Source organism: Populus trichocarpa, chromosome 7 (assembly GCF_000002775.5).
Source record: "Populus trichocarpa isolate Nisqually-1 chromosome 7, P.trichocarpa_v4.1, whole genome shotgun sequence".
NCBI lineage: Eukaryota > Viridiplantae > Streptophyta > Magnoliopsida > Malpighiales > Salicaceae > Populus > Populus trichocarpa.
In genome coordinates, this window is record NC_037291.2 from 5,130,863 (window position 1) to 5,194,225 (window position 63,363).

The window sequence follows — 63,363 nt, forward strand, 5'->3', positions numbered from 1 at the left end:
TTTTGTTATTTATAAAAGAAAACTAAAGTTTTTTTTTGTTCTACCAAGTCGGTAGTGCACCTGTTAGGTTGGTTGGGTCATACTAGGTCAATTCCTACTTGATTAACTTTGAAACTCGGCTCGGTCAAGAGGCCGGTTTGATAAGTCACCATGTTGACCTTGTAGGCTGAGCTATGTTTAATAACATTGTCGATGAGTAAACGACAATGTCTTGAAAAACCGAATCAATCCAAACTTCATCATCTTGATATTTTAAAAATGAAAATAATGACATCTTTATTTGCTTTTAGTCAAATTGAGTTTTGAGTGGCTCAAAAACCCCCACACAATTTAGGTCACATTATGTCAACTCCCCGCTGGCAATGCATGGACGATGTATTATTCTTATATTTATGTCAAAATTATTGGAATATTAATTTTTATTTAAATTTTGATTTTATGATTATGTTAAGATGTTTGAAAAACAAATATTCTAGCAAAAACTTGTAAAAAAATTTAAGTGTGTTAATAAGATAAATGAGTTTTATTAGACAAATACCTTTATTATCCTTATTTCAAATCATCCAATTTTTTTTGGATGTTTGTTCTAATTGCTTTTTATTTTTTATTAAATAAATGATATAAAAGAAATAAATTTTTTAGACATAACAAATATTAATAAGAAAAATGAGGACTTATTCCAGCAAGTTATTTTGTTTCAATGAAATTTAGATTATTAATCTTCTTTTACACACACTTGTTGTATAAATAAATAAAATTTGATGACTCGTAAAATAAAATTATATTTTTTAATTTACATCTATCTTTTATATTTATTGATACAAATAAATCTCAGTTAAATTTGATCAAATTAGAATTTTTCTTGCTGTTAAAGACTACATTGACAACATCCACGTATTAATCATAAAACCAAAATCCTAAAACTGCAATTGTCTATAGCATAAAGAAGTTGGCTCGCATACTTCCTAAACTAAATTCAAATTTTGGTCATTCAAGTGGAGATTTTCTTAGCCTTTCTTGAATCTATAACACGGAACGCAATGCATTCATATTTTGTTTTTACCAAAATAATAATCTTTCAAATAGTTCTATAATAAAGGGTGCAAAGTTCATAGATCCAAAGAAAAGAGGAAAAAAAACCAGTTGAACTCCTTGTTGAAGTTTAGGCGAATAATAAAACACAACATGCTTTTGATAATTGGCCAACCCAGTACACGGTATTGCCACACCTCTGGGCACTACCATATTTGGCATAATAATTTCTGACTTCTGGTAGAATAGATTTAACCCTGGCAACGTGATAGGCAACAGTATTCTCCGGTCACTCTAAAGGGCTGTTTGAGATTGTGTTAACGATTGCGGTTTAAAATGCTTTTTGTTTAGAAATGCATCAAAATAATATGTTTTTATTTTTTAAAAATCATTTTGAAATCAGCACATCAAAACGATATGAAAACATAAAAAAAATTTGAAATTTAAGGGAACTCGGTTTCAATCGCGTTCTCAGATGGACTTTAAATAAAAACATGACACTAGTGGTTTTACATAGAGTAAAATACCACAAAGATTTACTAGAGCCAAGAGAGCAAATTGAACACAAAGCATTGATCATAAGTAAATCTAAAAGGAGTGAGAAAAACACCGGTTCATAGTGTTTTTCATATTTTCTCCCTCTCAAAACCACTCAATTAAATAGCTTTAGGGGTATTTTTGTTATTTTATAGGGGTTCATTTGTCATTATTATATTTATGGAGCATAAGTCAGTCTTTTTGCGTATGTTATGCACAGTAAAATGATTTCATTATCTTTAAAATCAAAATTTTTAAAGCTAGTGTCAAGAAGCATTTTTGTCTTTTCAATTTCATTTACATAGTAAAATATCTAAATTATCATTAAAGTCAAGTCTTATTCAATAATGGCCAGAGATGTTTTGGTGTTTTTATAATGATTGTTTTGTAATATCAAGTTGGAGGGCCTTTGTTCAAATTTCAATTTTTAATGCACAATAAAATTACTTAACTACTATCGAGATAAAAAAAAATTAAAGCTTCCTTGCAAAGGCTTTTCATCTTTTAATCTTGGTATTTTTTTTTTAATTCCCAGGTGGGTTAGGGGGGACTTTAATCTTTTAGTAAATATAAAATATTAATAAAAAAAGTTATTAGTGTGTGCATGGCACGTGCTAGCGAGTGGACGCCGCTCGCGCCATTCAGGTAGGGCATGCGGCAACGTCCAACGCTTAAATACCGCCTTCAAATATGGCGTTAGAAGCACACCGATGTCCTCTACACTATGGACTTTTTTCATCTCCTCTCTCTTTTCTCTCTCTTCTCCTTGTCAAAGTTTGAGTGTGTCTCATCATTTTTTTTATATCCAATTTAGTACTTATTCTTTTGATTACTATATGTTTTGTTTTTTATATATATATCTTATTTTGATTGATTTTTTTCTTCAATTTCATCCCTATGATTTAGTTTAATTTGATTTTCGTGTCAATTTTCTTTCCTTAAACATTTGATTTTTTTAATTGTTCTTTGTTTTTTTTTTGTTTTCTTAACGTGGGGTTATCTTAATTCCAGATTGACTTGAGTTTTTTCTTTATTGCTTTATTTCTTTATTTTTTTTGGTTTCATTGCTAAGCATTTTGTTCATTGAGAATTTTACTTCATTGTTTTTTGGGTTTGCCTTCTATACAATCAATCTTAGCCTTATGACCACGTCACAGGTTTCAAATGTTAGCATGAGTTGACTATGATTTTTTTTTTGTCCTTTTTTAAAATTAATTTTTTTTTTAATTTCATCATTCAACATATATATTTTTTGAAAATTGATCTTTGTGCTTTTTTCTCTCTCTCTCTCTTTCCTCTATATTGATCCATCATAATCTTATGCCCATGTTCGCGGAGTTAAAGGGTTAACCTAGATGGAGCCATATCTTTTTTTTTTTCATTGTTTTTTTAATTATTTTATTTTTATTTTTGCCATTCAATATTGGATTGTTTGTTAGTTGAGACTCATAGTTTTATTCCATTTTCTTTCGTTGATGACTTTTTTTTACCTTTTATTGGCACATATAATCATTTGATTGAACAAAACAATTATCATAAGAAACAAAGTTACAAGACACAATAGAGTGTATTGGCCATGTTACAAGATCAAATATCTTAATCTTAGTTATCTCTTAATAAAATATCTATTTATTTAATTAGAAGCTTGTATAAACATTTCGGTTTGTGATTGAGAATTTTTTTTATCCAAAAACACGTTGGAAAAGCCTGTATATAATATTTTTTTATCAAAACAATTATTTGGCCCGTGGTGAAGCGGGGGTCATATAGCTAGTAAAACACTAAAAGAGCTAGTTATTTTGATGTTGATTTCAATGTACACACACAATTGTACTGTGGATTCACACAATGCATTTTTTTTTCTAGTCATGTGTTTTTTTTTTAATTTCATCATTATATATTGATTTTATTCAAGATTTACCTTGATATATTATTTTGATATCTTGGTGTGGGGTTCTTGTAGAGTTAAAGAAGTAACCCGTTATTAGGTTGGCCCTCAATTTTGTGGAAAAAATGTTTGATTTTTTTGTTTTCAAATGATTGAAACTAAAAAGACTATGGTCGAAGATTATGAAAAAAAAAAGATGCATCCTTTTAAAATAATTTTAAAAGAGAAGAAATTATTAGGTATCTCGAAACACATATATACAGTAGAAACAATAATTTTAAAATTTATTTTGGAAGTCCAAAGGATCTTATTTAACAATCTAGAATTGGTTAGAGTTTGAACAAAGATTATATGAAGACAATTCTTTTTATTTTTATTTTTGAGGTTTGATAAACTCTTTAAGAGAGTGTTTGTATTTGAGGTAGTGTATGTGTTTTCTCTAATCGCAATGTCTCAAGTGTTTGGTTACGGGTGTCAAAAGTGTTAAAATGATGGGCCCCGCCATTTGCCTGAGGTTGGACCTCGGTTATGGAAAAGCTATTTTTTCCTACTTGTTGCATGTTGGACCACAAGTTCATTTTCTAGATCTGCTAAAAACATTCAAAAATTACCTTTGCATCTTCTTCTCTTTCCTCTTATTCATTTCGCATTCATTTCACCCTATATGCAACAATTCTAAGCAGGACAATCACCATTACTACTACACAACCCGCAAGAATGACCATTGTAACGTCTCTTTCTTCTCATTTATTTGTCATTGATTTGTCCATAACTACAGAAAAAGAAGAACAAGAACAACCCCCATTACTACAACTAACAACCCCAAAATAGAAATCCAAATCTATTTGGTTGGTGGACATTAAATCTTGCTTCATTTAGACACCAAGGCTATAATTTCCAACTTGTTAGTTTGATTAATTGATAAGTCCGCTCGTATAGTTTCTGTTAAGTTATTTTTTATTCCTTGCTTGCAAACCTAGATTTGTTTATTCATTTTTATAAATTATTGGTTTTTTGCCCTTGTCTGAAATTATTGCTTATTATTTTCAAATCTCTATCTTATGCATGTATATAGCTTGAGTTATTGATATTTTGACAAATGGGATGTTAAAACTAATTGAGGCCGAAGGAATAGTAGTTATTGCACTGTCAACGAATAATAGATTTCATGCCACCAAAAACCATGTCTTGTAGTCTTTTTGCTGGTGAATGGTAACAAATAAATAAAAGTAGATTAAACAAATAATTTGCTCCACTAATTATAAAATCCCCTGATAATTGATGAAACATAACTAAATACAATTAGTATGGATGATACTTAATATGTAGGATTTTGAGACTTCAGATTATTAGGATAACTTGAAATTTATATTACTTTAAAATGACATTCTATTTTATAATGGTGGACTTTATTGTACACTCCCATAAATGACAGTTTACTCATCTCTATTCTAGGTTTTTGAGAAGGAAACACTTTCTAGGTTTGAGTTGTCTATGTGTAGTTTTAGATATTGTTGATAATCAGTGCCCTTTCATACAATTTATATAGGATACAATACAATTGCCCACATTGTTTGTTGTTTCCCCTATGAAGAAATACTAGAGCAATCATACCATACTTATTTGACAAATGTAATTGCCTATTATTTTTGTAATGTAATACACCAGCTTCAACTGCAACATCTCAGAGAAAATAATAAATTGTTGTCTCATAGACCTTTTACTTTTAGTTTCTTATTTCATTCTTTGTCAGCATTCAAACTTTTATTTATATAGTTAATTGTTTCTTTCATTTTTATTGCATGTCAACCATTAAGCAATGGATGGGTTTGACACACATAATAAAGCTTATTGGACCAAGACAATGTTTCACATGTTTTGTGACATTTGCATTAAAGCTATTGAGGCATGAGACCAAACACCCATTTCCATAAAGCTGATTGGAAATTTGCCATACAGTCATTCAAAGAGCAAACAGGTCTTTCATTAACAAAAGCACGACTTAAAAACAAATGGGATGAGATTAAAAAGAACTAGAGGGTATGGAAAAAATTAATATCTAAAATTGTAGTTGGTTGGAGTACTAAACTTGGGACCATCTTTGCAACTGATGAATGGTGGAAATAAAAAATTCAGGTTAGTTGTCATTATCGATAGCTTCGCAAAATTATTTGTCTTGTTGCATTATTTATTAATTTGTTAGCATTGTTAACTACATCCAACTTTCATTACATAAGAAATGAGAGGAGCAAAAGAAGTTTAGGCGTATCAGCATAGAGCCCTCATTATATGCCAAGTACGACATCATGTTTAGTAACATAATGGCCACAGGACAATATGCTTAGACTCCCTCACAAGGACTGTTATCATATAAAGATAATGGAGCTACTGGAATGAGAAATACAACCAATGATGAAACTAATATAGAAGAAGGAAGTGGTGACTCTGAAGATGATAAAATACCTAATTTTGTACATGATGTTAGTAATATAGTTGGTGGAAGCAATGTCGTGAATAATAGCAGCAACCATAGTAGTGTAAAGAGAAAGAGAAAGGGTGCACAACATACTACACCTCAATGTCGAAAAAAGAAAAGGGGAACTGGAATAGGAGCACAATTATTCACACGTCTGGATCAACTTGTTAAATGTGTCTTCATGACCAGAGAGAGCACATCAACTTCTATAGATAAATAATGATGTAGCATTGAAAAGGTAATGAAAGAATTGTATTATATAGATAGAGTTAACTTTGGTAGTGCATTGCATGCCTTTGCCATTGCATTCTTTTGTATGAGTAGCAAAAGGAAAATATGGGTTGCAATGGGTTCTATTGATAGAAAAATATTGTGGTTGAAAATAATGTTTGACCAACGAAGAAAACCATAGATGAACAAGGTTAGGTGTTAACTTATTAACATATGCATGTCATTTGATTTATGTTTAATACTATAATCCAGCAATATTTTCACTTGTCTGAACTCTTTTCCATTGTCTTTTTCAGACTTCTTATACTGCAATTATTGTTGGAAATATATGAAGTTGTGTATGTATTTCTGTTACCAAGTAGTTGAATCACCATTACTATATATGTTTTCACCTTATGTATCACTGAATATTGTTGGGTTGGAATTTCAGTTGGCAATGGACTTTAAATGTTTAGTTACTTGATTGAAAATGTTAGGTTTCATACATGGAAACTGAAATTTCAGTTAGTATTACACTTTGAATGTTTGGATACTTAACTTTGAATGTTAGGTTTAGGATATTTAAATCAAAATTTTCAGTTGGTGTTTCACTTTGAATGTTTGGTTACTTGATTTTGAATGTTGGGTTTCATACATAGAAATTGAAATTTCAAATGGCAATAGACTTTGAATGTTAGTTGTCATTGATTTTGAATGTTAGGTTTTAGATATAAAGAGCAAAATTCCATATGGGTTAGCACTTTGAATGTTTGGTACATTCTTATTATTGTTATATAAATAGCAATATGGAGTATGTTTAGCTTATCACTTTCATATTGTATCCTTATAAAGAATAAACCGAAAGTTAGTTGTGAAAAACAAGTGTGTTGGTTTTTCATTGCTTTTATTTATAACAAGTAAGTTTCTTTTAATTTCATATAAACCAGATGTTTTATGAAAGAGAGTGCTTGTATTTTCTATTTATGTGTCTATCTGCTACTTTAAATTGGAGATTTATGCTATTTTAGTTGAGTTTGACAAATTTGGATTAGGATTCAAGTAGGCCTAGACAGATGAATGTAGCATATTAATTTCAATATGATGAACTTTATTCTAAACAAAATGTATTCTTAGCTTCATATGTTGTGAAAATGTAATGCTTCCATTAAGTACTTATTCCCCCATATGTGATGGTTTGGCTGTTATATATTCATTGATTCGATTAACTATTAGTGAGTCTAAACTACCTAAACATCTTTTCATTTTCATAACTGTGAGCACAATGTTTTCTATTTGTAAGGAACAAGTTAATAACAAATTTGAGAGTCTGAACTTTCATCAAACTTAACTTGTCAAGTTAATACAAGTTTGTTAAACCAAATTTCACATTAGTAAATGAAAGTTGATTGAATTTGACTAGCGTTAAGATAATATAAATGCACGTTTCAAACAACATCAATTTATGTAACAATTACTTTGAATTTATATTCCCATTAAACATAATAAATTATATGTCATAATAGATATGGATTCACAATGGTTTGAAGCGCTTTTCAAAGGGGATTATGATAATGTAATGAATAACGTAGCCGATTATGTTAATTATAGTCATTCTGCTGGTATCGATGGAGATTACAGTGATAATCACAACTTCGATAACGACGACGATGATTCAGACGATGAAGGTGAGTTATTTTGGAAAAGGGAGTTTGATCGTCATAAATTGGTTCTATCCACGGCTGATGACCTCTCATTGTATTATAATGCTTATATATATAAGGAACCCTGTATGTATTCTTACAACACTGGAATGCGATAGTTGAATAAAATATTACTTGGACGTTGGACACGATGTGTAAACATGTTTAAGATGGATACGATGACATTTCAAAGTCTTTGCTTTGAGCTTGAAAACCTATATGAGTTAAAAGCATCCAGAAGAATGTGTGTTTTTGAAAAAGTTGTAATGTTTCTTTATATAAGCATTGGGTGCTTCCAATAGAGAAGTTTAGGAGAGATTTCAACATTCATGAGAAACTATTATCAGGTATTTTACTGAAGTTTTTAAATCAGTTTGTTTGCTCACTATATATTTAAAAAAACCTGAAGATCCTGAGTTTGTAAACACACCGCGTGAAATTGTGAATAATCCAAGGTGTATGCCTCATTTCAAGGTAATGATATCATTCATATTTATTGATGATGCTTTGAATTAAATAATTTTTTTTTAAAAAAAAATTAACCATCTAACATTGATGTTTATTGTTGGTTTCTGTAGGAGTTATCGATGGTACACATGTGCGTGCGTGTGTTTCTTTAGAAAACCAAATTCCATTTATTGGTAGAAAAGGTGTGCTGACCCAAAATGTTATGGTTGCATGTAGCTTTGACATGTAATTCATATTTGTTTGGGCGGGTTAGGAAGGTAGTACGCACAATACATGAATTTTTCTCGAGGCAATTGACAATTCACATATAAAATTCCCTAAAGCACCAGAAGGTAGTAACATGTGTGTGCGTGTATGTGTGTTAATTTTCTTTTTGTAAATTTCATTTCTATCTCATTATATGTTTTTACAAGAAAATACTACTTGGTTGATTCTGGATATCCTAATGAATATGGATTTTTAGGTCCATATAGAGGTCAAAGATATCATTTGCAAGAATTTTGCAAGCAAGGACAACCACAAACTCGTGAAGAAATTTTCAACCGTGTTCACTCTTCATTACGTTGTGTGATAGAACATACATTTTGAGTTTGGAAAAAAAGACGGTGAATCTTACAGAATATGTCATTGTTTAATTACAATGCACAAGTTCAAATTGTTGTCGCATCTATGACAATTCATAATTACATTAAAAGAACTTCACTGCAAGATGTGGCATTTATGGAGTTTGATCGTTATCCCGATTTTGTTCCTGAGGATTTTTTAACTAATGTGGCTCCATATTCACACATAAAAAAAAAAGCTACAAGCCTTCGTGTATGGATTACGTACGTGATGAGATTGCAGCAAGTTTAATGACATAATAAAACTATTGTTCTAATATGTTTAGGTCTCTTTACAATATTTTATTAATTGTGAAATTAATTTTTATGTAATTGAAAATTAAGATTATGAATCATGTCCTTTTAGGTAATTATATTACCAATATCAAATTGAACCATGATTTTTAACCAAACACTTTTGACATTCTTTTTCATGAACATGAAGTTGAACCACTCTAGAAACCAAACATATATTTCAACCACACCAACCACAACAAAAAGTGATGGCAATTGTTTTGGCCCGATTTTGTGTTTTCGGTTTTGTCTTAGTTTTCTTTGGTTCTTTTGGGTTGTGGAAAGGTGATGACAATTGTTTGATTGAATTTAGCACAATATATATATATATATATATATATATATATATATATATATATATATATATATATATATGTTGAATATAGGAATTAGACAATGAGATTATGGCAATGTTAAATGTATGAATTAGATAACAAGATTTATTATTATATAAGTAGAAATTGATGTATTGAAGATGATAAACATATTAATTAATGGTACATTCTCTGGATTCAAGAGAAATACTAGGAGTGACATCTTCTGCAGTGGAAGGAGCATGCTCAGCTGGAGGTACAGGTAGGTGCTTATGCACCTTCTTTTTTATTTAATTTTATTCTGAAATTTCATCATATTTTATATTTTTTATTGAGACCAAATCATGTATGGTAAATGAAGTGGAATAAAGGAAACAAAATGAAATGAGGTAGAAATAATAAAGGTTGTGTTAGGAAATTGGTTATGTGAAGGAAATCAAGGATTATGTTGCCACCATTGCTGAATGGTAGCTAATGATTTATTGCTCCCATCGTTAAATGGAAGCCACTTATATTGTTTCCATCATTGAATGGAAGCCACTGTGATGTTGCTACCATTGCTGAACAATAACCAATAATTTGTAGCTTTTATCATTGAATGGAAGCCATAATTTGTTTCCATTATTGAATGGAAACCACTGTTATGTTGCTACTATTTTGAATGATAGCCAATGATTTGTTACTTTCATCATTGAATGGAAGTCACTGTTTGTTATTTTTATCGTTGAATGGAAACCACTATTATGTTGCTACCTATAATGAATGGTAGCCAATGATTTGTTGCTTCCATTAGTGGATGGAGGCTACTGTTTGTTGTTTCCATTGTTGAATAGAAACCACTGTTATGTTGCTACCAATAATGAACAACAACCAGTGATTTGTTGCTTTCATTGTTGGATGGAAGCCACTATTTGTTTTTTCCTTTGTTGAATAGAAACCCCTGTTATGTTGCTTTCATTGTGGAATAAAAGTCAATGTTTGTAGCTTCTATCATTGATGGAAATTTGCATGAATGAGTAATGATGAATATGGAATTTAAAGTTGGAAAATAGTATGGGAATTGTTAATTATAGAAACCTTGAACAATTGTAATATAAAAATTAATGGTATTTTAAGTCGTTCGAAATGTTGAATTTATAAATTATACTATTAAATTATTTATTCATTATGTATATCTATGTAGTACCATCATACACAACAAGGTAAGGGTGATATAGCCATTAGGATTAGACTTTTATATTAAGTATAATGTCATACTTTTATGCTTTTTATGTATAATTAATGGGATCTTTTACCTTTTCTGTAATTAATCTTTTGTAAACTTATGGATGTTAGCATTTTACATCAAATGAACTTACTATACGTCTTATAACTTTCTTTTTGCACTTATTATATGTATTTATTTCTTCTTTTTTTTTTACTTCTTGTCTTACAACTTTGAAGAAATACTTCTGATTCATAATGTGTGTATATACATTGGGAAATTGAATTTGTGTGATAATGTTGAGGAATATTGATATTGATGTGGGATAAAGTCTAGGATGGTTGGACTAATGTTATGGGGGAGTCGGTTGGGTTATGTATGAAGTAGTAGATAACTTGGTATGGTCCAAATAGAGAAGAAACCCTGCCGAAATTTCAGTAGAATAAATAACATGAAAAAAAATTTAACCCTAATTTCATTATATATGTATCATATATATGGGTAAAATTGCATTGAAAGTTGGGATGTTATATTTTGATATAAGAGCTTTTGGTTATGATTTAAGGGGATTATTGTAAGAAAGAATGCATTTATATGACTAAGAACTGAATTACATGTTAAAATGGTACATACCCGCCGATTGACGAGGATTACCCCATCTCTTATACAAAGTCAGGATAACTCTGCAAATAGAGGGAGAGATTAGAAGGATGATCTTTTAGGAGATATTATATCGCATTCACCTAAAAATAGTCTCAGCCTACTTAGAGGGGTCCCTTTATATGTAAAGGTGTTTCCTTATTAGTTGCAGTAGAGATGTCAGAACTAGAGGTATTATATAAGCCAAAATAGTTTAGTGGACTTCCTTTCATAGCACCCCCAGGAGCACCTTCCATATTGGTCCTATTTACTTGCAATAGATAGTCAAAGTTATTGTATCTGAGATGTCAGGGACTATTAGTGCAGCTAGTAAAGAGGGTATTCATACCATAGTCCATTGGGTTAAGTGTATGAGATATATTGAATGTGTACCTTTTATAAAAGATAAGGATGCATATGTTTTAGGATAATGGATTTATAAGGTAAAAGAGTCACTTATATAGATTCCAGTGTCTGAGGAGATTAGGATATATTATGTGGCAAAGTTACTCTTAGAAGGTGCCCAAACTTGGTGGGTTATTATTATAACTCGAAAGGCAAGGGAGGAGCTGGGTTGGGTTGATTTCTGGAAGGATAATGTAAAAGAATTCACTAAGTTATTAGGGCAATCATAGCGAGCTTGGAAACTAGCAAAAGAAGAATTGGAGACAATTAATATCAGTAGAGGGAAAAATGAAAGAGAATTAAAAATAAAGACTCTAATCACTACTAATGAAAGGGAAAACTAGATCTCTTTACTACGCGAGTATGTCAATGTGTTTGCTCTTACATAGATATGCCTAATTTAGATACTAACATAAGGTACATTAAATGAAGAAAGTATACATGTGAAGCAGAAACTACGAAGAACTCGTTCGAATATGATGTTTAAGGTGAAAGATGAGATAGAAAAGCAATGAGATGCTGATTTTTTGGAGGTGGTTAGGTACCCCTACTAGGTATCTAATATTGTGGTGGTTCATAAGAAAGGCAGAAAAATAAGGGTATGTGTAGACTATAGGGATTTAAATAAAACAAATATGAAAGATGACTTCCCTTTGCCATACATCGATGTCCTAGTCAACAATGCAACATGAAGCTCAACGTACTCCTTCATGGATGATTTCTTTGGGTACAACTAGATTAAAATGGCAAATAAAGATTAAAAAAAAACAACTTTCGTTACTCTGTGTGGAACCTTTTGCTACAAGATAATGCCATTTGGACTAAAAAACATTGTGGCCACTTATCAAAAGGAAATGGTAGCTCTGTTTGAAAACGTGATGCATAAAGCAATTAAGGTGTATGTGGATGACATGATTGCTAAATCTAAAGAGGGAGAAGACCATTATTAGAATCTAAGAAAGCTGTTTGGAAGGTTGAGAAAGTATCATTTGAGGTTGAACACCATAGAATGCTCATTCAAGGTAAAATCTAGAAAGCTGTTAGGATTTGTGCTAAGTAGCCAAGGTATTAAAGTCAACCTTAATAAAGTAAAAGCAATTCTGGCCATGTCGCTGCCTAAGATAATAATAAAAAAGTGAGAGAGTTTTTAGGTCGTTTGAATTACATTGCTTGGTTTATATCTCAAATGGCAACAACTTGTGAGCTAATCTTTTGACTCTTTTGAGAGAAAAATCTTAGGGTATGGAACACAGAATGCCAAGAAACTTTCGATAAAATCAAGTAGTATTTAAAAAATCCCTTTTTGTTGGTGCCTCTCATTCTTAGTAGACCATTGATTCTATATCTAACAACAACCAAATAGCAATGTGATTGATATGTACTCGGGCAACTTGATGAGTCTGAAAGAAATGAGAGAGATTTATTATTTGAGTAAAAAGTTCACAGATTATGAGTCCAAATACACAATGGTAGAGAAGTTTTGTAGTGCACTTGTATGGGTTACAAAATGACTTCAACAGTACATGTTGTAACATGACTGATTTCAAAACTGGATCCTCTTTAGATATATCTTTGAAAAGCTTTATTTATCAAGCAAAATAGCAAGATGATAAGTGTTGTTAGCTGAGTATTACATAATGTATATGATAATAAAAGTTGTGAAAGGAAGTGTTATCGCTGATCATTTTACATACAGAGCAATTGAAGATTATGAGCGTTTGAATTTTGATTTTCCAGATGAAAGTGTGCTAGTAGTAGAAAAATAAGAACTAGACTAGTAGAAAATGTATTTTGATGGAGCAATAAATATACATGGCAATGGGGCAGGAGCAATGATAATTTCCCCTAACAAAAAGCAATACCCTATTTCGATCAAGCTGCACTTTAAATTCACAAATAATACGGCTGAGTATGAAACTTGCATCCTTGGATTAGAAACTGCATTGGAGTTGAAGATAAAGAAACTTGATGTCTATGGAGACTCAATGTTGATAATCCACCAAGTGATTGAAGAATGACAGACAAAAGATAAGAAGTCGAGGCCATATCAAGAATATATGTCTAAATGGAAAAACAAATTTAAAGAGATAAAATTCACTACATGAGAAGAAATAAAAAAACTAATTTGCTGATGCTCTAGCCACTTTAACTTTCATGGACAAAATCGATTTTGAGAACAGAGTGCAACCCATAAGTATTAAAGTCAGGGATTCTCTGGCCCATTACTGCTCAGTCGAAAGAGAAATGGATGGGAATCTGTGGTATTATGATATCGAATAGTTTATCCAACACCGGAAGTATCCCCTCGGGGCATCCAATATAGATATGAAAACCCTGTGTTGCGATGTCGCGGTCGCACAAATTAATTACCCTAGCTTAAAACACATAAGATAGTATAGAGCAAGCAAGGGGTCGATCCCACGAGGAAGGTTTAGTTCAGATTTTTATGTTATACGTTATGTAATTGGGGGGGTTTGATTTGCAATGATCTAAACTATGGTAGAAATTAAACTAACAAACAAAATCAATTGAAACTGAAATATATCAAGAAAACAAACCTTGGTTGCAAGCATACATCCACCTACAGAAATCAGAACCGATCCTTGAAACGAAACTTTAGTTTATATTCTGAATTTTTTATCTTTTCTTAATGTTGGTTAATTAACGGATCCGCCATATAACTAACCCTAACCAACAAACAATCACAGTGTTCGCACTAATGATTTAATCCAATGGCAGCCTTAAGATCTAGATAAATTCATTAATCTTAACAACCAAGTTGTCAGCTTGTGTTGCTTTGATCGAATGTTCTCCCTAAGTTTAATAACGTAGTTCCACTACAATTATCAAGCTTAGTTGCTTCACAAGTTTGTATACCACAACTCCGGTTTTGATATCAAACTTAGCAATAGATTGTTCACAATAATAACTTAGAGTCCGCTCTAGCAATTAAGATAAACAATCATAGGAAATATGCATAGGAAAACAAACATACTCATTCATAATACAAACTGAAAATAAATGGAAGAATAAATCTCATAGTTCTTGAAATCTGAAGGTTTTTGCGTCCTTGCAACCAAGAAAACGAGCTTAGCCTTGCATATCTATTGAACAACTACTCCTAAAGATAGAAGAAAGCATTATTTCTAGTTTGTAGAGGGGAGAGTTTGTGTTTCTTCTCTTATGGTTGTCACCCTTCTTTCTTTGATTCTACTGCACTCTCTCTTTCCTTCCCTCTTGGCTCTCTTTCCTTCCCTCTTGGCTCCCTTGATAGCATAAACTTAGTTGTCTATTTATACACAAATTGTAACTAAGAAAAATCAAAGTTCAAGTGTGAACATCAATAGATGGTGGTAGTGTGAAGGCGGCTGGCGGCTGGTGGCTGAAAGCTGGTTTGTGGTTGGTGATTTGAGGTTGGTGGCTTGAGGTTGGTGGCTGCCTTCCTTGACCTTCTAGATTAATTTACTAGAGGAGCTAAATTGCTGAAATTAAAACTTGGATGTCAGTTTGGATGCTTCGGGATGTAATTTGGATTCGTTTCTTCACGAAACCTGTTTGCTGGCAGAATTCAGTTGTTATCTTTGAAAACTCCTATCTCCCTCATATGACATCGTTGTGTGCTGACATTTGGAGCGTTTGTAGGCCTTTTAGTCAGGAATCCAAAACAATTGAGTTTGCATCAATTGGATGTCTACAGATCCAGATATTCAATTTGGAATGGACAAAGGTCAACATTGGCAGAATGCGAGATTTGACTTTGAAGGATGTGATTTCCATTCTCTGTGTATTTTTATTTTTCTTGACTTAGATTTCCAGAAAGGTATGGATGTTAGCTTTCTAATGTCACTAGAATCACTTCGTTTTGACTTTTAGAGCTCACGCTCTGCACAAAACATCGACTGAGGGTCAAATCTGCCAATTACCTCCAATTTACTCCTTTTTGCATCTTTCATCCAAAAGTGCCTTCAAAACATAAAACAAAGAATATCAAGGCATTTTATATATAAAACATGGACAAAACATTAGGTAGATGTGGGTGAAACTATCGAATAATATGGTTACATCACCCTGCGAAGGCTAAACATGGTATATTATCTCGATGCAAAAATGTTATATAAGAGGTCATCCGATGGAACATTGTTGAGATGTTTGGATGGGACATAAACAAAAAACATGCTCCAAGAAGCTCACGAAAGGATTTGTGCAAGTCATGCTAGTGGATATATGATGGCTAGATAAATATAGAGGGTGAGATATTTCTGGACGAGCATGGAAAAGGATTGCATAAAATATATCAGAAAATGCCATAAATGTCAGGTGCATAATGATAAGATAAATGCACCTTCAACTCTTTTATTCAATATGACATCTCCATGGTCATTTGCAATATGGGGAATCGATGTAATTGGGAATGTCAATCTAAAAGCCATCAATGAGCATCGGTTTATCCTAATGGCCATTGACTACTTCATAAAATACGTGGAAGCCAGTTCATATGCTCATGTAACTCAAAAGATAGTGAAAAGATTCATTGAACAAGATTTAATTTGTCGATATAGAGCACCTGAAATGATAATGATTGATAATACTCAGAACGTTCATGAAAGAATGATAGTAGAACTTTGCTCAAAATGGAAAATTAAGCACTTAAATTCATCTCTATATAGGCCAAAGATTAATGGTGTTATAGAAGCTATCAATAAGAATATTAAAAAGATTATGTAAAAAATGGTAGTCACATACAAGGACTGGCATGAAATGCTCCCTTTTTCTCTACATACCTATCACATTGGAATAAAGATGTCTATACGAGCTACATCTTATTCCTTGGTTTACGGGACAAAAGTAGTAATGCCTCTAGAAACATAAATCTCAACTCTAAGGGTATTGATGAAATCAGAACTTAAAGAAACTTATTGGGTCAAAATGAGATACGAACAATTAAATATGATCAATGAAAAGACGTTAGTTATAATCTGTCATCACCAGTTGTATAAAGAAAGGGTAAAGCATATGATAAGAAGGTCAGACCCAGGTTATTTTGGGAAGGAGATTTAGTGCTGAGAAAGATCTTACCTCTACCCGATAAAGATTAGAGTAAGTGGGCACCCAACTATAAAGATCCATATGTAGTGAAGAAAGCATTCTCTAGGGGAGGTTTGTTATTGACAGAAATGGATGGAGACGACTTGCCTAGCCTCTGAACTCTAATTTTATAAAGAAGTATTATGCAGAGTGTATTCATCTTCTTTAAATATAATACTTCTTTAAATCAATAAAGTTTGGTTACTCATTCTCGTTTTATCTTGTGTATTTCGCAAATGATCTCAAAAGGCTCAATACAAATCCTTTTCAAAAATCATTTTCTTTTAAACAAAGGTTTTCAAAATTTAACTTTGGCTAACGATTTCAAGAAAAATCAATGATATGTCAAGAGTAATGATTCACCAAGCAACTCTTTCGAAGATGACTACATACCTATAAACCCTAATAGATGACTCAACCATCAAAGTTTGTCGTACAAAAGCTACATGAATTAAAAGGATAAAGTTTTCATGAATTATAAACTCGTAAAATGTTTTCTCATTTGTAAGATAACCTTGGCCAAGATCACACTCTACACTAGAGGCAAGTATTAAAAAACGACGAGGATGTAGTTGAAAAAATTAAAAAAGGTAGAATACTTGTGAACGGAATCCACGAGATATTGATTAAAGCTGCAAGCCCAGCAATCCAAAAAAAACACCGAGGACTAATAAATTTTGAAAAAGACAAATCTTGAAAAAGACATACGGATATTTGAAAAGCAAGCATACGTTATTCCTTCAACTTCGATGAACAAAGAAAAGGAAAATTATTGAGGAACTCATAAATGGAAGAAACATGTTTGGGTTTTCGATCAAGGGCTTGAAATAGAAAAAGACTTTAGTATCTTGATTCTAATAGAAAGTTCGATATGACCAAATAAAGAGATTTTGGGCAAAGCTGATTTGGTGTTCGATTAAAGGTTTAGAGTGAAAAGAAAAATAGAGAAAGATCCATTTTCTCAACTTCTAAGAGGGAAGGTCTCTAAGAGCATAGCATATGTTGTAAAACAAAAGAGGATGGAGTGGCATAAGGGAGTGAAAGTGATCCTAGACCCATGAAGACTTTTAAACACCATTTGAGCATGTGAATTCCTTCTTTTTTTTTTTGTAGCCATGAAACTCGGTCTTTATTATATACCTTAAAAAGTCCATTCTAATCAAGCATAAGAGAAAGACTAATAAATACGCTCTGAAAACATAAAGAACCATTCACGAGAGTTATGACAAAGTGAATAGCTATTCATTTTTATTGAGAAAATTCAAACAAGTATTTAATCCTTTTTTAACCTAATGCAAAATGGGCCATCTCCTAAACCGATCACCATAATAAAATACATTTCTTCAAAAACTAATACAAACCATGAGAGTTGCATAAACATTGTTACTTGACATGACTTTGAAAAATCCCGGGCTTTCAAAAAGACTAAGTAAATCTTATGAAATGCTTATTAGGGAAAACTTCCTAAAATAAAACCAAAACGTGTGTCACATGTATTTGATAAAGCACTTAAAAAACAACATTGTCATAAGACAAGGAGTTCTAATGCATTCCCAATTAGGATAGTATTCGTCATGACTTAAATACTCACAAAAAATAGAAGCCTCCAAAGGTAGCTCGACACTCAAGATTTGAAAGTAACTCACACGGACTTGCTTAGGTAAACTGGGAAGATGAGCCGACAAAAATGACCACCTCGAAAATTACAACCCTTAGCAATCAAAATAAGAGATTATGAAGAAATGAGAGGTTTATATTTTGATAGACATACATTGCATATGCTTTAACCTCAACTTTGAAATAGTATTGGTGCAGGATTCGTCGATCAAAAGGAAAGATGGTGAAATCTACATGGGTGAACAAAAGTCAAGAAATGACAAAGAAATCTCATCCATCTGGTGTGGATAACTAAAGTCATAAGACAAGGCACTCATTTTAAGAGTTTACCTCTAGAGGGTATTTTATTTTGAATTTTGATTTAGGAAAGTTTTGAAGGATTTTGATGAAAATCCTAGTTTGAATTTCAAAATGGGCTGGTCGCTCGTGAAAATAGATCAATTTTAGAAAAATATGGATGATTGCTGAAGTTCTTTTTAGAATATGAAAAGGACAGGTCGCCCGTAAAAATAAACCAGTTTATGAATTTTAAAATGGGCAGGTCACCCGTGAAAATAGACCAATTTCAGGGAAACATAGACGTTTGCTGAAATTCTTTTTGGAATTTTAAAAAGGTAGGTTGCCCGTGACAATAGACCAGTTTTTTAATTTTAAAATGGACAAGTTGCCCGTAAAATAGATCAATTTTAGGGAAGCATGAACGCTTCTTGAAGTTCTTTTTGAATTTTAAAAAGAGTAGGTCGCCTGTGAAAATAAACTAATTTTTAAATTTTAGAAGCAAAGTATTTGGATGAGTGGATTACCTAGCAAGTTAGACAAACATTTTTTCTTTACAAGCTCACTGTGCAAAACCTTGTTGAGATTTTGCTTCGTAAGCATTGTAAAAGAGAACATATATTGTTACTCATTTTTTACCCTATAAAAAATCAAGAAAAGAAAAACAAAATCCAAAAATACAAGAGAATACACATGAAAAAAGTCCAAAAGATTGTTCAAATTGATAGTGAATGACTAGAATGATAAGTGGTAAAGTTGGAGGACTGGAATGTACAAGATTGACAAAATTAGCTACCTAATTCTGAATGACAAAAGATGTATTCAATGAAAATATTTTTATTTGAGGTAAATAAATACAAATTTGAATGAGAAAAGACACAATGAGGATTTTAGAAGGCTTAATTAATTTTATTGAGAACATAAATGCAAGGAAAATCAGTTTTTTTAGTCAATTTGATTGTTAATTGGAAGAAATTGAAGTTTAGGGACTGAAATTGGACTTTGGCAAGTTAATTGGGTCAAATCAATGGCAATGGCTAAATTGTGAAAAATTTAAAGTTTGATAGCCAATTAGGAGTTTAATTGAAGAAATTCAAAACCAATGATCAAATTGTAAAAGGCATAAGACTTCAATGGCTGGAAGTGACCAAATCAAGGGCCAAATTGAAAGTTTAATGGTCAATTAAAGGTCCAAATGCACAAATCAGAAACCAAGGACCAGGATGAAAATGGCGCTAAACTTTGAGGCTGATGATTGAATTTAGTAGGGGTGAAATTGCATGAAATTAAGAGTTTATGAGGCAATTACGAGTGCAATTAAAAGCAATTGCAAGATTAGAGACTAAAATGAAATATATCAAATCTCAAATTAAAAACTCTAATTTCTAGGGTTTAACTTAGACGACATGTCGTTTACCCATTATTCATCTTCTTCCTTGGCATTTTTGGATGATTAGGTTAGCACCTTCCAAGAGCTCATTGTGGAGTTCTAAACCTCGAAATTCCATTCAGGGTTTTTGCAAATTAATGAAGACCATCCTATTTCAATGAAATTGGATGATTATATCCTAATTCTTCCATACAAGTCTCCAACACCTTGTCCTTGATGTTTACATTGAAGTTTCTCTGGTGAAGCCTCAAAAGTGGCCAACTGAGATACTCATTTGTGTAAAACCACTTAACATTTTTTTGTGTTCAGACTTAAAAACTCTTAGAGGGTTCTTATTTAGGGCCATAAATCTTTCATTGAAGATTATAATGTGAGAAATATATGTCTTTATCTCTAAGAAAGAGAAAACTATTTAGACAAAACCATCTTTCTCAAAAACCATTAAAGGATAAAGGTTTCAGTTGTTAACATTAGTCTAGAGCTCTCTCATTTTGATAAAAAAAAAAAACTAAGCTTTGATCAATATTTGAGGGAATCCACCAAAAAACCTAGAAAAACCATATAAATACCTATAGAAATCAAAGAAAAAAAAGAGAGGAAATAGAGAAAAACATGAGGATGTACTCCGTAAAAAAGACCCTACTATAAAGGTTCAAAGACTTAACATAGAAGCTCTAGCAAGCTTTGAAAAGAATAGAATGGGAAAGTGAAAGAAGGAAAGAAAAAAGGGAGATAGCGGCCTATAGCCAACAAGTTTGAAGAAGGTATAACATGTGAAAACTTAAGGGTAAAGTTCATATGGCCTGCTCATTCATGCTTTTTCAATGTTTAATAATATTTTTTAATATTTTCCCTTCAGTAGTTTTAAGTATACTAAGCAATTTTAACAACATATTATCCAACCTATTCATGTGATAATTTATAATGAAATGCAAAAAGTTTTAGGGTAATAACTGCAAAACCAAGTCAACAATTAACTCATAGTATATGACAAAGCCAATTGGCCTAATTTCTCAATATAACAAATCATTTTCAACCTGTTCATGTAAAGATAGTGAGTATTAGTTTCATACATACACATTTAAATTCAAATTCAAATAAGGTTTTTAATCTTAAATTGGTCTCCCACTATTTTCTTACAAATTAATAGTTCTCACTATTAATTCGGAAAATCTCGCTTAGATTTTCCTAGTGAGTTAGGACCCCATTTAATTTATGCGACTTTGAGTAACTCAACAAATCCAAATAAATTAAATTAGGTAGATAACATAATTTATCAATCACATCTACATATGACTCCTAGATCAGTTAGGTGACAACTCATTGTCTAAATCATATAAGTTAGTTAAGTAAGACTCAATTTTATAGCATTAAACATATTCGATTAACGATAATCATGAGTAGCTCAACAAGTTATCCATGAATAGAACTTAGATTTTATGCATATAAATCAGAAGACAACAAATCATGTTCTTAACATGTATTTAATATATTAATAAGAGATTTATTATAAATTTTAATTAGGTCTCATTTCCTGACATAATTGATATATCATATATAACAATAATATATTAATATACTGTCGTCACAAGCCATTTTAATTAGATAATTATGGATATATTTAAACTAATTCTCTTGAGCCATCAAAGGGAATTAGGTGGTTAAAACCTAGGTAGTTGCTGTAAATCTTTAGAAGTCCTTTGCAAGCACCATAGTTGTATCATTCACCACCATTCTTTCTTCTTCTACGTTTACTAAATAAGTTCTCTATCTAAATTCCTACATTTCTAAATTATATAACATTTATATAATTAATTAAAAAACCTCGAGTTACATTTGAGGGTAATTAGATGAGAAAAGAATTTTACAACCCTAGAAGAAAAATAGAGAAAAGGCAAGACATGTAGGTTCTATTTAATATTACAATCATCCAACCATAAAAACACATTGGTCTTTAGTGTCTATAATCATTCATCATGCATAAGAACATATTAATATGCTTAATAAAAATATTACATACTTCAATTCTAATTATTGACTTTATATAAAAAATTTAAAATAATATTTCTAACACTTAGATATATTAAATCAAATCTAATTTGATAATTTTCCAATCATAATAAATTTTATTTAGTATAAATTTTCATTGAAAAACCATTTTTCAAAATTTAAGAAGAAAATTAATTATATTCAAATTCTTATTAATATCATAAACTAATTTAAGATCAATGAAATAAAATTTTCCGACTTAGAAACTCTCTTCATTTTAGAAAAAACTATTTCTCTAAATATTATTTAATTAAACATTTTAATTCAATCCTAATCCTATTAAGAAAAATTAATTCTATAATTAATTTATTTTAGGGTTTTTTAATATAAAATTATTATTTTATATATGGAGGGATAAAATCATAATTTCAAACCCAAATATACCTAGATATAAGTTGCAGGGGTAGAATTGCAAATTCCACCCCTTCTTCTACTTGATGAAGCAGCCTTGCTATTACAGCCGGTATGGGTTGTCACGTCGGCAGCAACCCTCAAAAGTGGCAATAGTGTTGATGTTGCATACAACCTACCAGGCGCACTAGCAATGCTAACACCCCTGCTGGTGGCGCACAACCACTATAAAATCCTTTTTAAAAATTCAGTGGTTAATTTTGGTCGGATATGAAATGTAAACCCCTAAGGAGAAACATATAAAATTAATGAAGCGACTAGTATGATAAGTGAGTACAAGGAATAACTAATTCGTGGGGATGATGAAAAATGGAAGAAATTAAAATAAAACGTTTAAGTATGGGTTTCAAGAAAATAAGTTACAAAAAATAGCTGAAAAATAAAAAATACAAAAACACAGATAAAAACTAAATGAAAACTTTTTATAAAAAAAAAATTATAGTGTCATAAAGTTTAATGAAATTTGAATTCACATGTTATAAGTCTTGTATAAACCGGCGTTAGGACCCGAGAAATATTACCCAAGGAAAATGAAAAGGTTTAAAGGAATGGACATAAAATGAATTTTTAAAATTGTTCCCTATAAATATATGTAAGGTGGCCAGCCATATAGGGAGGAAAATTAAGCAAGAAAAGTATGAAAAAAAAAAAGAGAGAGAAAAGTGTGAGAAAAAGTTAGAAATCTTGTGAGATCATACTAAATCTTCCATTATCTCTTAAGAAAACCATATTTCAGGATTGAGTAAGTGAGATTTAGGAAGAATAAGTAAGGGGAGAAAGTAAGGAAGGTGAAGAAAAAAGGAGAAAGTTGGGAAACTCTCATTTGGCTAGCATTTGGAGGTCAAATTATTTTGTGATAAGAACTATACTTGTTTTAGTGAGTTTAATGGAAAATTAACATCAATTTTGTCTAATTGTTAATTAGGGTTCTTAAGTGTAAAAATTAGGGATTTTGTAAATTGGTGGTTAGGCATGCTTAAACATGTGGAGATAAATGTTTCGAAGGTTAAATTTAATGTTATTGAAAAAGAAATCCTTGGGAAAAAGAAGGACATGTGGCCGGTCATAGTAGAGAGAAGAAAAAATTATGTTTTGATGTATATGTGTTACTATGATAAGAACTAATGTAAAATGATATGTTAAAGAATTATATTATTGTTATTAATGTTGATGAATTTATATTGAAATTGTTGTGAATTTTAGCGATGGAATAAATGAATATAAAAATGAGTGTGATTTGGTTAAATAATAGATTTGAATGTAGAGTTGGAAATTTAAATTATGTTAAGGGGCATTATGGCTAGATAAGTTTAAGTGGAAAATGGACATTGGAATGTGGTGTTGTTGAATTTGATTTAATTAGAAATTTATAGACGGAGAAATGAGTAAAAAGAATAAATATGTGAGAAATGTAAATAGTGTTGTGATTAATGAAATGTAATAATGATGAGTTATGAGCTGATAAAATTATTAATTTATGGTACTTTTTCTGAATTCAGAAGAGGCACTAGGGGATCCCGCACCACTGGAGGAGCAAGTAAGTGCTTTGCACCGATTTTCATTTCTTTAAATTTCTTAAATTTTCACAATATAGGTATGTATATTTTGGTTAAATTGCTGGAGATGAAAAGTTATGTAATGTGTGGGATAGAATGATGGAAAGTTAAAAGAAAAAAAAAAGATGAATTGTGTGTCTACGACAATGAATGGATGACTGGTTATGTTGAGTTGATAGAAATATTACTTGGTTTGTGGAATGAAGGCGATGAATTATTACTTGGTTTGTGGAACCAAGCAGTGAATTGTTACTTGTTTGCTCGTTGTGGAACCAAGATAGTGAATAATTATTTAGTTGTGGAACCAAGGTGATAAATTGTTAATTGGTTTGCCCATTGTGGAATCAATGTGAAGAATTATTACTTGGTTAACCAAGGGTGAACCAAGGTTGTGGGGTTAGGGTTATAAAGGATATAAAATTTAAAAGTACATAAGACGGGGACATATGGGGAAAATTAAGATCGTAGTGATTTGGAATTTAATATTAATAGAAATAAAAGATAAGATTAAGTTAAAGTATAAAAAAAAATAAAGAGTTATAATTGGTAATGCTACATAAAATTATAAAATAATATTTTGTGTTATATATAGATATATATTGTTGACTCATATAATATATAATTTGACATTTTTTTGCAAGCTCATCTTATACTACAGGGCAAGGTTGTTATAGTTTTAGGAGTAGTTTTTGTCTTAGGTATAATTATGTAATTATCCTATAATTCTTCCTTTTGTATGCTCATGAATGTTGAATTTTGTATCACCTTTACTTACTTCTGTTTATCTTTCTTTCCCTTTATTTGTATATGTGTTATGTTTTTATTTTTATACTTTTAGATTATGTTGTATGTTTATATAGTTATTTTTGGTAATTGTTTTGTGTGTTAATGTGAAATGATATTGAGTTTGATGTGGATTAAGGTCCAGGATGGTTGAACCATGATGTGGTGGAGTTAGTTGTGTTATGAATGAAGTGGTCGATAAATTGGTATGGTCCGGATATAGAGAAAACTTTGCTGAAATTTCAGTAGATATATATATATATATATATATATATATATATATATATATATATATATATATATATACCTTAATTTCATTGTATATGTATCATGTATGTGTGAAATTGGGTTGAATGTTGGGATGTTACATGAAAAATCTGATCAAATATTCAGTATGCTAAAATGGCATCCAATTAGAATATTTTAACCAAGATTTTAAGATTATTTAAAAAATAATGGGATTCACTCATAATAGACACATCCTAGAACACCATAGCTTAATGGAGTTTCTGAAAAGAGAAATAATACTCTATTGGTTATGGCACGGTCCATGATGAGCTATGCAGACCTTCCGCCTTTTAAATAGAGTTCCATCAAAATATGTTGATAAGACTCTAATGAGATATTGAATGGTAGGAGACCAAACTTATCATACTTATATTATTTAATTATATTTTATTTAGAATTATGATTTATATTTAGGCCAACATATTAGGGAACCTAACGGGTCACATATATAAGAACCATTGGTCAAAAGTTAAAATGGAATCATTAATTAAGTGTGACTTGATTGTAAATAAATTTTAGAAATTGAGGACTACAATGTAATTAATACAAGGTATTACAATTTTAGATCTAGAAATAATCAAGTAAAGACTTGATTGAATACATTTCTAAAATTAGCGTAAAATAATATATGTGATATTATTTAAGGGGCAAATTAATATTTTTCCATTTATAGGTTTCCTTACAAATAAAAAGTTATACCTCTTATTTTTTGTGAGTAAAGTACAATATAGAAACACCTAAAACACAAAAGAAAAGAGTTAGCACTCTAAGATATAGCAATCTCTTTCTCCTAAAAGGGTTTAGAAGTTTTCTCACTAACAGTTCGTGTGAATTATTGATAAAGACCGGACACTTGGACGGCTTGTGGTTTCCGACAACTCAGCCTTTAAAAAATTATTCAAAGTAAAAAAGAACATCTAATCTTCAAGTAATCTTCATATAAACTCTAAACAACTATAGATCTAACTAACAGGATTATTAGGACTCCTAAAAAAATTAGATATTTTTATTTCCACTACATATATGTGTTTTGAAAAACCCAACAAATTCTTGAAATCTTTTCAAAATGGTGACAATTTATCAGTAATTGTAGTCATTTGGAGAGTTTCACTTAAAATCATCACTCTAGCATGATTGTCTTGCAATATGAGTTAAAAACTCTTAAAATTAGCATATTATAGTCCTTGAAACGATCATCTAGAAGTCAAGAAATCTATCTACTATAAAGTTTTTTATGTTGGCAGTTTCAGCCTTGTACTACTAATCCAAAGCTTTTGATAATACCTTTGCACTTTTAATTTATCTTCGCAAATCATATAATGTGTTGTCCAAACCATTTAGGATGTGGTTCTTGTACATGAAATCACTATATATCTATATGTCCATAACTACCATAATTATGAGATTGTATTCATCATCTAAAAAATTTGTCGCATTTTCAATTAAGAACTACACCAAGTTAAAGACGATCATATAGAATAATATTTTTTATTATTACCTTTTAAAATTCAATTCATTGACTTTTTAGGTTTCTCATCGTAGACCATAGAAGTTAATGATGAAATCCTTCATACCAAAGTAATATTAGCCACAACATTACTTGCAAAACAAACATTGGTTATAGTAACCATCTCTTAAGTGTAAGTCATGATGATAGTTTTTATAAAACAAATAACGACCAAATGTGTATTGATTAAGATTTAGCTAAAAAAATGCAAATAACAAAAAAATACAACAAACAAAATACAAAATAATTAAAGAACCAGAAAAGATATTAACTAAACAATTAATAAATTAAGAAAAGTAATTACAAATTATGAATAAATTACAATTGTGAGTTTAATTTAAAGTATTTAAATAAATATAGAATGTGAATTAACAAACTAGAATAAACCTTAAGCTAATAACTAAATTAACTTAAGTTACCCTGTTTGTTTCATGAAAAGTGGTGCACGGGCAGCCCAAGCGCTCGGTTTCCACTTCTCATTGTTATTATAATATTATTATTTATAATAAAATTAATAATATTTATACCACAACTGATAATACTTTTAGTATTCATACTATTAATTATAAATAAAATAATAATATTTATAGCACAAATAATACTATTTTTTATATGAATATTTTAAATGTTTTTAAAAAAATAATATTTTTAATGCAAATACTATTCATTATAATAAAATAATAATATTTGTAACACCAATTATACTATTTTTAAGAGTAATACTTTTAATTATAAGAACAATTAAAATATTTATAACACAAATTATACTATTTTTACTATTAATACTTTAAATTATAATAAAAATAGTTATAACACAAATAATACTATTTTTTATATTAATACTTTTAATTATAATAAAAATTAAAATATTTAAAATCCTTCATCAAAACCCAATAGAATTTGATCATGCAAGATCTATTGAGCTTGGGTACTGATATCGGACCCAAGACAAGGGGTCCTCCTTCAGACCCAAGCTTCAGGTGCCTCACATTGAGCGGGCGTGGGTTGGCTCACCCCAAGCAACCGCCATTGCCATGTGGCGCTCGGTATGCACGTGAGCAGGCGCTGCTTGGCTCACACCAAGCACCCCTAAGCGCCACCGGGCGCTTGGGTCTGCGTGCTAGGGTGTCGCTTGAGCAGGGCCACCTAAGCGCCAAGTGTCCGCTTGTCATTGTTATTATAATATGATTATTTATAATAAAAATACTATTATTTATACCACAAATGAAAATATTTTTGGTATTCATATTGTTAATTATAAATAAAATAATAATATTTATAGCACAAATAATACTATTTTTTATATGAATATTTTAAATTTTAATAAAAATAATAATATTTGTCACACCAATTATACTATTTTTAAGAGTCATACTTTTAATTATAATAAAAATTAAAATATTTATACCACAAATAATACTATTTTTTATATTAATAGTTCTAATTATAATAAAAATTAAAATATTTAAAATCCTTCATCAAGACCCAATAGAATTGGGTCTCACCCATTGAGCTGGGATTATAACTTCGAACCTAAGACAATTGGGTCCCGCCTTATACCCAAGATAATCGGGCCTTTTGCCATGACCCAAGCGTGCTGGCTCTCCCCAGCTCAATGGGGGGTTGGACCTGGACGCGTCCACGCCCAACTTGGGGTTGGGTCTGACGCGTCCACGCCCATTCCCAAGTTGGGGCTGGACGCGTCCACGCCCAATCTCATGTGCGTTAATATAATAATGTGTGTTATAAATATTATTTTTTCTCTTATAATTCAAAGTGTACATATAAAAAATATTATTATTTGTGTTATAAATATTATTATTTTTATTATAACTCAAAGTATTGATATAAAAAATATTATTATTTGTGTTGTAAGCATCCTTGAAATTTTTAATATAATTATTTATGTTATAAATATTATTATTTTTATTATAATTCTAAATATTCATATAAAAAATAGTATTGTTTGTGTTATAAATATTATTATTATTATTATAATTAATAGTATGCATATTAAAAATATTATCATTTTTGTTATAAATATTATTATAATTAATAAAATAATTAATACATTTAAAAGAACAATTATTATTAATATTTAAAAACATATTATTATTTATATAGCGTGGACATCCAACTAGTATAAACTATTAAAGCTTTAATAGTGTTTAATATAAGTATGACGGTATCTAGTTTATGTAGATCAACTAAAAATACACTACTTTTTTTTTTTTAATTTTGTAAACATAGTGTTTAACTATAACTATCAAATGATAAACTTAAAGATTAGGATTTATAGCCTCCAGAATAAACATGCATACAACCAATTATATATAAAATATTTTAGAAATGAAATAAACACTAAATCTTAAAAAATTATTTAATATACTTATTTAAGCACTTAGAATGTATAAAAGATATAAATCATGTTGTTATCAATGATTATATTTTTTGTTTTTAAGGTTTTATTATTTACCATTTGGTGTAAACAAATTGATAACAATCAGCCTCCTAGAATTCTAACAAAAGTTGCACGCTACTAATCAAGGTTTATGAACTTAGAAAAAGATTACTCAAAATCTCTTTATAAAATACAAGACCCTAAGCTCTAGAATAATATAGAAAAGAAGAGGTAGAAAGAGCAACTGCTTATGCTTATTGTGTAGAATATCCCTTCTTTAACCCTTTTTATGCTAATGTTTGTTTGAAAACAAAACTATTACAAAATTAATTCTAGTAATTACTAAAATTAATTTTTATCGTTTTAACATTTAATTATTTACTATTAAAAAAAAATTAACATTTTTTGCTTTCAAAACCAAATGTTTTTCCTTTAAAAAAGTTGTTCGAGTAAAGGACCCATACTATTTAGACAATTTATTCATAGGCCAACTAAAAAATAATCTTTGTAGGCCAAAAACAATACTTTATAATAATCTCAAGCCTAAACTCAGACGAATACCCAAACCTATACCCATGTTGTGTTGTGTCGGGAGAGCATCCTCAAGTGACATAAGTCTAAAGCTCACTTAACCTAGTATTTTTCTCATTTTAAAAGCTTTGATGTCTTATGGTTTTAATTTTAACCTTTCAACATTTTGTTATATAAACTACAAGAAAATCTTATAATCTTTTAATGTAGAATTAAAAGTTTTGAATTTAAGAAACATGGTTCTTTGATTTTAAATTTTTTTTATCTATAATTTATTTTAACCATGTTAGTGCTTCATATTAAAGAATTTCTGTTAAAAAATAATTTTCAATAAATTTCTAACTTAAAATGTAAGTGTATCTCATATCTATATGCTGCATGAATGGTGTCATCAGATTATCACATCTTTCTTTCATTCATTAAATTACATTTTCATTAAAAAAAAACACAATTATTTGTGTGAAAATTTGATTAAAGTGGATTTTTTTAAAATGAATTATATATTTAAAAAAAATCGAGAAACTACGACGCCACTTAAGCACTGCAAGGTTTAATATCTAGTTTTTTTTTTATATATATATATATATATATATATATATATATATATATATTTGATCGCTCACGGAAGCACACATGACTTAAAGTGTTTTACCAAACTTTTGGATATACTCGTCTCTCTTTCTTGGGTAAAGTATCGTTGATATTACTTTACTTGCATCGCGAGGAACGGAAGCATCTTAGTTCACAGTTTACTCGGCATCGCATCTCTTGGCAACTTGCTTGAAGAAATGATCGCATGCAATCCTCTCTTTGATTAATAAGTAACAACGCATATTTAAATCACCAAAAACAGTCAAAAAAAGAAAAAAAAAGACTTGTGTCATGTGAAGTTCGGTCTTGGAGTCCAACGTGCGAGTATCAAATTAGTACCCAAAAAAAAAAGGATAATTTTTTTTTTTAATTTTATTTTTCAACAATGAATTGGTGATGTGGACACCTCTTAAAATATATTAAAATCAGATTTGAATTGTTGCAACTTGACTTAACAAGAACTTCTTTTAGAGAACCAAAGTTACACACAATGAAATTTCTCACCCTACGTCTATAAAAAGACGATGAAAGAGTAGTATAAAATCACAATAAATGTAATCAATCATTCGAAGAGTTTGCAAGTTTAATCAAGAACTTTGTATGAAAGTCACTCAACCACACAAAAGATAGCAAGAATGATGATTTCTTTATTAAAAATAGTTTTTTCTCAAAAAGTCTCTACAAAAAAATATTTATACTAGAAAGAATCCTAAATCTAATAGAATATCCATAATGAATATGAATAAATCTAATAAATAATAATAACTCAATGAACCCAAATTTAAATAAAGGTCATAATTGCTCTAAACGACCTAATAATAATTAAAAGATAAATAAAACAATAGCTTAACTAATTTAAATAAGACTAAAGTCATTTTTGTAATCTACTAGCATAATCGAAGTGCAACTTCAAACATATGGTTCTCTCTCATCTTAATAAATTAGAAGGTGTAGCATATATCATTGAAAAACCATGGATGTATACTTTTCAATGCAACTAAAATCATATTAATGAAAGGTCAAAACTAGCATATTTGAATCTTCTTGTTCCAATATCTGAATGCCTATCTACAAACCCTTTGTTGTTACCCATTTTTGACCCAACAAAAAAATCAAGACAAGAAAGAAAATCCAAAAATACAAGAGGATACACATGAAGAAAGCCTAAAGATTGTCCAAGTTTGTGGTGAAGGACCAAAATAACATGTGTAAAAGTTAAAGGACCAGAATGTATAAAATTGGCAAAACTGGTGATCCAATTCTTATTGACAAAAGACTCATTCAGTGAATTTTTTTTATTTGGGATAAAGAAATACAAATTTGGATAAACAAAGGCCCCATCATGATTTTAGAAGGCTTAATCAATTTTATTGAGGACTTAATTGCAAGGAAAATTGGTTTTTTAAAGTCAATTTGGGTGTTAGTTAGAAGAAATTGAAGTTTGGAGAGTGAAATTGAACTTTGAAAAGTTTAATTTGTCAAATCAGGGGCTGTACTGAAAAAATTTTAAATTGTGATAGCCAATTAGGGGTTTGATTGAAAAAATTCAAAACGAAAGACCAAATTATAAAAGGTGTGAGACTTCAAGGGCTGAAATTGACTAAATCAGGGGGTAAATTGAGAAAATAAAAAGTTTAAAAAATAGCGCTAAACTTGATGATTGAGTTTGGCAATGGTGAAATTGCATGAAAATAAGAGTTTGAAAGGCAATTACAGGTGCAATTAAAAGTAATTGGAAGAATAACGATTCAAATAAAATCTGTCAGATTCCAAATTAAAAAGCCTAATTTTTAGGGATTTAACCTAGACGATGCGTCGTTCACCTACTGTTTATCTCTTTCCTTGGCAATTTTAGATGATCGAGTTAACACCTTCCAAGAGCTCGTTGTGGAGTTCTAGACCTCTAAATGACATGGGGATTTTTGCAAATGAAATAAGAAAATCCCCTTTAAAACCCTATTTCTATGAAATTAGATGTTTACATCTCAGTTCTTCCATAAAAGTCTCCAACATTTTATCCCTGATCAACCATTACTACATTTTCAAATTCTAGGTTGATCGAGTTGCCACCTTCAAGCGAATGAATGTAGAGCTACAGACCTTCAAATAGAGCAAGGATAGATAAAAAAAAATATGCATCTCCTCTACCAAGTTCAGGTGGTCTCCAATGATGTTTATATCAGAGTTTCTCCAGCGAAGCCTCAAAAGTGGCAAACTCAGTCAGCCTTGACTAAGATACCTAATTTTGCAAAACCACCTAATCTTTTTATATGTCCACATTTAAGAACTCCCATAAATGTATTTCAGCTAGGAAAAACCACCATCCCCGAAAACCATTAAAGGACAAAGGTTCCAGCTATTAACATTTATCCAAAGCTTTTTTATTTTGATCACAAGACTAAATTTTGATCAATATTTGAGGGAATCCACCAAAAAACCTAGAAAAATCTTATGAATACCCCTAGAAATCAAAGAAACAAATAGAGAAAAACATGAGGATATACTCTGTAAAAAAAAACCCTAGTGTGAAGGTTCAAAGACTTAATATGGAAATTCTAGCACGCTTTGGAAATAATAGAAAGGGAAAGGGAAAAAATAAAAGAAAAGAAAAGGGAGGTAGCAGTCTATAGCCAGCAAGCTTGGAGAAAGTATACCCATATGAAAACTCAAGGGTGGAGTCTATATGGCCTGCCCATTCATGATTTCTTAATGTTTAATGATGTTTTTTTTTTAATTTTTTAGCATTTTTTTGTGTTTTAACATTTATGTGGATTGATGAATAAACATTTTGTTTTTATTGATTAATCCTATTTTGAATTTGTTGTTAATGTTGTTGGGATGTTCGAAAGGTGTTTGTATGTTTGGTTTTGACAGAGTATAGTAGTTTTGGAATCTATTAAAGGTAGCATTAGGTGTTTGATGACTTTTTCTAAGTTGTTAAGGCATGTTCTTGGTTCCTGAGTTTAGTTTGGGTCTCAAAATGTTTAAAGAATCAGTTTTGGATTGAGTTTTGATGTTTTTGTTGGCTAATAATAATGTTACAGTTTTGAAAGATGAAATCTTATACATGTTCTTGATGATTTGATGTTATTTGTTAGTGTTTTTTTTTATTCAAACATGTTTGTTTATGATAATGTGTTTTGTTGGGGCTAAGAGAGCTTGGTTTGGAAGCCTAAAATGTGTTTTTTGGGTTTGACAACGTATGTTGGGTTTTATGGGCAACCTGAGTTCATGTTCATCCAAAGAACATTGTCTTGAGTGCTAGTTTTAGATTTTATTTTGATTTGATTTTGGTTTTTGCAAGTTTGTATATCATAATTAATAAATAATCTAGGGTTTTCATGCATCCGTAACATGTTTTTATGGATTCTAATCTTAGAGTTTTGGTTTTGAATTGAAACCTATTTTGACAAAAATCGTGATGTTTGAGTACTAATCGAAGCAAATGGATGCTTGATTTTTTTATCTATGCTTGATTGCGAACAAAACCTTACCTTTTATCTCTTGAAATCTAGTTTGGTTTAATGTTTACATTGCTGGATTTGAGTTTGAATGTTCTTCATTGCTCTTTGTGTTCTGCGTTTTCCTTGGTGTTTAATATGTTTTCGTTAGAAAAATTTATGTTTTTGTGTTTTTTTTAGTTTTGATTTTGTTTTGGTTTAAATCTCTGTTCTAGTTTAGTTTTGGGTTAAACCTAGTTTTCTTTGTTCGGTTCATGGTTAAACCAGTGTTATTGGGTCGACCTAGTCGGGTCAAAACATGGTCAAATACTTAAGGCTTTGTTGGTTCGCCATTGTGGTCTGGGCATACGAGCCCATAATAAATTCCAAAAGTCAGATTTATTTATAGGAGTAAATCTTTATTCTAAGCCATAGACAGAACATCGGTTACGAACCTATCAAAACCTTTAAACCATATATAGACCACACAATGCAGCTTACCTCTAGTAAGATGCGCTAGGGGTGTTAAAACCTTCTCTAGCCACAACAAGTCCCTTACCCTTAGAATTTTTTATAAGACCAGTACACCCAGGTCTTCTAATAACCCTAAATCAAACAACTAGGTAACAACTCCTCGATCTCGATGTTCTGTTACGTCGCGCGCCTATATGCGATAGAATGGCAATTACACTAGGGAATTTCTTCTTTTTTAACAGTTTTAGACTAGGATTTTTTGTGTTTTATGTGGTTTATTTGATTTGATGTGTTTAAATTTTTGCATTTGGCTTATTTTTTATACACTTTAGTATGTTTTATCCTACTCATGCATGCATATATGTATGATATGGATGAATGTCTTCATACATCAATAGTTTATTTGTGATATATCACTTTGTTGATTTTTTTATTTTTACTTTAGGCTAAAATTAAGAAAGATAAAAGATTGAAGATCAAGTACATAATTTTTCTTTCTTGTTTTTGGTAAAATTAAGAATCCGAACAAGGTGATTTTTTTTTTAATATAGGAAACACAAACTTTGAAATAATCAGAGAAGAATATTTTTTTTAACAAAAAAGACCCTAGCTGAAACTAGGAAGAAAAAAAATCTAGAAACGATACAAACTAAATAATAAAAAGATATAACCTTATAATAACATAAGCTCTGATACCAACTGATGCAGATACCTTCCAATATACACTAAAATCATATTTGAATGGTTTGCAATTTGACTTAATAAGAATCTACATTGGAGGACCAGAGTTAAACACAATGATCACTCTCACCTTACACCTATAAAGAGACGCTAATGAGTAATATAAAATCACAATAAAGTTAATCAATCCTTCAAAGAATTACAACTTAGTATGAGAATCACTCAATCACATAAAAGATAGAAAAGAATGTCATTTTTTTATATTAAAAATAGTCCTTTTTCCCTTAAATTGTCTCTATAAAAAAGTATTTAAACTAGAAAGAATATCAAGTTTAATAGAATATCCTTAATGAATATTGATAAACCTAATAAATAATAATAATCCAATGAATCTAAATTTAAATAAAGACCTTAATATCTCTAAAAGGCCTAATAATAACTAAAAGATAAATAAAAAATAGCCCAACTAATTTAAATAAGACTAATCATTTTCCTAATATGTTGTAGAATCAAAGCCCAATTTCAATCGCATGGTTTTCTCTCGTCTTAATGAATTAGATGTGTCATATATTACTAGAAATGTATGGATGCCTAATTTTCAGTGTAACTAGAATCACATTAATAATCTATTTGGAGCTCTAATTATGACTAAAATAGTAGCTAAATGTCAAAACTGATAGATTTGAATCTTTTTTTCAATTTTTTTTAATGTTTGAATGCCCACCTACAAGTCCTTCTTGAATATGAATTAAATTAATTAAGACTTGTACTTCATTATTTAATATCTTATTGAATTCCATTTTAGCCTATGTGTGTCTTAAAGAAGTCTATTGAAAACCTATTGAAACCTCTTAACCCTAAGTCTTGTCACTTGACTAACTAGAATCTCTAACAGTTCTCTTGGTGTTGCTTGGATCGCATCGGTTGATTGAGAGTTGAGCTTCATAATTTTCTTATTTGATTTCTATAGGGTAATTTTGTTTTCATGACTTGGATTGCAGGTTTAGTTCATTGGGATTTGGGCTTCATAATTGTTTTTATTTGCTTTATATGAGGTAGTGATGTTTTCATGACTTGGGTCACGAGTTTAGTTCGTTGGGATTTAGGCTTTGTAATTTTTTCAATTTACTTTTTGTTAAGTTATCTCGATCTTATAACTTGAGTTGTGGGTTTGGTGGGTTAACTCGTGATGACTCATATTATTTTTTTTTGTTTTTTTTAAATAATTTCTTTTTCTGATTTGTTATTTAACAATGAGTTGGTTTAGAACTAGTTTTTGTATTTTTTGTATTTGTTTTTTTATGGGATAATCTCATTCTCATGATTCGGGTTATAGATTTAGTTAGTCGGGAATTGGGCTTCATGATTTTTTTTTCAATTTGCTTTCTATTAAATTATTTTAGTTTCATGACTCAGGTCGCGAGTTTGCCAAGTTAACTCAGGATGACTTTGATTATTATTTTTTACTTAAATTTTTTTTTTATATTTTGTCCTTTAACAATAAGTTGGTCGAGATCTGAGTTTCATAATATTTTTTTTCAGTTAGCTTTCTATGGTGTAATCTCGCTCTCATGATTTAGGTTACGGGTTTGGTTAGTTGAGAATTGGACTTCATGATTTTGTTTTCGGTTCTATTAAGTTATTTTGATCTCATGACCTCGGTTATAGGTTTTTTGAGTTAACATGAATTGACTCATACTATTTTTTTAATTGTTTCTTTTATGATTTCATCATTCAATAATTGGTTGATTTAAAGCTAGACTTCATAATTTTTTTCAAATTGCTTTCTATGAGGTGATTCCATTCTCACGACTCGATTAATAGGTTTAACGAGTTTAACAAAGTTGACTCAAGCCATTTTTTTTTTATAAATTGATTCCTTTTCTTCATCCTTCAATAGTTTATCTTATTGAAATTTGGGCTTTCTATTTTATTTCGTTTTGAGGTTATTATGTTTTCATGATCTAAATTATAGGTTAGCCGAGATTAATTCAGATCAATCTGATATATCACCATATCAATATAAAAAAAACAGTATCATATGATATATTACCATCTTAGTGTTTAAAAAGGATATTGTCCAACATGTCTAATTCATTGTTAATTATTTTATATTAAAAATTATATTAACAACATCTTTATATTATTATTTTCATGATTTAAAAAAAAATTAGACCACTTGCACCCGTGAACTAAAAATCTAGTTTAATAACTAATTACTGTAGTGCGTGGTAAAAATATTTTTACGGCATTATAGCATGTGTGAATCTGGTCAACATATAAATTGATTTTGAAATAAAAAATCCCAAACCCTAAAAATTTAAAAACATAAACATATTAAAAATCACCAGGATGATGTAAATTTTCCCACTTCAAGTAAAACTTGGAATATCTTTATATAAAAAGCTGACTGTAAACTTTATGTAATAGGAGAGTCCGGAAGTATTTAATGAATTATGTAGCAAAAGGATCTAATGGATAATGAATACACTTAAAGTAAATCAATATGGTTTGGATAAATGGGTTATTCATTTAATCGAATCTTGCACATTAAAAAAAAACCATAAATGAAGTCTAAATTGCTAAAAATTCAAGTCCGGAATTGAAACATAAGATTCATATATTAGATACCACAATCAGAAGTTCATTTATGTAAGAAGAAATGATAAAAATTATTTTTTCAAGTGTTTTTATTGAAAAAAAATTAAAATAATATTTTTTTTATTTTTTAAAATTTATTTTTAATATCAGCATATTAAAATAATTTTAAAATACTAAAAAATATTATTTTAACTTTTTTAATTTTAACAAAAAAAAAAAACAAATTAAAACTCTTCCCTGAAAAACCCTTAGTTCAACTAAAATGTATGCCATAGGCAGGCAAATCCGTGCCCTTTTTTGCTATGGCTTTTCTTGAATTTCAATAGTTTGGATGTGACTTAGATTGACACCTGTCAGTATGCCATTGGTTTTTTTGACGTAAGCCAACGAAAAACTTAAGCGGAGGAGGTTCTTAAATGGCCAAAAAAAGGAAGTACAAGGCATGTAAAAATAAATTTGTGCTAAAAATATATTAAATTAATATTTTTTTATATTTTAATATTAAAATAAAAAATAAAAAATTTAATATATATCTTTTTTTTAAAATACTTTCAGGAAAATATTAAAAAAAACAAAAAATTCGGCACTTCTAAACCGGCAGAGCACAGCAAGACAGCAACACCAAAACCCAAGAACAGTGAATGAACCCAGCCAGAGCGAAGATTAAAAAAAAAACCAACCAATCAGATTTAAGCAATTATTGTCCACACGTGTAAATCCCGCATCCTCCACGCTCGTTTTCTCCACCACCACCTCACCTTTCCTTCTTCCACATTTCGCCGTCTTATTTCTAACCCCCCTCCCCACTTTCTTGTTTCCCATTTTACCCCCCCCTCCCCCCCCCCTCTTTTTCACTGACAATAATCGTTTTCGCCGTCGCAAAAAACCGAACAACACCGACGAACTCAGCGCCACCGATTTTTCGATGGCATCAGCAATCTCCGAGCGAGTTGAGCTCGCTAAACTCTGTAGCTCTCGAGACTGGTCGAAAGCAATTCGAGTTCTCGACTCGCTCCTTGTTCAGTCTTGCGCTATTCAAGATATCTGGTCCGTCCGTTCAATTTGATTGATCTTCAATTTTCTTTGATCGATTTGGTAATTGTAAACGTGAATTTGATTTTTTTTTGTTTGGATACAGCAATAGAGCGTTTTGTTACAGTCAATTAGAGCTACACAAGCATGTGATTAAGGACTGTGATAGAGCGCTCCAGCTAGACCCTACGCTTCTTCAAGCTTATATTCTCAAAGGTGCTCTAATTCTCTTCTCCCTCCCTCCCTCCCTCTCTCTCTCTCTTGTTTAGATTAGATTAGATTGCATGAGATTGCTGAAGCAATTATTGCGTCTTATTTTCCTTTTTATCAATTTTATATTAAGGAATCCAATTATCTGCTTGCATGATTGATTTTTATTACCGGAAAAGAATTTTGATTCTGCGTTTTTGAAGGGAGAAAAACAGTGATAACTGGTGTTGCTTGCTTGTTAGATGTGCAAATAATTGGTTTATAATGTTGTCTTCTCTGTCTCTCGGAATTGGTAATGCGTTTTAGTGTCTTTATTCATCAGGTTTGTGGATTTCTGGCTGAGTGGTGTAGGAGTCGCTATTAAATCATGTCATGAACAGTTTAATGTGAAAACAAAATTTGAATTTAGTTAATGAAAAAATTAGTGGGCTATGGAAGTGGTAATGGTTTTCCAAATTCTGAGTGAAAACACCAGAATGACAATTGGTTCATTATTGTGGAAGAAAATAGGTGTATAATTAGCATTTATCAGATAGAAAATAAAGAGTGGATGACACGCAGGAGTATGAACATCATGTATCGTCTTCAAAGAATAATATAATTTGGAATGTAGATTCTCTTTTTTCTCTCACATACCCCTGCTTCTCTTTCAGAAATGTAAATTGATCAAAAGTTAAAAACTTACTTTGCTTGCCTGTTTGAACAAGGAAATCATCATTTTGTTATCACATCCTTGTTTGGTTGTTTGGTGTAAGTGTGTAACTTCTGATCCATGCGAGAATAGATTGGATTGTCTTACCTTATTATCTTTGAAGAATGATAGAAAGTGATATAAATTGGTTTTGTGACTACCAAATTTAATTGAGAAAATATTATGCATTGGGCTCATGTGTTCTATTCTGATGCTAGCTTCCTGCTCATTGTCATCTAGGTCGTGCATTTTCATCCCTAGGAAGGAAAGATGATGCTCTTTTGGTGTGGGAACAAGGCTATGAACATGCTCTACATCAATCTGCAGATCTAAAGCAGTTGCTAGAACTGGAGGAGCTCTTGAAGTTTGCAAAACAAGACAGGAGTGCTGGTTGTGAAACCCATGTCGTTGAATCTAGATTGTCTATGTATGCATCTGAATCTCAACCTCATAGCAAATCAGATGAAACTTCTAAGCACCAAAATAAATTGAGTGACATCTCTAATTTATGCAGTGGGTCAAGGAATGTACTGGGGATCCATAGCAAGTCTGGAGATAATTTTGAGATACACAAGGGGATAAGTGATGAAGTTGGAAGGTCACTTAAGCTTGTTCCTGAATCAGGATGTCATACCAATGAAAAATCTAGTGAAACCAGTAAAAATCCCAGTAAAGCGAGTGATAAATCTGAGTTGTGCAGTGAGCTAAGGGATGCTCCTGAGATCTGCTGTAAATCTGGGGATAATTTTGACATGGATAATGGGCTAAGTGATAAAGCTGAAGGAAATCAAAAGCCTGGTATCCTAGTGAATGATAATCATGATATTCTTGATTTGCCAAATCATGTTTCTGAATCTTGTAGTGGTGTAAGCAATGCATCGGAACTATCCAGTAGGTTATCTATGATACCTGGCAACTTAGGAGATACAAGTGAAATTCTGAGCAAGTCGAGTAATAAAGTGAACATGCATAATGAAGTAACTGATGAAACCAAAGGAAATAAAAAATTATGTGTTACTAGGATTTCAAAGACCAAGTCCATAAGTGTAGATTTTCGACTGTCAAGGGGTATAGCACAGGTACTTGTTACATTTTCATCTTCTTATTTTCCTAAAATGTACAGTTGGTGCCTACATCATGCTCTTGATATTTTCATTCTTTTATCTTGTTTAAAAGCTGTAATCTACTCCCCTTGCAGGTTAATGAAGGAAAATATGCTACTGCCATATCTATTTTTGACCAGGTAATTTGTTTTGGCATGAGTGCATGCATCAATTTGATAATTTTCTGTCATCTGGGAATTTATCTTCATGGTCCCTTTTTCTGTTTTCAAAGAGTAGGTGGGTGTGGAAAGGTTGGAACTAATCCTCGTACTTTGGGGCCATTTTTGAAATTTGTATGAACCTTTTGTGATTTCTTTGGCACATTTTATACTCAGATACTGAAAGAGGACCCCACTTATCCTGAGGCACTTATAGGAAGAGGGACAGCACGTGCATTCAAAAGAGAACTAGGATCTGCTATTGCTGATTTTTCAAAGGTATCAAACTTCAGTGCTCTGCAGGCATATGAAAGAATTCCAGCTCTGATTTATAACTGGCTATATGATTTATGACTTAGGCTATAGAATCAAACCCATCAGCTGGTGAGGCATGGAAGCGGAGAGGGCAGGCTCGAGCTGCCTTAGGGGAATCTGCAGAGGTCAGTGAGATCATTTTAAACTTCTTATGCAAAAATAAATAAATAAATAAATAAAGAGAGAAAAAAGAAAGAAGAAATGTTTGAAATGTCAGTGTCTTTTAATGTATAAAAGAGTTTGTCTTTGTTCCCTTTGTCCATATGTTTCTAATCTTTGTTTTTGGTTTTTTAAATGACCACACAAACAAGCTTATTAAGTTTCCCATAAAAATTATTCGGTTTTCTTAAAAATAAACTGCTTTCTTCCACTCTGCACAGAAACTTTTATTTGCATGTGGAGCGATATTGTATACTCATGGAGTGAAAAAAAGGCATCAAACAAACTGGACAGTAGATCTAAAACATTTTTATATGTTTCATATTTATAATTTATCAATATAAAACCATAATTGTTAGTGCCAGTTATTAGTTATTATGAAGTTGTTCCTAATGACTGCAAGCTCTAGGAGCTTGTGATAAGCTCCTACCGAATCACATTTGTGACATAATCATATTGTCTGTTAATACTAGGCCATTAACGACTTGACTAAGGCATTGGAGTTTGAGCCAAACTCTGCAGATATCTTGCATGAAAGAGGTAACTTCTTGAATCTAGATCTTTTCTTGGACTTGAATGTTTTGGTAATCTTCTCAATCAGATGCAGCAAGCGCTGCTCCTTTCACTTCTACTTCTTTGGACTAATTGCAGCAAGTCATGTGAAAAACTACTTGATGTGTCTATTTTATTGGAAGGATCCATAACTGAGTGTTATCTGCACCCTCCTGTAGTTTTTCAGGATTAAAAGTAGTGGTCTTTATTGTTAAATCTTAATATAATTCACTGTTAACATCTTGACATCACAAGTGGAACATTGGCAGACTTTTCTGATATGAGTTGAGTTCTAACTTCTATTCAACATGCTTCTTGATACTGTAACAGAGGTCTCTCTCTTTTTTTCAATGAAGTTTTGCAATGAAACAGAATTGCTAATATTGCAGGAATTGTTAGTTACAAGTTTAAGGATTTTGATGCTGCTGTTGAAGACCTTTCTGCATGTGTGAAGCTTGATATGGATAACATGTCTGCCTACACATATTTAGTCAGTACCGATCATATGAAACTATGCTGATTTTACACTTGAGTTATATTATAGATTCTATTGATGATCATGCACTGACTGCATGTTTGACTTTAATAGGGTTTGGCATTATCTTCAATTGGAGAATATAAAAAGGCAGAGGAGGCACATCTAAAGGCAATCCAACTTGATCGCAGTTTTCTTGAGGCATGGGCTCATCTAACCCAGGTATCTATGAGATACTATTATCTCTTATATGAGGGGCACAGTTTAGTTGATTTCTTAACTACGGATCGTCATGATAGTTATTGTTGTAGTTCTAATGTCAATGCATGCAAGCATTAATTGGCAATAAGACACAGACCATCATGGAATTGGGCTGATGAGAAAGTCTCTTTACAATTGGCAGGCTTGTACAAAGCATGTTTCCAATATTCTGAATCTACACATTTTTCATTAACATAAAATTATTTATGTTAAATTGCATTTTCTTTGAATTGATACAACATAACAGAAGATGTTGTAGAACACAAGATTATGAAATTGCTTTGATGATGCATATGTGGATAGTGATTGTGTGAACAAAATAGAGGGGAGTAAAACAATAAATTAGACTTTTATGGATGCAGAGATGAGAGAAAGATGGGGGATGGAGAGACTCAAGTTACCAAACAATTGAAAATTTATGTTTGATCGAGGTATTAGTGAGATAGCAAGGTAGAATGGAGATGAATGAGCATAAAAAGAAAATGCAAGGAATTTGGGAATGGAAAATTAGCAGTTGATAATAGAGTCACTAGGTTATTTTCAATTTCACGCACATACACACATACAGATTGTGCTATCAGTCTTTGATGTGATGATTCCTTTTCTTTTTGTTTTGTTTTTTAAAATATCTACTTATTGCTTCTTCAAGACACAAGGCAAGTTTGTTAACATACTTCATATCTTACTATATCTGTCTTGATGGTATACTTATTTCGTACTGAACTTGCTCAACATCTATATACAAATGGGTTCAGCTTCTTATTCTTTGTGGGTTTCCTGTGGTTTTTAAATCTGAATGAAACACCTGTAAAGACTAAAATTTTTAGTTAATTGATTCAAAATCTGAGAGCTTGGTGCACTCAAGGTTGTTAAAATCATTTTTTTTTATAAAAAAAAACTAGGATCAGCAGAGGGTTTGAAAAATCAAATTGTAAAATCAGAAGTTATTATAAATTACTAAAATTATGTTTTATAACTACAAATATAACCAGAATAAGTAAAAAAGTGCTCCACTGTCCTTCACTTATCCCATCCCATCCCATCTTGATTTTATGTCCACACTTTTAATCTATTGTTTTTTATGAAGATTGAAACTACTAAATTCAAATATCCTTATCATTAAGCCACATAAATTACCAGGTTAATAAAACACACTTGTATAAAAGAAGTTATCGATCCAGGCCGTCAAATAAAGACTTGATTTGGGCCATGTTCAAATCAAGCACTTGAAAGGACTTTTCTTCCGTGCAGAAAACTTTGTAATCATTTGGTCAAATATCCAACACAACAACATTATTAAACCATGTAGTTTGTTATCTTCTCTATTTTTCTGTTTTCCATCTTTACTCCATTAAAGTGCCTGAAATCTTCTAAGAGTGATTCTAGTTTGTTTTCCTATACTTTATCAATCACTCTTCTTGCTCAATTGTTCTCATCCTTCTTCTTCTTAGTTTTAAGTCACACATGTCAGAAGAAAATTAGTCAGAGGATGATTGAAAATAGTGATCAAACTCCATTAGAACACAGAAAATGGAAATGGGATGAAGGAGATAAGAGAGTAGGTAAAGAGAGTGTAAGTGACAACTATAGATTCAGTAAATAATAGTAAAAGGAGGCAGGCATGAGAGAAGGGTTAGTTTTGTCACTGTATCAAAAACTCCTAATCCCTTTCAATTTTGAACTCCTTAAAAATGCGGGTAAACTCGTGATTTTAAAGAGCTTGACGTTTCAATTGCTGATCTCATTCTAGTAGGATTTTCTAGAGGAGTTAAATCATAGGTCAATTTTGAAATGTAAAACTTGAGAATCGTACAATCCAAAATGTGATTTTGATAGCCTTGGGTATAATTGAACATTGATTCCTGTGTTTTTTAGAACTAACAAAATAGTCTCTTGTCATTTTATTTACAAGGTAAGGCTTTAGTGGCTTTGTAACTTCATTCCTTGTTAATTATGCTTTATAGGGAATATGGTGTTGGTTTTAAAAGCACAAGGATTAAAATTTAACCCGCAACTTTAGGAATTTAAATTGCATTATTTAAAGTCTGTTCATGCTATCCTCACTAGAGGTTGGAAATAGTCATGATTCATTGTGTCTTCAGAGCACTATAGAACTATGCTGCACCAGGTAGCTCCCACCATTTTACGTAGTGTTAAAATTATAAAGAAAAAAACTGCATTGCTAGTTTTGTGTGAAGCAGTTCTGTACATGTTTGTATTTCAATTTGTCTTTTTGGCAGTTCTATCAAGATATGGCAAACTCAACAAAAGCTTTAGACTGCATCAATCAAGTTCTCCAAATTGACTCAAGGTAACTGTCATGTCTGTTCCATTCTGTTCCTCATCTGGATGAGTATGCTTACCTTCTGGTATCTGGTTCTTCCGATCCAATTATAAGCTTTTTTGAATTATGATTGTTACTGTTACTGCTTTTAATAGGTTTGCAAAAGCATATCATTTGCGTGGGCTGCTGCTTTATGGAATGGGTGAACACAGGTATTTGATACCAAATAATTGATGCTCTGTGAATGATTTGAGTTTTTATTTAGTTGAGAAGTGGTTCTCACAATTGACTTTTGTTATCTTTGGGACCAATCCATTGATGATGCTATGAGAAACTGGGAAGAATAATTTACTGTAATAATAAAATGAGAGGGTTCTTCACAGTTCTTTGTGGATTTGCTTAACATGATGTTACCGTTTGCTACATGACAATAAAAACTGTAATGTCAAATAATAACTTGGTCTTCTGTCCTAGTTCCAGGGTGATGATCTAATAATAACTTCATCATCTGATTACATAGCTACTGATACATTTAGTTTTTTCTTTTCTCCTGATATTGTTATTTAACTGCCTCAGCATTCCCATTTTATGTGTGGATCCATGATTTTGATGCCCAATAACGACAAAATAAGTGTACGGCAAAGCATTTCCATTCATTTGTGTTCTTATGCTTGAAGAACATCCATTTTGTATGTCCTGTCTGAGTGCTGCATATTGTATAGTGAAACGTCTTCATGTTTGTCAGCAATAAGCCATTCTAAAGAGAAATCAAATCTTACAACACCAAGCAGTTACTTCTGATGCAATGTTAACTGATTTAGCCTTTTTTGTTTCTTATCTAGTTTTATCTATTGAATTGCACTTCTGGTTGATGGTCCCTCATTTTAGCGTGATTTTTGTATAGAAATTTGTAGAGCTTCCTTTAGTGTTATAAAATTGAGATGCGACTAAGAGTAGGGTTTTGGACTGTGGTAATCATTTGCCAAGCCCCAATGGGATACTTTGACATTGCTTCATTGTATTCTTTTCATGCATTCTAAACTCTGTTTCTCCTTTTTTCCTCTCAAACCATAACACAAAGGCTATCAATTCTTCATAACATCTAATTTCTTGAATGTCTACCATAAGCATTGGAATTAAAGAATTTGAAGAAACTTACAAGGTTTATAATGCATCAAAATGTGGAGTCTTTGAAAGTCCCTGTTTTATGAATCTTATGCTTTTGAGTATGAACAACTTACATAGCGGACTTTTAAATATTACAATCAATAATTTCTGTTTAATTTACACAGTATAGAACAATCAAAATGTGCAGTCTTTGAAAGTCCCTGTTTTATGAATCTTATGCTTTTGAGTATGAACAACTTACTTAGCGGACTTTTAAATATTACAATCAATAATTTCTGTTTAATTTACACAGTATAGAACAATAATTTCTATGATAGATGTGTAGTTCCATGAACGAACTTCACTGAGGAAGGCAGAAAGACTGTCATGCTAGATCCCTATTAAGGAGTAGAGAGAGAACATATTATGGATAAGGGGAATGGAGATAGTGAAATAAAGAATGAAATTCCTCCCTTGTAATGTAATATTCCAGCATTCTAGAATGGATAAGAAAAGAACAGAATTTCTACAGAAAAAAACGAAGACACTAATTACCTGACTGACAATTTTTAGCAACTTCCTACAGTTTAGATGCAAGAACCTGGCCAATCTCCCATAAGAATGCACACATGAAATTGAGATAATCTCACATGGTAGTACTTGCATTAAACAGCAATGACTGTAGATTGCATGTGTGCATTTAGAATTGTTTCATCATCAGTGTTGGTGTTTTCTCACCAAGCAAATTGACTTTTGATTGTTGCAGGAAAGCCATCAAGGATTTATCAATTGGGCTGAGCATTGAAAATGCAAACATAGAGAGCTTATATTTACGAGCATCTTGCTATCATGCTATCGGAGAATATGGAGAGGCGGTAATGATTTTTTGTTTTTCTTCCATTTGTTCTCATTTCCCATAACAGAGTTGATCCCCTTAGATTACAGGTTCTTGAATAGCATTTATTTGTTTAATGTTTCTACAAGCAATCGACTTTAATTTGTGGGTTACATTCAAATTCATAACTTGTATTTTTTTTCTTAAAATCTTTTAGGACATAATTTTCAATATAATTCAACAGTATCAATTCACATACATTTGTCTTTTGGAAATTTTTTATCCAATCCATTAGAAACTGTGAATATGTTCTCCTTTTACTTTTCTTTAGCATATATTACACTACTTCTATAATACATCTTGTTTGTGGATAATTTTTTTTTGATATGCTGAATTATCTATTTGTAGTTTGATATTTTAAACTTTTTTCTCGAAGCTCAATTTATATTTGATTTAGTTAGAATGCAAGCCGACATCTGAACAACTAAAATGAAGATATGTGAAGCTACTAAAAGAAAATGAGCATTCAACTTCTTTATATTTTGTTTATAAGTCTTTTATTACAGAGTACAGACCCCCTTTATTTTTTGTACTCACCATCTACACTTGGGAATTAACTGAAATTTTGGTCAGTCTCAATAACATGTTAAATCTCTACAACCATTTTTTCCATCAGTTTTCATAACATTTATTTGATGGTAACAGGTTAAAGATTATGATGCTACACTTGATTTGGAACTAGACTCAATGGAGAAGTTTGTGCTCCAATGCTTGGCCTTCTATCAGGTAGGGTTTGGCTTAATAGTATAGCTTATTACTTGTTAGACATGTGCCCTGTAGTGCTCTTCTTTTGAATATTTAAATTATTCCAGGTATTCAAGAATGCAACTGGTAGCCATAACCACCATTTGCACTGTATATGATTATATATGTATATGATTATATATGCAGGGTTGCTAACTTGCACAATCCTTGAGCAAGTTGGCCTTGTGCCACTTTTATTGAATTTAAATTACCCCTAAATATAGAGTTTTTGACCTTTTAAATGTCAAATCAGTGAAAATAAGGAAAACCCTTCAACTCTCTCCCATCAAAGCATGGTTCTCTCTCCTTAGCTCTTGTTTTCTATGCTTTGATTGCTGAACAAAAAATTTTCACATCTGAAAAGTTTGGAGAAATCTATGATGATTTTTGTTACTGAAATCACTTGCTTTTGATATGGAAGAAATATATATATATTGCTATCTGATTGTTTGCTCACAATATAATGATTAGATTATATTTATAATCTTGATGCATTTAAAACTTGTGTCATACTAGAAGACAGGAAAAGGTTCAAACTTTACTTTCAAAAGAATAGAAGTTCAACCCTGTAGTGTACACAGTTTTTTCAATTTTCAAAGTCTTCGTTATTTAATTGCGTAAAGATTGGCATGTGGGTTCCTATTGGTTGATTAAAAAATTGAAGTGGTAAGTGAATTCAATTATCTCTTATAAATTGATCATGAAAGGCCTTTCTGTTTGTTTGATTAGTTCAAAAACTGCAGTGAAGAGAGAAAAGATGTGAAGGGAGAATAAGTGAGATCAAGGTTTTTGTTAGTTTGACATATATCTGTAAAACCCTCTAATTCTAAGGGTAATTTAAGTTTGGGAAAAATAGGCACAAGGGGTGCACAAGTTATCACCCCATATATGTAATATAAACATTTTAAGTTTTGAAACTTATTTTGGACTTTGTTTCAGCATAAGATTTGAATTACCTGGTCACCATGTTGAACAAGATGTTCTTACTTCCCTTTTTCATAATACAATTGTTTCGCTCGTGAGTTGAATATGCAGAATACAGGTGGCCTCCACTGTACCTTCTTTCGCATTCCAGCAGCAATGCCTTTTAAAGAATATTAGGTGTTCTTTTCGATGAATTTTGAAACATTACAAAGAAGTATCATAACTGCAACATTTTATTTAGCCACTTATTTCCTTTTTTATTTTAACTGAAAGCTTTATGTTTTAAGCGCCATTTGTTTTTTCAACTGATATCATAATGTAGTCAATCCACATGTAATTTAGAGGGACATGGTTTATTACGAATTTGCAATGCCTTTGCTTTTGCTGAGGCATTGGAGACAGCCCCTTACTATTTAATAAACCAATTGGGTAGTTATCACATTTAAACCCAAGGAAGTGTATAACTGACCCTAATTTTCGAAGAAAGAGGGTTCTAAATTAAACTCTTTTATTTTGCAGAAAGAAATTGCTTTGTACACAGCTTCAAAAATCAACAGTGAGTTCTGCTGGTTTGACATTGATGGAGATATTGATCCTCTGTTTAAGGTGATAGTTATTGATAAATTTACTTATTCCACAATCTCATACTCTTTGCTATTACTGCTTTACATCTCATGCCTTAATTTTAGGGTTTTTTTTTTGGTATTTTTTTTATTTTATTTTATTGTGTACATGCTTGTGAACTCCATGAATATTTTGTTTTGAGAGCTCACTATAGCGTTTTAGACTTTTCTTTCAGATATAATATCATATTGTGTGATTTACTATTCATCCATCAACTTGCATGTTATTAACTTAATTGGAAAAGCACTTTGGTCTGAATTCCAACAGCCTTGATAAAATTGGGAAGAAATAGCAAAACACTTCCTCAGTGCAATTTAGACAAGTACCAACTGGCTTGTTTACATTAAAATCTCTCAATGCTTTCATGGACTATTCTGATGAAGCAAAGTGCTTTATAATTGAAATAACTTTCTTTTAGGCGTGTTCTTCATGCCCATATTTACATTGAGTTATGTCATGATGGAATTTTCAGGAGTACTGGTGCAAAAGATTGCACCCTAAGAATGTGTGTGAAAAAGTTTATAGACAACCTCCTCTGCGGGATTCTCTGAAAAAGGGTAAACTTAGAAAGCAAGATTTTGCCACAACAAAGCAGAAGATTGCTCTATTGGCAGCTGCAGATTCGATTGGCCAGAAGATTCAATATGATTGTTACGGCTTCTTATCCAATAGACGACAGGTAACTGATTTTGCGAATATATTTAAATTAATCCTTTTCTTATAGTGTTTCTATGGTTTCTTCATTTTCTTTTTATGTTCTCAGTATTTGTCCATGTAAAATCATTTTGCATCTTTCTTGTTTCCAGAATGATTGTTATATGTGAAGTTTCCATATTATTTTAATGTTTTTTCCATGTAGTTTTGAAATTGAAACAAGTTGATATCATGTTGCACTAGTTCTTGTGGTCGAAGTGACTAATTTGGATGCTAAACTAAGAATTGATGTGATCAAGTTAGTTACTTGAAACAAAGAATGAATTTCACCTCTGATAACACTTGTAGTTTTTGTAATGCTTGTGAATTGTGTATTGTTTTATTTTCATCTGTTTGGTTCAAATTGAAGATTATAAAACCATTGAGATGTGTTCTTCTCTAACCATTATTTTTTTGCAGGGTGCTTTTGTATTTCATCTTACAGTATGGAGCTAGAAAATCCTTATTCTGAGTGTTAGGTTGGCAGACAAAATAGATAGAACAAACATTGTTATGGCATTTAAACGGTTAATGACTGTTAATTCTTAGCTAATGTTCTTATTCAACAAGGGAAACATTTAAGCCAAAAAAATCGACTTATTGTCAGAAATATAGACCATTTGAAATGGATTTAGGACTTTAAATAATTACAATTTTATTGGAGATTTTACGGATGTGAACATTAAGTATTTCTGATCTACTTCTGTTAGTGTATCAGAGTTTCCTGCAGCTGTTTCAGTTAAAATTGTCTCCATATGTTCCTAAGTGATGTGTCAGACAATCTTGTTAGCCTTGTCATTTCAAACTACACTCGCGAAGCACCATCCAGATTTCTGGTGTTCACATTCTAATAAATGATCCGGTCATTTCTAGAGAATTTCTCACTTATCTGAAGAGGCCTGCTAATAGTCTTATCAGGGTTCAACACAATTTTTTAATTCTCTTTCAAGAAGTAGATTTATTTTTTTATTTCCTGTCAATTGTCAAAGAATTTGAGTATATTAATAGATTCATTTTCTGTTTCATGTCAGCATCGTATGGCAGGATTAGCCATTATTGAAATTGCACAAAAGGTTGCAAAAGCATGGCGTTCTTTACAAAATGAATGGAAGCATTCTAATAAAAGCACATCAAAATACGGTAAACGTGTCCGGAGAAGAATCAACATACCCAGCCAGAATAGAGGTGGGGCAGGTTGTAGTACCAGTAGTTCCTCTGAAACGACAACCTCATATGGCGTTCTTGAAGATAGATCATCTGGCCGTTCTACGATGTCATGGAAAGATGTTTACTCGATGGCTGTCAAATGGAGGCAGATATCTGAACCTTGTGACCCAGTTGTTTGGGTTAACAAGCTAAGGTATCCTCTTCATCTACCAAATTGAGTAAAATCTGTTGGGATTGTCATACGTTTTGTAACAGTGCTATTTACCGGTTGTGTGATTTTCATTGCTGCCTTGTTACTTTGTTTGGAATAGAATGACTGAAAACTATGGTTTTAACTATTTTTGGTTATTTTTTTCTTTTTAATGTGAAACATCGCCATCATTTTTATTCCTCATAAAACATTAAACTCAAGCAAAAGCAGTACTGTCAAATCAAGACAACTCCTTTACTATCTCTTACCTTATTCGCTTGTGAGTTCCCATTCAAACCTGCACTTTCTGCTCCTAGTCGACTCCATATGTAGATCTCACCTTTGTTGAGTTGCTATAGTTATTCATGTGATGCTGAATCCAAACAATTCAGAAAAAAAATTTCTACTTCTGTTTTATGTTTTTGAAAGTTTCAGATGAATGGTTTAATATGCTCTTCCTTTCTCCCATTGTTTGTTTTCGTGTTAATTTGGTATCCTTGCAATTCAGTGAGGAATTCAATTCTGGATTTGGGTCTCACACACCAATGATTCTTGGACAAGCGAAAGTTATTCGCTACTATCAAAATTATGAAAGGTGATACCTGCTTCTGATTTCTTTTAGATCAATATTGTCTCTATAAATGCTCACTACTGGTTGACACTGCAGAACATTTGATGTTGCAAAAACAATCATGAAGGATAAACTCTTTGTGCACAACAAGTCAGACAACATCATTGGTTTGCCCGAAGATAAAATTCAAGCTGTGAGCATTTCAACTCTGTTTCCATAGATGATCTCCCTCCATTTTTTTCTTTCCATGATGCTCAAAATAGGATGTTGTTTGTATAATTTTTGTTGTAATGTGAATCATCTAAAATGTACAAGTGGAAGCTAATTAAATAGTAAGCTATGAAAGAGGTCAACTAGTTCCTGAAAGACAACAATTCAGGTGTTGATCGGCTCTTGCTTGATTGTTACTGTTTGAAAGTCTTCTTCTTCGTCTTTGTCATCTTCTTCTTCTTTATTTTGAATGGCTGTACTGTTTAAAAGCCTATGAAATGAATAACATCCATAATTTATTAATTCATTATTACATTTTGATAAGGCATTCCAGTTGATCAAATATTGTCTCAATTGATGTTGTTGGGTATTGGTTAAGAAAAAAGCATGGTTTATGCACAAGGCTAATGTTGAGATGCAATGTGCAGATTATAGATGCAAAAAACTGTACTGATCTATACAACGTAGTTGGTGAGGACTTCTGGTTGGCTACATTGTGCAGCAGCACAGCATTTGAAGAGTAATTATCTTTTTAATTCAAAGTGCAATGCAGTGAGCATATAAAGTTTTTTTCATTAACATTATTCTTGGCTTTTCACAATCATTTCAGGAAGCAACTTGAGGGCACGAGGATTACTCTAGTGAAGATGTAAATACCTTTATTATTGTTGTTGTTGTTGTTGTTGCTACTCATTGTTTCTTTCTTCTTTTATTTGATAATATACTCTTCTAAATTTTTTTTTTTTTTTTTGTGGAAATATTAAATGATTCTTTCAGGGGTGAAGGTGGATTTGACTTTGCAATCAGAACACCTTGTACACCATCTAGATGGGATGACTTTGATGCAGAAATGACAATGGCATGGGAAGTAAGTCAACCAAGTCCTAAAAATAGTAGACCAAAACTCTTGGCATGTTTACTATCATGCTTTCGTTTCTCTATTAATTTTTTTTCTGTTCTGATTAGCTCATCTGTATTTTTAAAAAATGGTCCTTCAGTGTGTCATTTCTGATGTTCTAACTGAGCTTATGCTATTTCAATTGATTCCAAATAGAAACAGAAGATGTGCTAGCCATTTAAAAATGGAGTAGAAGAAGCTATGTCTGTTTCCCTTTAGGTTCTTATCTACCCGTGGTGTTTATCACAAGGTAGCTTTGAGAACTTCGTGTGCTTAATTGACAATTCTAGTGGATGCTTTAGTGGTTGAGTGACAAAGGAGGACTTCAAGATTTGGGTTTGATTTGGGAGTGGTCTTTTTACTACCGAGACATCAATGTAACTGTACTTCAAGCCTTTGTACCATCCATTCTGGCTATTTTTTGATATTGTAACTCTTCTGGTTGGAGCTAGACCTGATGGATGATCAAGTTTAATAAATTCTGTACATGAGTTTATACATGCCCTACTTGATAAGGTCCTAAAATTAGCAACATAACTGTACGAACCCACAACTTGGTGAAATTGCAATTACTTTCCTCAGCGGATCTGTGCTCTTTCCTTGGACTCTAGCCCCCATAAGCAGACTGGTAGCTCATTGTTATATCATGAAGTTTTGCTCATGTGTCAGATTCATGGTGTTGCTATTTAACACACCCACCTGCATTTTCTGCTGTTGTTTTTTCTTTCTATTAAGACTGAGTAGTGGGTTTGGATTTGCAGGCTGTGTGCAATGCTTATTGCGGTGATACTTATGGGTCAACTGATTTTGATGTCCTTGAAAATGTTAGAGATGCAATTCTAAGGATGACGTATTACTGGTATGATACATTTATGTTAATTGTGTTGAAATAATTGATCTTGGATAAGTTAAGGCTCTGTGTAATGATTTCTGGAATGTTTTTTAGGTACAATTTTATGCCATTGTCTAGAGGCTCTGCTGTTGTTGGGTTTACCGTTCTGCTTGGATTACTTCTTGCTGCAAATATGGAGTTTACAGGGAAAATCCCAAAGGGTATACAGGTGGACTGGGAAGCCATTCTGAATTTTGATCCTAACTCCTTTGCAGAATCCGTTAAGAGGTGGTTGTATCCTTCTCTAAAGATTACGACATCTTGGAAAGATTATCCAGATGTCACATCGACTTTGGCAACAACAGGATCTGTAGTTGCTGCTCTGAGCTCCTATGATGATCGAGCTCCTATGAATCCAGAGCAGGTAAGTTAGATGCATTATACATTTGAGGGGTAATTCATGATTGAGCTCCTATGAATTGTTGATCCATAATTCTTATAAATGGTGTGGTATTTTTACCATGAGAACTAGGAGTAACTATTAATGCGTTGCAAAACGTAATAGCATCTTGTTTCTGAGCATACAAATGGTTCTAACAAGCGTTCTGACCATGCAACTTCAACCTCAATGCAGTGAGCAAAGCGATGTGTTGCTCTTCCCTGGAATGGAGTCCTCTCTTCGTGTGGACCAGAATCTCGCCCATTTAGACAACAGATGCCTCCGTTCCATACCACACCAATTTAGCAATCTTGCAGGCATTATGTGTTGTACAACATCTTAGAATAATATAGTCGCAAAGCTTTAACCGTTGCAGATCTCCATATATTCAAAAATAAATGCTCATGTTTGCAGAAGTCTGTTCATTAGGATAAATAAACAACATATCATTAGCTTTGTCGTTGTGTTTCATTTGGCTTGGTAATGATTGTATTTGATCGGCATTTTCCTTTGCTGGTTTTGAGCACCTGCTAACATCCATTGGTTGTGTGCTGCATCTTCCCGCCGGAAACTGTGCCAACGCCCGCGCTCTATATTGTCCTTCCATCTAGATAACAACCATGTGGAAAGTTGAATACAAGGTGTAGCTCATTTTATATGCTTGGTTTATGTAATGTTTGTTTTTATGCATTGATTTGTCTATGTATGTGAAGCCTAGGATTCTTCATCGCTTTTTTTCTGTCCCCCGCGGTAGAATGTACATGAGGTCACTAAACTTGGTCCGTAATGGAAGGCTCACTGTGAATGCACGCACGCACCCACCCACCCACCCAACATCCTCGATAGAGCCAGCTAACGTTAATGCACGATAAAGCACTCTTTTATTAACGGGAGATGAACAATATTAATAACCAATTCCTCAATATTCAACAGTAAAGAACAATTAGTGAGTTAGGTGAGATATCCCACATGCAAAATCTAGATTAGGTATTAGAAAAGATTTTGGTTAGATTTTCCAGTGGGAATTACTGTCTTCATTAGATAACAGGTCGTAATCCATAAGCATCAATGTATTTTGTGGGAAATTTCAAGGTAGGTTTTCCGTTAGTCAGCTCGACAAAAGTTTGGAGAAATGGTTAGGACAGAACTAAGGCACAAAAGTATAAAATTTAAATGGCCTTCAGGTATCAACGAAGACAGCTTTGAAATCGTGAGCAGCGGCTAGATGACAGTGCTTTTAATTTATACTAGCTCTAGCTTGTTACAGTAATATAAGCAAGTCCATGTCTCTCTGTTTCTATTATTATTGTTATGGGCATGGCCATACAATAGGACGTTGATCTGCCTTGAAGCTTCCAAATTCATTTCTCGGATTTACACAGTAGTTCAACACATCTCACTGCATCTTGAGCTGCCAATTCTGCAGCAATGGCCAGCAGCGTCTTTTCTCTGCCTTGGCCTACCTTGCTTGCTTCTACTTCTCCGTTCCCCTTCCATAAACGATCCATCTGGAACTGAATCTGGCAAAGAACAGAGCTAATTTATGCTTTATGGACATAATTCTATCAATAATGCAATCTCAATGAGTATTTTGATTAAATAACTATCTAATCCTGTTAGTATTAAAAGCGGCTTAGAGAGCAAATTCTTCTTGCACAGTGGGCATCCAATTAGACCCACAGAAATGAAATGATGATAGAAAAAGAGTTTCATTTTAAGAATCTTAAGGTTACCACTCACCATTTCTCTCTTTGATCTCTGTCACTTGGCATTGGTCCTCTCCATGCTCTAGTACTTTTGGTTTTTCTACTTCAGCTTCATATTTGTCTTTTGACTTGGCAACAGTTGCGAAAAGCCATGTTGCATTCATTTGCTTGTGAATCATACGTGTTGCGAAGTATGGGATCTTGGCATTCTTGGTTTTCTCAGCTTTCATGCGTCCATGGATGAACATCAAGCAGTCCATCAAACTCTCCTTAGCTAACCCTTTCATATCATAAGCCTGTGCCCTTCTCCAAAGGCTCTTCCTGTGAGGATTCGCAGTAGTGGATAGGCACAAGGCTCTAGTTGTGTCACTGATTACAGCTTCAGGGTTGTTAAGCAGCAAATAACCCTGAGCTCTATTACTATACAGAACTATTCTCTCCTTTCTCATCTTTGATGGGCACAAATCCAGGGCTTTTGTGTATCTGGTAACAGCTTTTTCAATGTGGCCAGACCAAAACTTTTTGTTTCCTTCTTGTTTCAGCATGCCTACCAAGTTTTTTCTCTCTTTCAGCTCTTCTTCAGACATTAGCTCCTCTCTCTTTCTTCTCTCTACCATCAAATCCCATGTCTCCTTTAATGCTCTCTCAGCATCTTGGCTACTCAACTTTAAGTCACCATATTTGATCTTATGGTAATCCTGTAAGAGTGCCTGTGTTATTGCTTCTCCGACTTTTTTTCTTTCATTAAGGCTTCTTAGCTCTACCAAATCAGCCAGAGATAAAGCTGCGGTGTTTATGACTATATATCTTGTATCTGTGTCTTTTAGAAGTAAGAGAAGACAATCAATAGCCATACACTGCCAATCATCAGAAGATCTTGAGATATTGCATAAAATCTCTATCACTTCTTTGGAATTCGCTAAACTCTCTCTTCCAGTCTTGAAGTTGCACAGAGTTCTGATGCATCCTATTCCACCAGGCGATGCGCAATTTGCCAAGCCACCCCACATGCCGCCCAACTCCTTCAGGAAGTGTTTGTTGCAGATAAGATTTAGTGATCTTCCTTTGCAAGCAAAGCAGTTTAAGAGATGCAAGGACCAGCACTGTAACTGACTAGCCCATTCCTCAGCCTTTCTGTTCTCTATCTCCAAGTCTCCAAGCCCAGTTGTAAGCAGGTCCGAATGGTACTTCACTCTCTTGCTATCTTTTACACCAATAAACCTTCTGTAGACGGTTTTAATGCAATTGCAAGCTATTTCCATGGCCAACTTTATGATTTCAACTTCATGCTCGGCAATGGCTTCAAAGGTTCTCGCATGGCTAGCCAAGTGGCCTAGTGATCGAACCGCAACTCTTTGCTCAACCCAACTGATTTTGCCTCTCAGAAGTTCTATTAGAGGCAGAACCACATTCGATTTAACTGCTTTCTCGGCAAATTGAACTTTGTTCATGGTGTATGAACCAATAATATGCGCTGCATAGTATGGGATGTAGATGTTTTGATCTCTAAGAAGCCATTCCTTATCGTTAACGGCTCTCTGGATCAGTTTTCCCATGCAGTCAAAGACGCCAAGGGATGGGAACTCAGGATCATCAGGTTGAGTCATGGCAATGTTCCAGATCCCACGTAGGACCAAGACATGTTCTTGATCATCTCTCAGGGGCATTTCTTTGAAGCATCGAGCTAGTTTGGCTTTTCTGAGAGACGGGTCTTGTTCATTCATGGTGCAAAAGAAACATGAAGGATTGGTGCATGCTGGTTCCTGGACCGAACTGATCCTGTCAAGTGACTTCTTTTGAGATTGTGACTCCATTGGAGGTTTGTGCAATGAGTAGAGTCGTCGAGTTTTTTGAATTCTCGTGGTGGGGTGATATACTTAACATGTAAGTTCAGTACTGCCTGTGAGAGGGGGGGAGAGATAATTACACTTTAAGCAAGCAGCAGCCACTAATAAAGTAACGTCCAAAACTAGGCTGAATCATATTCACAGGTGGGCAGAAAGAGAGAGAAATATTTTAGTGGAAATGAAACCAAGTTGGAATTAATAAGTCTTGAACAGGAAACGAAGTATTTCCTCTGTAAAACATTCCTCGAAGCACTTTAGAGCAGCCGCACTCGAAGTCAATTATACTAGAAATGGTCAGTGGACCGGACTGGAATAGCATACACAGGCATCAACCCATTAGCTTCAAATAACAATATTCATGAAAAGCAGAGACTTCAAAGACTACAAGCATCCATATTAGCTGCAGATCAGGACTCAAGTCAGTCATGATGATCCCCATTAGAATTAGATCCCTTTAGAGCCAAGAAACTTGCCCTGGTCCCCCCCATATGAAGCCAATCAAAGTGCTCTGTTTTCCAAATAATCTATTAACTAGCCATACGCACCACAATTCATAAACACTAAAGCCTGCTTCTCAGTTAGTTTCCAACTCAAAAAGTGCAGTAGAAATCCCAAAGAATGCTCATGCAAGTACAGCCGGGTTGGTCTCAAGAAAATGCGGCTACCAAAATGCAATCTCTAACTGCAGGAAGAGCATGATTAGTCCCATATTTTGACTATGTGTGTATGGGAACTTGGTTTAATAATGTTCCTGCGCATACTAAAGTAAGCAAAGTGAGTCTTTCTTTTTTAGCATGATTATGAACACGGCCATGATCATGATCATATTATCCACATACAGTTGAGTTCAGATCTTGACATGTGTGTGTGTGTGTGTCTGTATATAAATGCCCTTTAGTTTGTCGTTATGTGTGCACCAGCATGAATCTTAAGGCACATGATAAAAGATAGGCAACTTAGAGTGGACGAGAAGGCGTAATTCCTGGATAAAGTCTGCAGCAAGAATGAATGGAATATTTGGGATTATTTAATTTCAAAGAGTTCTTTAATTTTGCGAGCATACCACCAAATTAAGGTCATTTCAACTTGAATTTTAAAATTATATGGAAGAACATAAAATATATTCATAGTAGTCTTTTTATTCTTCATTTCAAAAGTATTTTTTTAAAATTAAATTTTTTTCTTTACTTCAAATTAATTTTTTTGATGTTTTTAAATTGTTTTGATATGTCAATTTAAAAAATAAAAAATATATTATTTCAATATATCTTTATAAAAAAAATATTTTTAAAAATAATCACTTTCATAAATAAATCAAAACAAAATAAAAAAAATTATTTCAATGCTTCTTCTAGTAAGAATGATCCATCGTTATAATACCAAATATACATTTAATTTCACTCCCACATAATGATGAGAACAGAATATACAGCTAATTAAATGTTAGTACGAAGAGCATTCTATTAATTATTCTCTTTCCTTTCATTTTGTCGCAATCTCTATGAAAAACAAGTAGCGAGAGGACCCTCCCTCCCTTGTCTTCTTCCCTCCTACGTACGTACTTCTTTTCTCCCCATTTCCTTTCTTTTCAAGTTACAGTGATCGACGGTCCTCCATTCTTAATTCATATCACAACAACATCTAATTATGTCATTATGCTCACAGCGTTCTCGATCCTCCAAGATTCTTGCTATAAACATCAGCAAACATTTCAAATAGAGGGACATGTTGGTGTGATATGGATAACGATGCAGACCTTCTTGAAATGGACATGGTTGTCCACTATGCTGTTTGTTCGTCAATTGCATAGAATTTTGTTACAGAAATTTAAAAAAAACCTGTATATGCTGTTGTTCGCAAGAGGGTTACGAGAACAAACAGATTTTAAGATATGATTTATATTACTCTTTAATATATCTTATCAAGTAAAAGCTCTTCGAACTTAAAATTTACATAAATTCATATTACCTTGTGCTTGATTTTTATCAAACAAATAAAAATTGTGAGATTCGAACTCGTGACCGCTTGGTAAGGCTTCGATACTATATCAAAGAATCATCTCAACCCATTAACTTAAGCTGTTAAGTGAAGTTTTAAAATATAATTTATATTATTGTATAACAATAATCATAACTAAATTACAAAAAATAGATTCATGCTTGGTTTGAGTTATCAGATGAACATGTTAGCGTACTGTTGTGGTTATTTTTTTTTAATGTAGGTGTCCAGGCCAGCTTGCGCGCACCTCGACTAATTCCACGAACCCTAAAATTAATGATCATGTAAGCCTCTAGTGATTATCATATTAGCAACTATAAGATTTGAACCTGAGATTACAGGGTATTCTTATGGTTATTAATTCCAATAGTTTTTGTCATTAAGTCAAGCACCTTTGGAAGCTAGTGAAAGACGATGGAGACGGGTTTGTAGAAACTAAAGGATTGGAATATTTGAGTGAAGATATGATATTATTAAATTGAGATTTTACTTAATTATTCTACATGGATAAACTAATATTTTTTTTTTATGTATCAGTAAAATAGGTTTAAATTTTAAAAAATATTTGGTCACACTAGACTAAGTTACTATTTTGAAACTAAAATAATAAAAGATTCAACTATTGAATCAAGATTAAATTTTTCAAGATGATTCTACAAGTAATTTTTCTATGAGTAACTATTTTATTGCTTTTTGGGCCGTTAGATCTTCTAGAATTAGATCTAGAAGTTGTTGTTCTGATTAATTTTGTTATTTTTTCTAGGATTTTTTATATATTTTTTTATTTTAGATTCTGTTTTAATTTTTTTAATGACTTTTAACTTTAGGTTGTTTTCTAATAGAAATAGGTTTTATTGGCCTATTTAAAAATCCTGTAATTTTCTTTAAAAAAACCATCATATATTTAAATTTCAGATAATAAAATTATAAATTTAGAATATATTTATATGCTATTGGATCTGTGCTGGTGAGATGATCAATGGCTTACAACTTTGGAGTTGAACTGATAAAGCCTTATATTTCTATTTCAGTCCTTTATCTTGTTACAAATTGACCATTGCATTAACTAATACATTCAAAGAATTCCGGGTGTGCACTGTTCATATTTTTAAATTGCAAATACATTATTTTAAGTTATATGATAATGGTTTTATAGGTTGAGATATCTTTAGATTTGTTTTTTTATATATATATAAATATAAAAGACTTTTGAGATATATAATTTGGTGATAAATTCAAGACTAATTTTGCGAACTAAAAATTTATTGATAGTTAAAAATAAAAATTAAAAGAATATAGACTAATTTTAACAAACAAAACAAAACATAACCCATTTTTAAGTTTAATTTTTTTTTAATCCCTAAAATTTATGGAAAAAAAAGAAAGTCGCTAAAAAATATTCATGAGAAGAGAGAGTTATTGATTGTCGACGTTTCTACTATAAAAAAAGATGATTTTAAAGTCAATAAACTAAGCTTTTCTAGAGGAATTCGATGGAGGAGAAATTTTCACTCTCATCATATTGAAAAAGATAGATCGAGATTGCTAATTTTTTTATTTGACTATTTATATATTTTTTAGAGAGATTATTTTTTGTTACAAATGGATTTTTAAAGGCTTCTAAAGTTTTTTTTTCAATTGAAAACAAGTTGAGAGAGATTTTTAGGGTTCCAAAACTCAAAACCTAATTTTTTTTGTCATCAAAGATAATCAAAACATGTTGTCCATGATGACATGTCGTATGTCAAAAAGGACGGCCTTTCATCCAAGGTAAAATGAAGATCTCTTTTGATTATTGACGGATTAGCTCCTCTATTAAAAAAAGTTAGCCCGAGCATGACTAGATTCTAGGTTTGGCTAGGCACGCGGGACTAACTTATTAAACCAAATAATATTTAATTTTTTTGTTTTTTTGTTTTATTTCTTATTTTAAAATTTTGATTATTTTTTTAATTTATAATTTAATACATTTCTTCTTTTTATGTATTTTTTTTAAAATTTTTATTTATTTTTATTGAAATTAAAATTAAAATTCTCTCTCTCTCTATTTTTTTAAATTGTTTAGTTCATTTAAAAAAAATAGTAATTTTTTTTATAATATTTCAAAGAGATTATTTTAATTTATCTTTAAATTTGTTTCTTTTATATTTGATATAAATAAATTATATTTTCATAGCTTTTTATTTCAGTATTTAATTAGCATGAACAATGTTTTCTTAGTTTATTGTACATTTTTTAAAAAATTTATTTCATTAAGTGTAAATAATACTTTTTTATTTTTAAATTTAAAAATATTTTATATCAAAAAAATTTTGTAACATTTATTATACATGTGCAATCATTCAACATAAAATTTAAAATTCATATTTTAATAACACTCCAATCCAAATAAAAGTCCATTAATAAAATATCTCATCCATGTAAGTACAGAATATACTGTACATTATTATATTTGAGGTTTTAATTCATACGCCTCATTATTTATATAAACAATGACGTAAGTTACTCCTTTTTTTTATTTTTTTTAAATCTTATTTTTCAATATTTATTTGATTTTAAATTGAATTTCATAATTTATTTTGATTTATTTTCTGTGAGGTTATTACATTCTCAAACAAATATCCCTATATTTAGTTTGTGTTCGATTTTATAAGGGTCTATTTTTCTTATTGTATAATTAAGTAAAAATATTTGTAAAAAAACAAAGTTATCAAACCTATTGGATGACTTAAATTGCGAGTTTGAAGGATTAAACAATAAAACGAAGTTGATCCAATAAGTTATTGTTTCACTATTAAAAAAAAGAAAAAAAGTTAACTTGAATTTTTTTTCTAAAGCCAAACTATGTTTCTTACTTGTTATTCAGGTTGTCTTTAGATTTGTTAGGTTAACTAGATCATGTCGGGGTAACTTTCATATGATATAATTTTAAACATGAACTAGACAAGATTTCAGGAGATTTTAAGGTTGATTATTTAGGTTAAGTTTAATAACAATGACAGATAGTTCTCTATGACTTAAATATTTTTTCCATATTATTTTTTTTATCCGATAGCACAAGCTTGTAAACTAATATTAAAATATTTTTAAACTATGAACTTCAAATAATTTCTAACCTGTTATCTTTAACTAACAAGTTAAGTTTTTTTAGTCTTGTAATAAAAAAATTCATATCATGTCACTACCCATGAGACTTCTAGACTAAAAATAATAAAAGATAAAAAAAAAAATTACCATATAATTTTTGAAGAGACTAAGAATTTTAAAGTATGCACTATTCCATAAAAAAATATAATGAAGTGGTTATGTTTAATAGAATATAAAAATCACCGAAAAATATCATAAATTACCCTACATGTTTTTATTCATAAATTCATATTTGAAAGTCACTATTTATCAAATTATTTTATAATTTAGGACGGGAAAAATATGAAAGCATGAAGGATGTAGTTTTGTGACATGCTAAATTAATTTAAAGAAGATTTATTGAAAAATGTTGTGAATTAAGTTTACAATATCAGATCCCAAAAATAGAAACCTCGTCTACTTGACATCGATGGGATCCATTAATCAAGGCATGCAAATTAAAATAATAATTAAAACATGATTTTACAGCAAGCAAAGTAATCATTCAAGCCTAATTACAAAATCACATTAATGGCAGATCCCAAAGGTAGGAGAGTCTCATCAATTTGATGTCGGTTTATCATACGTGGAAATTACATGACATTAATAAAATTTAACCATATCACATAAATAAAGAAGCATGCTTACGTGAAAGTCTTGCCCACGAAATATGACATATACTGACACTACTATTATATATTC

The 63,363-nt window shown here is 31.5% G+C and overlaps 2 protein-coding genes across 3 annotated transcripts; one reads left to right on the forward strand and one right to left on the reverse strand.

Annotated features, from left to right (window-relative positions):
• Window positions 1-38,162: 38,162 nt before the first annotated feature.
• On the forward strand, window positions 38,163-54,640 carry LOC18101141 (suppressor of RPS4-RLD 1). Of its 2 annotated transcripts, XM_024605179.2 has the most exons (25): window positions 38,265-38,497; window positions 38,589-38,698; window positions 39,624-39,810; window positions 39,898-40,462; window positions 40,582-40,626; window positions 40,822-40,923; window positions 41,004-41,084; window positions 41,592-41,658; window positions 42,060-42,160; window positions 42,260-42,367; window positions 44,647-44,717; window positions 44,846-44,902; window positions 46,564-46,672; window positions 47,338-47,418; window positions 48,880-48,966; window positions 49,457-49,663; window positions 50,709-51,037; window positions 51,543-51,629; window positions 51,702-51,798; window positions 52,244-52,335; window positions 52,426-52,464; window positions 52,593-52,683; window positions 53,475-53,572; window positions 53,660-53,969; window positions 54,180-54,640. In XM_024605179.2, the coding sequence occupies exons 1-25, from the start codon at window positions 38,376-38,378 to the stop codon at window positions 54,180-54,182; spliced, it is 3,246 nt and encodes a 1,081-aa protein (XP_024460947.2). In that variant the 5' UTR covers window positions 38,265-38,375; the 3' UTR covers window positions 54,183-54,640. The 2 variants fall into 2 exon arrangements, with proteins under 2 accessions (XP_024460946.2, XP_024460947.2); XM_024605178.2 differs by having other exon boundaries at window positions 38,163-38,497; window positions 39,624-40,462.
• A 492-nt stretch (window positions 54,641-55,132) lies between these two features.
• Window positions 55,133-58,315, reverse strand: LOC18101140 (uncharacterized). Its single transcript, XM_006380588.3, has 2 exons — window positions 55,725-58,315; window positions 55,133-55,504 (listed from the first exon to the last, which is right to left on the reverse strand). Exons 1-2 carry the CDS (start codon window positions 57,502-57,504, stop codon window positions 55,371-55,373), a joined length of 1,914 nt encoding a protein of 637 aa, XP_006380650.1. The 5' UTR covers window positions 57,505-58,315; the 3' UTR covers window positions 55,133-55,370.
• Between the last annotated feature and the right edge of the window lie 5,048 nt (window positions 58,316-63,363).

Coding starts and splice junctions, on each gene's coding strand:
- LOC18101140 (XM_006380588.3), bottom strand. CDS start 57,504: ATGGAGTCACAATCTCAAAAGAAGTCACTTGACAGGATCAGTTCGGTC. Junction 55,505..55,724: donor AGAGATCAAAGAGAGAAATG/GTGAGTGGTAAC, acceptor GTTCTTTGCCAG/ATTCAGTTCCAGATGGATCG.
- LOC18101141 (XM_024605178.2), top strand. CDS start 38,376: ATGGCATCAGCAATCTCCGAGCGAGTTGAGCTCGCTAAACTCTGTAGC. Junction 38,699..39,623: donor TCAAGCTTATATTCTCAAAG/GTGCTCTAATTC, acceptor ATTGTCATCTAG/GTCGTGCATTTTCATCCCTA. Junction 40,924..41,003: donor CTATTGCTGATTTTTCAAAG/GTATCAAACTTC, acceptor TTTATGACTTAG/GCTATAGAATCAAACCCATC.